We start from the raw sequence: 72089 nt of genomic DNA, 5'->3' as shown, positions 1-72089 counted from the left end.
TCATATGTTTCTCCTATCATGTGTATAAAACTATGCCTATATATCGATAAATACTATTTGAAAGCTTATTAATCGAAATATGTCTAAATAATTTTATTATACATATAATGAAAAACCAAATAATTCTATTATAAGCTCAAGCCCGGCCCGTTAGCTTTATCTTTGGCCCGATAACACATTTTTTTTAAGTAAACCTTGTAGTTTTAAATCAAAATTCTCCGGCACTGTGATCCATTTCAGATAAAATCTTAATAATAATTTCTATTGTAGTTAAATATGATGAGAAAACACAATTAAGTCATTAATAAAATTTCATGTATCAATATATAAAAATTTCCTATACCAAAAATATTTTTACTCAAAAATTAAATACATATTCATTTAAATATATTTATGTTTATAATTCTTTTGATGAAATGTGTATGTTTATAATATTTGACCTTGTTATGTCGTAACGTCGTGTATTTTATGTGAACCTTGAATCAGAGTCAACCATGGGTCGTGACCCAACTACAAGTGGACACACAAAAATTTAAAAAAATTATGTTAAAAAATATTTAAACAAAATTGGTTGTTTACACAACTAACTTGTAACTTGGGGTGGACAAGGTTGGATTGAAGTTTTTCTAACCTACTAAGACGAGTCAGAATAGGTCGACCCAATTGACACATTCTAGGGAAGACTGTGAAATCTCAACTTTGTCTTACTCGTGTCTCGCTCATGCCGCGTCCATTGTCGAGCCTAAGCACTGGATGGGTGTCTTTCAGGCAACGAGTTCATTGGGTATCTCTATTGGTTTTCGTAAGGTTCATAAGATGGCGATCGTTTCTTGGTTGAGACCGTCGTCTGTTTTCTTTAAGCTTAATGTAAATGGGAGCTCGAGAGGCAACCCTGGTGACGCATGTTAGTTTTCTATCTTAAGAAATCTATGAGCCTATGAATTCAAATATGCCCTTTCTGATTTGCTAATTGCAAATTGATAGCAAACACTGAAACATGGGATTGGGATTGGGATGAAAATGGTCCTTTATTATCAACAAGCTCTATAATCACCTATTGAATAAATGTGATGGAAATCACACACTCAAATAAAGAGGGATGAGATTTAAAATTAATTTTATGTAATGTATTTAAAGTAGAAACTTTACTTGGATATGTATTTCGATAGGGCGCAACGAAGAAGGTTGATCTATGTGGTCAATCTTAATAAGGTTGGATTTAAAGCTTGTACGATGATGGGGAATACAATGGTAGACTTGTTGATGTTCATCCAGTGAACACCAGTTCAGAATAGCCCTGTTTGTTTGTTTTACTTTTCCAAAGAATTTTTCGTCCCTCCAAGTCTCCCAAATATAATAATCGCTTTAAACTAAATTTTTACTCTTTCCAGTAGTATTATATAATTTTTTTTGTTATAATTCAAAATATACACTTTTTGAAAAGCTTAACGTAGTTTTGTTAAATGATTTCTGATGTATTTTGATATAATATTTACAGGAAGATATCATATCGGCTGTGCGGAAAACTTAAAGGACTTGCAGCTTTTGGATATTGAGGCTAATACACAATTTTTTCCATCCAAGGCACTCTGTGTTGTTCTTGTTGTCTCATAAACATCGACTATACAAAATTGTACGTGTGTTCGATGGAGCTTGAAGCGAAAATTTTGAAAAGTCTCGATGGGACCTGAAGCGAAAATTAAAAAATGGGTTCTCTTGTTACTATAAATAATGCTAAAATTCAGTTATCAAATAATAAATACAATAAATAATACATAAGAAACAATATATTACATAAAAAATAAGTCAATAAATATTTAAAATAATTACATAAATAATAATCGTCTAACTATTTTAGAAGAAAAAATATATATTAAATTTGTATAATCTAGTTTTCGGTTCTTTTCTTTGTCAACGTATGAAAATATTTTTTATATTTTTATTTTGTTGCGGTTTTTTATCTACAAACTAAAACTACATATATTTAGTATTTTATTGTTAATTTTGTTTTACATTCAACATAATTTTTTTCACGACTTATTAAAATTTCATAATAAATATATAATCTTAATTTTTTTTTAAAAAGGTGTAGACACATGTATACATTAGTTGCTAGTATATAAAGAATATGCGTGGTGGCATCTTCAATGTTACAAATTGGGGAATTTAGCGAAAAATACATCTGAGCATGTTTTAATTAGGATTCAGTCCCCTTTAGTCTTTTTTTGTGTTTTAATACCTAACAAAAGTTCAAATTAGTTTTTACTACATGTTTTTTGTGTTTTTACCTTTTTAAATTAATAAAAAATTATAAGAATCCCCAAATTTGTTGGTGATGTTATTTTTCTCCTCGTTCCTCCTTCCCCCTTCCCGTTTCTCGCTTCCCACTCTTTTCTTCTGTGTGACAATTTGTTCGTTTTTCTTTCATTCTTTTACTGGCCATTTTCCTTCATTGTCCTTCGTTTGCACAATTTACCCTTGTTTCTGCAGTCTATTTTACTGAATCTTGCGACAAATTCGTCGTTTAAAACCGTACCTGTGCGTAACCCAGCGTAGAAAATTCCCAGCAAAGTAGAGTCCCTACCAGCCCAAACCACACATCCCAGCATCCATTGCCATCCTGTTGCCGAAAAATTCGCAAAAAACCAGAATTTGTGGGTCGAAGCAATTTGTGGGTGGAAGCATTTTGTGCGTTGAAGCAGCTTAGGTGAGGAGGAGAAAGTAGGCGCTTCATTTTCGGATTTGCGTGGAGCTACCACCCTATAAAACTAATAAAGGACAATTAAAGGGTACACATTTCAATTTTAGTTTGTTTTTGATAATTTTTGTAGTTATAATGTTTTGTTTGTTTAAGAGTAATTTCTTTTCTTCGATCTAATTTTGGATATAGAAATGGATTTGTGACGTATGTTCACAATAAGATTGTCATTTGCGGAAAGAACCATCGCCACGTAAAAGACAGCGACAAGAAGCTTGAATTTTTAGTGCAGAGAATTGGTCACTCAAACACCATTTGCACGAATAAGGTCGAACAAAATAATATGCTTGATTAAATCCCATATATGGTTTTATATTTGTTAATAAATTTTGGTGCATTATTGTGAAATTGAATTTTAGACCATTATTCTGAAACTGAATTCTGTTGTTTTGACCGAATACGGACATTAATGTGCATGATCTTGGGAACAATTTTTTTTAATTGAATGTGTTAGTTTAGATAATATGATTGGAATGATAGTTATGTCAGATTAGTTCGGCTTGTCAAGAAGAGTTTGTTATAGTTTATTTTGACAGAAATTTTTTGATTTGGTTTGACAGAATGAGATTGTTATTTGATATTAGTTTTCGTATGTAAGATCATTATCAATTTTTCGATAAGTGATATAATTATGTACTGTCGTGAGATATTTATTTGAGATTGGTTGTTCATGTTTGTAGCAACTTATTTGTCTAATTTCTTGAGTATTTGTGTCAATTTATTGTGACATTTATTGATTTATTATTCGTATGTAATATTTTAATTTTTTTATGTGGAGTAGAATGACGAAGACTAAAAAAAGAGTGAAGAAAATACGCCTGATAATGATGCAGATATTGGTCCATATGTTAAAGAGGGTTACTCAAGGTGTTCGCCAACAAAGTTTTTAGCCGTGATGGAGCAATTGGTTCCTAGATTGGGTGAGTTACAATTGAAGAGGATAGAAGCTTCACCTCTGGCACCTTGGTTGAAGATCAAGAAACTTTCTATAAGCACATCAAGAGTCTGCTCAATGCTTAAACGCTTTGAAGTAGAGACATGCAGCTTTTGTTTTGGAAGCAATATCATGGTGCCATTTACTTCGAAGGAATTCTCTATCGTTATAGGGTTGTCGAGCGTTGGTCAACCCGTTAACCTGGATTTAAAGTTGGGCTCAAACTTTCTTGAGCGTCATTTCAAGGGGGTGAACTGTGTGCAGAGAAATGTCATAATAGATAAGTTGTTTGATTTGGCAGGAAATGAGCTTGAGATTGATGATTTTTTTAGATTTTTTATTTTGCTTCTTTTTAATTGTGTTATATTTCCTATTAGTAATTTTGGAACACCAAAGTTTATTTTCCCATACTTGGACAATTTGGAAACGTTTTTTGAATATGGTTGGGGAGATGCAGCCTTTAGGTTTTTGCGTGATGAAATTGAAGATCATCTTGGATTCTCTAAAGTGAGAAGAAAGGATAAAAAAATATATGGTAGGTTGCATAGTTGGATTGATGGTATTATCTTTTTCTTTTTGAAGCTTATATATGTTATTGTTGGTTGTAGTAAATGCTAATCATTTTATTTGTACAGGCTTGGGTGTATGAAAGAGTTCCTATGCTTGGTGAACCTCGTGTTTTACATTGCTTTCCTCGTTTATTCAAGTGGGGAGAGAGCAAGATTCCCGTGAATCCTAAAGGGGCTGAGGCTGCTCTAATGGCTGTGAGATCGAACAAGGTTTGCGCAATTTAATCTACATCATCCTATATTTTTGACTACATGTATTAATAAAACTAAGAATTTGTGTTTAATGTTGTTAGATTGTGGCGATCAAACCATTTGAGGAGGAAAAAAAACTCGTTGATGATGTACAGATGATTGTTGAGGTAAACATTTGTAATTGATGATAGTCAATTTTTAAATAGTATGCTATTTAACGAATTACCATATTCAATGAGCACTTATATTTTCAGGTTCAGTCTCGATACAATGATTCAGAATTGTTGGAACAGATAAAAAGGCTTGAAAATGAGATTAAAGTGTTGAAGGAAAAAAATGAAGTGGTTGAAGATGATACAACCCGATTTGTCTTCAAGGATGCGACACATATGTATGATGAAGGTCATACCGAGCAAGATGTGGATGGACATGTTGATGCTGCATTTGAAAGTTTGAATGAAGTGGTTGAGAACAAAGTGAAATCGGACACAGAAGACAACATTAAAATGGAGAGTTATGTGAGAGTGGTTGTAGATGAAGTGGAAATGAACACAAATTCTTCAGACGACGTGCACGTAGGTACCGACATTGGAGAAGGGAAAAAAATGATTATTTATAATCCAAAATCATCGATTGTGAAGACGGTTCAAAAAAGAACAGATCGGTTGAAAAAGAGAAAACATCCTGACTATTTGACACCTCCTAGTACGACCCCAAAGCGACAGAGAAAACAAGAATCATCACTCATCTTGGATCTGGTAATTTAAATTTAATTTGTTTGGCAATAGCTAAAAATAATTTAAATTTTGTATGATTTGTTAGTAATTAAATTTTGTTAATGAATTTTGTATTTGCATATTTTCTGTTTTTATATAGGATGCTATTGATGTTAAAGGTATAGCTGAAAGTGCCGTTGAGGAATCTTTGCAAGAGTTCTGAGGTAGACATGACTATGATGGTCATGATCAGATATCAAAGGAAGAGAGAGACATAATTGAAAAGTACATTTGCGGGGATATTTTGGGGTAAGAAGATCTTGTTTTTTTAAATTTTGGCGAAATAATAATTTTTCATTTTTTGTTTGTTTGAGTTGTTATTTTTGTTATTTTGTCTTTGTAGTGGTGTAGTTTGGCAAGATGATGACGTGATATTGCATGGGCACGAGTTACTGCTTTGTTTGTTTGGCAGCGAACTACGATCTGACCATATTCATGCCTATTTCAATACTTTGAGCAATAGAAAACATAAATATGGGCATGACATATACTGCATGTCTCCCAATGTCCAGGTAAAATTTTTTGATGTTAAGTAAAAAATATTTTTATCAAGATGATAGCTAACAATATTTTTAAAAATTTGCATAGATTAACGTGATTCGGATGCTCGATAAAATGAAGCAAAAGAGGGTCAAAGATAAAGATTTTTCAGAATTTACATCACAGTTGGATGGGAGTACATTGAGCAAGCTGTCCGAACTAAACAAAGAGGTTCTAGAACGCTGTAAGCACATAATTTTCCCAATTAGTTACAGAGCACATTGGATCTTGCTGGGTTATACTAGAGGCGATCAATATTTCACACTAAGAGATTCTCTTAGTAGTCCTGTTTACAAAGGTGCAGCCAAGAAAATTGTAAGTCGGATACAAAAAAAAAAATTTGTTTTAAGCAAAAGTGCACAACACACACACATCTTTTATGATTTTTTTGAAAACTAATATTCATTGAATTTCTTTTTTAGGCCAAATTTATGTCTGGATATCTTTGGAATGTGAAAAATTGTGATATTGGCAAAGGTGAAGTGATTGGGTTAAAATGTAGGCAACAAGGAAATGATTTAAATTGTGGTGTTTATGTTTGTCTATGGGGTGAATGTTTTGCAAGAGATAACCCGACATTTTGGGATGAAGAATGGAATACGTCAATGGAAGGGTATAGAGCTCGGATTGCTTCGGCAATTTTGTCTGATGAACGAGGCCTGTTCAAAGGTCTAAAATGACGTGATGGTAAGACTTATCGTGCGTTGATAGCATGACAATTTTTGGTAAAACAACACTGAATCTGTTCAATTTACAAGTATTAGGTAGTATTTGAGTTTTGTAATGAAGAAGACTAATGTGTTGCTGTCAAACTCAATTGGTTCATTGAGATTGGAAAACTGTATGCTGTTGCAAAACAACAGATTATGTGTTTGGAATTGCAATTTGTAGATGTGTAATGTAGTGATTATGTCTTAATCATTTAACTGCTTTGTTCACGGATAGTTTCATATTTGTTGTGAGTTGTTGTGCTTTGTTATCATTACAACTATTCCATTGCAAATTTTTTCCAGGAATGTTTTGCCAAAAATCCCAACTTTTAAGTTTCAGTACATATTTTTCCTTAAATGATACCCAAATTTGTTGTTACTTAATATTATAAATTGAAATATCATTTTTATGCATTCTGAAAATATTCAGTTATTATTGTTGTTGCCATGGAACATTTGGAAAAAAAACAAATTCGCAACTACGCATAGAACATTTTCAAGTACTTACTTTTACTTGCGAAATATTTATTTTCAGATTTAAAATACTTGATTTGGTAAATGAGATACGTATAAAATTTAATAAAACACGGGCTATTCGAGTAGGCAATGTAACTTCACCAAGTGCTAGCAACTGAACTTTTTGAAGTACTTATTTTTACTTGTTAAATACCTAATTTGACCATGAAAATACTTGATTAGGCAAAGAAAATACTCATAATGGATATTAAAATACTGGATTTTCGAATATGCATTTCAATTTTAAATATCCTCACACTTGGATGCATTGCGATGACATGTACATTTCATTTAAATTTTTTTTTTTTTAAAAAAAATTCGCAACTGAACTTTTCAAAGTACTTATTTTTACTTGTAAAATACCTAATTTTACAATAAAAGTACTTGATTTGGCTCAGAAAATACTCATAATGGAAATTAAAATACTGGATTTTCGAATATGTCTTTCACTTTTAAATATCCTCACACTTGGATGCAATTCAATGACATGTACATTTCATTAACAAAAATTTAAAAAAAAACAAATTCGCAACTGAACTTTTCGAAGTACTTATTTTTACTTGTTAAATAACTAATTTTACCATGAAAATACTTGATCTGGCTCAAAATATACTCATAATGGATATTAAAATACTGGATTTTCGAATATGTCTTTCACTTTTAAATATCCTCACACTTGGATGCATTTCGATGACATGTACATTCCATTTAAATTTAAAAAAAAAATCGCAACTGAACTTTTTGAAGTACTTATTTTTATTTGTTAAATACCTAATTGTTCAATCAAAATACTTGATTTGGCAAAGAAAATACTCATATTGGATATTACAATACTTGCTTTTAGAATATGTCTTTCACTTAAATATCATCACACTTTTTGAAGTACCTATTTTTACTTGTTAAATACTTAATTTTACAATAAAAATACTTGATTTGGCTCAGAAAAGACTCATAATGGATATTAAAATACTGGATTTTCGATATGCCTTTCACTTTTTAATATCTTCACACTTTTTGAAGTGCTTATTTTTACTTGTTAAATACTTAATTTGACCATAAAAATACTTGGTTTGGCTCAAAAAATACTCATAATAGATATTAAAATTCTGGATTTTCGAATATTCCTTTCACTTTTTAATATCCTCACAATTGGATGCATTTCGATTTTAAGTAATTGATTTGGCTAAGAAAATACTCATAATGAATATTAAAATACTGGATATTGAATTAGGCAATGTAACTTCATCAAGTGCTTGCATTTACATTCAAGATGCATTTGGATGACATGTTCGTCTCACATGTTATCATTTCTTTGTAAATAAAATTTCAAATTCCCAGCTAAGCATGAAACTTTTAAAATACTTAGTTTTACTTGCATCTTGCACGGAAGGACCAACAATTGGTGAACTTACGTTGCCTACTAGAATATCCAGTTGGTGAAAGACAAGTAAAACTAAGTACGTTAAAAAGTTCAGTTGCGAATTTTATTTTTTAAAAAAAAAATTTAAATGAAATGTACATGTCATCGAAATGCATCCAAGTGTGAGGATATTTAAAAGTGAAATGCATATTCGAAAATCCAGTATTTTAATATCCATTATGAGTATTTTCTGAGCCAAATCAAGTACTTTCTTTGTAAAATTAAGTACTTCAAAAAGTGTGAGGATATTTAAAAGTGAAAGACATATTCGAATATCCAGTATTTTAATATCCATCATGAGTATTTTCTGAGCCAAATCAAGTATTTCCATCGTAGAATTAGGTATTTACTAAGTAAAAATAAGTACTTCAAAAAGTGTGAGGATATTTAAAAGTGAAAGACATATTCGAATATCCAGTATTTTAATATCTCTTATGAGTATTTTCTTTGCCAAATCAAGTATTTTTATTGTAAACGTAGGTATTGAACAAGTAAAAATAAGTACTTCAAAACGTGTGATGATATTTAAAAGTTAAAAGGCATATTCGAAAAACCAGTATTTTAATATCCATTATGAGTATTTTCTGAGCCAAATCAAGTATTTTCATGGTTAAATTAGGTATTTAACAAATAAAAATAAGTACTTCGAGAAGTTCAGTTGCGAATTTGTTTTTTTTAAAAAAAAACTAAATGAAATGTACATGTCATCGAAATGCATCCAAGTTTGAGGATATTAAAAAGTGAAAGGCATATTCGAAAATCCAGTATTTTAATATCCATTATGAGTATTTCCTGAACTAAATCAAGTAGTTTCATTGTAAAATTAAGTATTTAACAAGTAAAAATAAGTACTTCAAAAAGTGTGAGGGTATTTAAGTGAAAGGCATATTCGAAAATCAAGTATTTTAATATCCATTATGAGTATTTTCTGATCCAAATCAAGTATTTTCATTGTAAAATTAGGTATTTAACAAGTAAAAATAAGTACTTCGAGAAGTTCAGTTGCGAATTTGTTTTTTTTAAAAAAAAATTAAATGAAATGTACATGTCATCGAAATGCATCCAAGTTTGAGGATATTAAAAAGTGAAAGGCATATTCGAAAATCAAGTATTTTAATATCCATTATGAGTATTTTCTGAGCTAAATCAAGTAGTTTCATTGTAAAATTAAGTATTTAACAAGTAAAAATAAGTACTTAAAAAAGTGTGAGGGTATTTAAGTGAAAGGCATATTCGAAAATCAAGTATTTTAATATCAATTATGAGTATTTTCTGAGCCAAATCTAGTATTTTTATTGTAAAATTTGGTATTTAACAAGTACAAATAAGTACTTCAAAAACTTGAGTTGCGAATTTTTTTTTTTTAAAAAAATTAAGTGAAATGTACATGTCATCGAAATTCATCTTGTATGGGCGCACGCCCGCCCGCACGCTGCCGAGCAGCGCACATGCGCGCCGCTCCGCACGCATGTGCGCGCTAACCACTGGCAAGCGCGCGCACTTGCGCGCGCATGTGCGCGCCTGCCACTGGCATGCGTGTGCGCGCCTGCTACTGTTCACGCGCAACTTTTTTTTTTCCGATTTTCGTCCCTTACACGTTTCGACTATTCGTTTTATGTTCTTTCAACGTATGATGAACTCTTTCGAGTTTTATTCAGAACAATCGAACTTAATATTCGTTCATTAAGCTTCGTTCTTCGTTTCGAATTTTTCCAAATCAAACACATTGATTTATTTGATTAATTTTCATTCATTAAGCACCAAAATTCCAACAAGTATCTCATTTACCAAATCAAGTATTTTAAAATTGAAAATATGTATTTCGCAAGTAAAAGTAAGTACTTCAAGATGTTCTATGCGTAGTTGCGAATTTGTTTTTTTTTTTCCAAATGTTCCATGGAAACACTAATAATAACCGAATATTTTCAGAATGCATAAAAATGATATTTCAATTTATAATATTAAGTAACAACAAATTTGGGTATCATTTAAGGAAAAAAATGTACTGAAGCTTAAAATTTGGTATATTTGGCAAAACATTCCTGGAAAAAATTTGCAAGGGAATATTTGTAATGATAACAAACCACAACTCACAACAAATATGAAACTATCTGTCAACAATACAATTTAATGATTAAGACATAATCACTTCATTACACATCTACAAATTGCAATTCCAAACACATAATCTGTTGTTTTGCAACAGCATACAGTTTTCCAATCTCAATGAACCAATTGAGTTTGACAGCAACACATTAGTCTTCTTCATTACAAACTTCAAATACTAACTAATACTTGTAAATTGAACAAATTCAGTGTTTGTTTACAAAAAAAATGTCATGCCATCAACGCACGATAAGTCTTACCATCACGTCAAAACAGCAAACAAAAAATGGCTACCATAAACGTAATGATCCAAAAGATCGATTAATTCTATGAACAACACCAAATATATTCACAAAATGCCACCACATCTTGTTGTCTTTTTTGAACAACCTTCCATGCTGCTTTCTTACTCTAACACATGCCTGCAACCAATTAAAAAAATTAAGATAGCAATTTGGAATTTTTAAAATAAATTAAATTACAAATAACTTAAGATAATGGAAGTAAACGATATAGTATTAATGTATATGTCAATCAAACCAATTATGGCACTGGTTCTTTGCAAGTTCGTCTATTATGCCCTCGCCCATTACATCTCCCACACGTTGTCACACGTTGTTCAACTTGAGAAGGTATCCGTTTGGTCCTTCTACGTCCTGGCTGGCTACGGGTTGTAGGAGCATAAATGGTAGGTCCATCATTCAGATAACCCTCACTCATGTCATTTGTTGGAATTGGATTTATGATTCCTTTATAAGCTTGGCGGTACATGTTCATCTTAAAATATCCATCACAGAATTGATAAACCGACAGAGACTTTGATTCTATGCACGAGCAAGCATGCTTGCACGGTAGCCTATACATCTGCCAATATCGACATGAACAACGACATGAATTCAAATCCACTGAAAAACTTTTGTCCCCATCTATCACCTCAAACAGAGCTCCACATGACTTGTGCACCTTTAAGCTTCGAGATTGTCCATATGCAATTGACACCTCCTTCTCTTTTCTTGGACTTAGTTCTCCGATCATCGCCATTGTTTTTCTCGTCTTTTGTGCATCGTGGTCATTATTTGAATTCGTATGTTATCTATCATACCCACAATAGGTAGATATCGCGCTTGTTTTACCCAATTGTTCCAGCTTTCAACAATATTATTATTAATGACACCCCATCGCTCACCCACAAACATAGAATTGGCCCAATTTTCTGAGGGCACACTCACAAGAAACTCGTGGGCGAGCGGCATCGAATCGATTATGCTTTTGATATGTTGCGAGAATTCATGTCTTGATGGGGTGTACGCAGCTTTCTTCAAACCAGAAGACCAATGTTTCTTGTTATGGAGAGGATACCTACGCAATACCTGCAAAAAAAAAATTTAAAAACATTACAGATAATAACCAACTAATGAAGAATAACAAAAAAAAAAAAGATGGCTAAATTATTGAAAAATCACCATAAGACAAACCTGCTTGACAAAGTTATCGACCAGATGTCTTAAACAATAAGAATGGTGAATACCAGGGAACACAGTCTGAATAGCTTTGATAAGTCCAGGATGTCGGTCAGAGAAAAAAATGTAGCTACGGAATATCATTATGTATTGGGATGCCAAGACATGTTTTAACTGGTAGCAAAACCATTCCCAATTAGAATCGTTTTCTGCATCAACAATTGCATACGCAAGTGTAAAAACATCATCATTCGCATCCTTTGCCACAACGCCTAATAAAAATCATTTGTACTTGTTCTTAATGTGAGTTCCATCCAAAAATAATAATGGCCGACAACCACTAATAAAACCAACCAGACATGCATGAAAACATATGAATAACCGTCTAAATTTGTTTGTCATCGAATCAATTTCACATTCAACAAAACTCCCGGGATTTGTTTCTTTAACAGCATGACAATACCATCGTAATTTATCATACGACCCCTTATCAGTTCCATAAATATCATGCATTGCCATCTCTTTACCCGCCCAAACTTTATGATACTCAAGTTCTACTCCATAATCTCTTTCAATGTCCTTCAGCATTGCACATGGGCGATATGATGGCTCTCCCCTTAACTTCTCCTTCACAACATTAGCTACCCAGGATGAATCAGCTTTAGGGTGACCTCTACTCCGCAAATTATCATCCCCACAACTATGGCTTAGGTTGCACTTTCTTATGCCGAATGAATTGTCCGATTTATGTTTGGAGGCATAAATTTTCCACTCACAATTCTCTTTGCTGCAAACAACACTTTCATTTCTCATGTACCTAAAAGATCTTCTACTGGCAATAACATAATTTTTAAGACAAATCCTGAATTCAGCTGCATCTTTAAATTTTTGCCCAACACCACGTATGCAATGAATCCAAGCATCAATAGAATTGGTTAAAGTGCCAACGTCAAGCTCGTGACCTCCATCAGAACAAACTTCATCAGCAAAATCAAACCTAACCATTTTAATACAAATCAATAAAATACATGAGGAAACACATCAATATTCTTTTACATAATTTAAAGTGAACTATAAATATAACAAACAATACTCAAGTCGTGCACAACAATAAAAAACAAACAATAACTCATTTACCAACTCTGCAATATCTGAAACCTGCAAACAAACAATAAAAACAATGCAAACAAAAATAAAAAAGGAAGTTACCTCGCAATGACTGGGCTCTGATCATCTTTTGGAAATGCTATCAATTTGATTATATTTAATTTCAAACAACTGTGAAGGTTTATCATATTTCGAACATCGTCATCTTCATTCAGGGTTACTGCAATCTGATCATGGGGTGCCATGTATTGCAATAACGTTAATTCAGAATTAATAGCCGCACATTTTCGTCCTAAACTCTCGAATATCTCTAACAAAGTTGCGTCATTAGGAATTGAAATCAAATAAAGACCATTGACGTAGCGGCTTCCAAGAAACGAAAATATTGCGCTCCCCGAACCGACTTCCATCAATAAATCGATCGTCGAATATCTAAATTATTAATATTTGCTTCTGCCGATTTAGGCGTCAAATAAATTGGAAATCCAAAAACAGAATATCAGTTCTACAATGTCTTACATTAAATAAAAACTCAAATAATGGGGATAAATGAATTACATAAAATAAAATCACAACTTATCCAAAATCGACCTTTGTGCTCAAACAATATTGAAGCAGAAATTTTTCTATTCACGTTATAGTTCAACAAAATCATCCAATTTTAGAACTATTTTTCTACAAAATCATCGTACTAGTTCAACAATTCTTCTCAAAATTGTTTGATAAAAGGTAAGTCAAATAAAAAAAAATAGTGCCCAAAAGAAATCAAGTGGAAACATGATAAAGATCTTACATGCGGAAACTAATATCAAATTACAATCTCATTCTATCAAACCAAATCAAAAACATTCCGTCAAAATAAACTAAAACAATCTCATTTTCACAAGCCAAACTAATCTCACATAACTATCATTCAAAGTATATTCTATAAACTAACAACTTATTGTAAACAAAACTTGTTCCCAATATCATGCACATTAATGTCCGTATTCGGTCAAAACAACAAAATTCAATTTCACAATACTGGCATAAAATTCAATTTCACGGCAATGCACCAAATTTTATTAACAAAAAAAAAACATAAATTGGATTCAATCAAGCATATTACTTTGTTCAACCTTATTCTCCTCCTCACATACGCTGCTTCGACCCAGAAATTGCTTCGACCAAGAAGTTCTGGTTTTTGCAAAGTTTCCAGCAACAGTAGCGCTGGTAGGGACTCGGCTTTGCTGGGAAATTTCTACGCTTCGTTACAAAGATTGACGATTTTGAGCTACGGGTTTGTGCGAAGAGTTAGTTACATACACTTGCGGAAATATGGTAAATTGGGCCGATGGAGAACGGGAGAGGGTTTATAGATAAAGGTGTGTAAGAAATTGAAGGAAAAAAAAGGTTTCTCGGACAGATGACAACAGGAGGGGAAGCGAGAAAGAGAGTCGATTAAGAAATTGAAGGAAAAAAAAAAGGTTTCTCGGACAGAAGACAACAGGAGGGGAAGCGGGAAAGAGAGCCGATGAGGGAAGATGAACAGCAATAGGGAGGGACTCTTATAATTTTTTATTCATTAAAAAGGGGTAAAAATGTAAAATTGCATAACACATGTACTAAAAATAAAGCTAGACTGTTTTCAGGTATTAAAACACAAAAATAAACTCATAGGTACTAAATCATAACAAAATATTGAACAGATGCATTTTTCAGCAAATTACCGTTACAAATTCCACTCTTACTTTTAATTAATGTGCAAAAATGTTTCTAAGACTACGGCCCAAGATTATATATTTTATCCACAAACATAAAAACTATTTCTAAAACACAAAAATTTATGTGAGACGGTGTCATGAGTCAATTTTATGAAATATATATTCTATATTGGTGATCCAAAAAAAAATATTATTTTTTATATCAAATATATTAATTTTTATTGTAATATAAACATGATTGATATGATGAAACTCTCTTTCCATAATTGTCTCTAATGGTTCCTAGAACCATATTCTATTGCAAACACAGCTAAAGTATATGTAAAAAATGACAATTAGCGTTAATCCAAATCCCTAAGCACTTGCACACCTCCATCACATCACCGCCTCTCCTTGACTAATTGCTCACTTCGATTCCAATCTCGAAAATCAAACAACGCCGCCTGCGGATATGCTGCCGCCGGAGCTTCAGCCGCGGGCCTTTCGCCCTTATATATCCTCCTCCGCGAGCGCTCCCTCTTTCCCCACTTCTTCATCGCCCTACAACTCCGATCTAAACCCTAATTCTAGCCCTGGTTCCACCTCCTATCATGTCGGAAGTACCAGCAGCCGCCACGCCAGTTCCTCCTCCAGCAACTCCAGATTCTCCTCTTCTTCCTTTGTACACAACGCTAGGATCGCCGTTTCCCTGGTTCCTTCAGCCACCTTCCTCCTCGACCTCGGTGGCACGCCAGTGATTGCTATCCTCTTGCTGGGGTTAATGATTGCCTACATTCTTGATTCTCTAAACTTCAAATCAGGTTCCTTCTTTGCCGTCTGGTTCTCACTCATCGCCGCACAGTTAGCTTTCTTTTTCAGCTCAGCTCTCTATCACTCCTTCAGTCACGTGCCTCTCGTTCTACTCGCTTCCATAACTTGTGCATTGGCTAATTTCTTAATCGGGGTTTGGGTTTCACTTCAGTTCAAGTGGATTCAAATTGAATATCCCACCATTGTGCTCGCTCTTGAACGCCTGTTATTTGCCTGTGCTCCACTCATTGCCTCCGTGCTGTTCACGTGGGCTACTGTTTTCGCCGTGGGTTTGATTAATGCCGCGTACTATCTTATGGTTTTTAATTGCATTTTCTATTGGCTGTACTCAATTCCTAGGGTATCTTCCTTCAAATTTAAACAAGTCAGTTACCATGGTGGTGAGGTGCCCCGTGACATTTTTATTCTCGGGCAGCTAGAGAGTTGCGTGCACACTTTGAATCTTTTGTTCTTTCCGTCACTGTTTCACCTTGCATCGCACTATTCTGTAATTTTTTCTTCCAGTGCTGCTGTTTGCGATGTTTTTCTTCTTTTCTTCATTCCATTTCTGTTTCAGCTGTATGCCTCCATTAGAGGGGCACTCTGGTGGGTTACTAAGAAAGAGAGTGAACTGCGCAGTATTAGGTTTGTCAATGGTGCATTGGCTTTGGTCGTTGTGGTTGTATGTTTGGAGGTTAGGGTTGTTTTCCCCTCATTTGGGCGGTATATTCATGTCCCACCACCCCTGAATTATATTTTGGTGACCATTACAATGCTTGGGGGAGCAGGTGCTGCTGCTGCATACGCTGTTGGTATGATTTCGGATGCTTTCAGCTCACTGCTCTTTACTGCTTTGGCCATAATCGTCAGTGCTTCTGGGGCAATAGTTGTGGGATTTCCTATTCTGGTACGCTGTATCCATATCCAGTTGCTTCTAACGACCCACCTTTTTGCTTTAGGAATATTAAATTTTCCCTCGACGCCGTGCTTTTGTGTAATTTGTTTTGATTTTGTTCTATGTAATCATATGCAGGAATTATATCCCACTTTGCAATCCTCTAGAATTATTCTTGTTCCTTGAATATATACTAATTTATTTCCTACCTTTTGAAATACTATGTTGTGCAATTTTGATGTTTGATGTTTGGAATTTGGAACTAGCATCTTCATCCAACAGACTATGTCAATGTGTTTGAATGTGAGGTTTCTGTGCGTTCATATCTTGTGGTAATGTTGACCATGTGTTGGGACCATGTCAAGTTTCCTTTACATATGGCATAAGGATTGTTAGAATGATTACCTGTAAAACGAATTGCTGTTCTATTTACTATTACCCAATCCTGTGATAACTGGTTAGCTTACTTTTGTAGTGTTGTGAGTTTTATTTATAAGATTTTGATGCAAATTTGTCACCAATTGAAAACTGTATACCCTCATTCCTATGTATGCTCACAAATATGATAATTTCAAGTCATTTGATTGGATAAATCTGCCGAACTCATGAATCGCATGAAAAAATAAAATCAGTTGGGAAATTATATAACATACAAGTAGTTCAGTTAAACATGTAAATTGAAATATATTAGACATTCATTATCGTTAAAAATACTAATTTTCTGCATTTAAATTTTCCATAGATATTTACAAAAACATTTTACAAAAATTAAGATAGTTTACTCGTTTTTGTTTGTTAGATAATTCATCATCGTTAAAAATACTAATTTTCTGCATTTAAATTGTCCATAGATATTTACAAAAACATTCCACAAAAATTAAGATAGTTTACTCGTTATTGTTTATTAGATATCTCATATCGGTTGAATTAAACAATTGGGAGTTGTATATATGGACATGAACAATCTCTTTCTTGAGCTATCTTTTGGGGTTGAGTTAGATTCAAGTCTCAATCTTAACATCTTATCAAAGTTCAGACTCATCGCTATGTGTTTGAATGCCTTATTGGTCACCCGATTATATCTTGTAAACTTCACGCTCAAGTCGTTCATTCTTAGACGTGAGAGGTGTGTGTTATATGTCTCAAAACAGTTGGATTAGGTCGAGTCTCTATTTTAACACAGTTAAAATATTTAATTGGTTTATCAGGCTTATTAAATAAGCATGCACCAAAATTTCTAATGTTAGCGTTTGAAGATACCGCTTGTGCTATTTTAAAATTACAAGTTGAAGCAAAGGTCTCAATAATCTGTGTTTTCAAAAGTGTATGAGGTGGGGATTGTTCATATGATTTTACCTGCCCATGTTTGCATTATAATTTACACTAGCCTGTACTATAGTCGGTGATCATATGTCGTGTTACCCAAGCAAAAACACATATTTTATATATTTTATTTTGTTTTACTTTTACTTTTATTACAGCTCACAACATCAGCCAAAATTCCTTTTCTCTTGGGTCACGAAGATTGTGTGGTCCTGTCTGTTATCCAACACAATTCTGCCATTTGCGCTTTCCAGATCTTGATCCTCACAACTAATACTGGCTGGTGTAATTTTTAGTATGATCCAGATCTGTTTCAGTAGTAAGATACAAAAATCCAATTTGAAATTTTTTCCAACATTATACAGAATGACTAATCAAGTTACAATATTTCCTGTAGCAGATAGTCTTATTCTGATACTGAATTGTTGTCAATCCACCCAGTGTATAGTCCATCTATTAACCATCCATTTGTTACTTTGTCTACTTAAAAGTTTTAATTTGTGTAGGTAAAACTTTTATTTTCACAGTGAAAGTTTACTATAAACTGGAGAGAAATAATATAGTGTGAATTTTAATACCCTCTCTCTTGCAGTTCCTCCCACTTCCATCGGTGGCTGGATTTTATCTGGCTCACTTTTTCACGAAGAAAAGATTATCATCCTACTCTGCTTTTGTTGTGCTTGGGAGCTTAATGGTGATGTGGTTTGTGATTCATAACTATTGGGACCTCAATATTTGGATTGCAGGCATGTCATTGAAATCCTTCTGTAAGCTTATTGTTGGCAGTGTAATCCTGGCAATGGTTGTTCCTGGTTTAGCCGTGCTTCCATCAAAACTTCGTTTCCTAACTGAAGCTGGATTGATAAGCCACGCATTATTACTGTGTCATATTGAAAATAATTTTTTTAACTACTCAAATGTGCACTACTATGGTATGGACGACGATGTTATGTATCCAAGTTATATGGTTGCCATGACCACTTGTGCGGGTTTGGCAATTGTTAGGAGACTTTTTATGGATGGCAGAATCAGATCTAAGGCAGTTTGGATTCTTATTTGCTTATATTCCTCAAAGCTATCTATGCTTTTTATGGCTTCAAGGAGTATTATTTGGGTCTCAGCTGTTCTTTTATTAGCAGTCTCTCCTCCACTGCTGCTTTACAAGTACAGACCAGCCAAACTTCAAATTTAAAAGTTACCATTTATCGTCTGCAACTTCATTTTTCTCATTATATTTCAGGGAGAAATCGAAAAATACTTCAAAGATGAAACCTTGGCAGGGTTACACTCATGCTGGTGTTGTTTCTTTGTCTGTCTGGCTCTGTCGTGAAACAATCTTTGAAGCCCTTCAGTGGTGGAATGGGAGGCCTCCAACCGATGGTTTGCTTATAGGCTCTTGCATTCTTTTGACTGGATTAGCTTGTGTGCCTATCGTTGCTCTGCACTTTTCCCATGTCATGGTATCGTTCATTATTTTCATTGTTGGTGCACTTGTAATTCCTCGTGTGCTGTTTTGCTCGACATTGATAACCATTTACACTTATTATTTACTTAATTGTTGAGGTGTTTCCATCAATTTGGTTTCTCTCTTCATTAATGTTCACAAGAGGCTATTACTCTGAGATTTAACAACAGCAATAAGTATCATTATTAGGACAACACACTGAAAATGATTTGAACTTCTGTTGATTTTAATTTTATGTGGTTTCGTTAACAGATAGGTGGAAACATAACTGCAATCAATTCACTTGACTTGGCTGATGTTGCATGGGCAGATTTAATTTTATTTATTTTGGTCCTTTGAATTCTGTGCTCAGCTAGATTTTATTTCGCTATCAATGCTTAGCATCACATTTCCTCTCAGTGGTTGCCCTAAATTATGGTTTTATTATGTATTGAATATGAGATTATGTCGTTCGTGTCACGTCTACTCATGAGGCATTCACTGCTTATTTCTATGGGTGCACATTCAATGACTTTTATCATAACTAACTGTTAACAACTGTTATTTTCCCCTTTTCTTGAAGTCGGCTAAGAGATGCTTGGTGTTGGTTGTAGCGACTGGTTTCTTGTTTATCCTGATGCAGCCCCCAATTCTAGTGTCCTGGACTTATCACTCAGACTTAATTAAAGCTGCCCGTCAGTCTGGTGATGATATCTCCATATATGGTTTCATGGCCTCGAAGCCTACCTGGCCGTCATGGTTGCTAATTGTTGCAATTGTGCTGACTCTCGCAGCCATTACCTCCATTATTCCAATTAAGTACATTGTTGAGTTTAGGACAGTTTACTCCATTGCGGTGGGAATTGCTCTCGGAATATATATATCTGCTGAGTATTTCCTACAGGCGGCTATACTGCATACCCTCATAATCATTACTATGATATGCACTTCTGTATTTGTGGTCTTCACTCATTTACCTTCTGCCTCAAGCACAAAGCTTCTGCCTTGGCTATTTGCACTTATTGTGGCCCTTTTTCCAGTGACATATCTGTTGGAGGGCCAGGTTATAATCAGCAAGAGCGTCCTTGGAGAGAGTGAAATGGTAGACATGACAGAGGAAGACAACAACGTTGCTATGTTACTGGCTGTTGAGGGTGCAAAGACATCTCTTCTTGGTCTATATGCAGCCATCTTCATGCTAATAGCACTTGAAATAAAGTTTGAGCTGGCTTCTCTTATGCGGGAAAAGGTCACCGAAAAGGGTGGAATTCGGCATAATCAGTCTGGCCAAAGTAGTTCTGCTAGTGTTCCTCCAAAATTGAGATTCATGCAGCAACGAAGAGCTTCTGCTGTGCCAATCTTTACCATAAAGAGGATGGCTGCAGAAGGGGCCTGGATGCCTGCAGTCGGTAATGTTGCTACTATAATGTGCTTTGCTGTGTGCCTGATCTTGAATGTACATCTCACAGGTGGCTCAAATTGTGCTATATTCTTCTTGGCACCAATCTTGCTTCTGCTTAACCAGGACTCGGATTTTTTTGCCGGATTTGGGGACAAGCAGAGGTACTTCCCTGTTACGGTGGCCATCTCGGCACACTTGGTCTTGACTTCAGTGTACAGCATATGGGAAGATGTGTGGCATGGAAATGCAGGATGGAGCTTTGCAGTCAAGAATCTTGCTCTGCTTATTTTAACACTCCCTAGTCACATCCTTTTCAATCGTTTTGTTTGGAGCTACACAAATCAGGCTGATGCAAAGCCACTGCTCACGATACCACTCAACCTACCGTCCGTCATAATAACGGATATTATGAAGATTAAGATTTTAGGGCTTCTGGGAGTGGTATATTCCTTGTCCCAGTATCTAATATCCAAACGACAGTACGTGTCGGGGTTGAAGTATATATAGGGTGCCTATACGTACTTTTCCTTTGTGTACAATATGGTACTAAAATTTTAAGAGAGATTTGCTAGAAGCTTGAGGAATACTTCTGTTATGTTTAATTTATTCGACACGATTTAGTGAAGGCCGGCCCGTCTTTCTTGTATGACCACAAATTACAACGATAGTTCCTCTTTCTTCTATTGCGGCGAATTTTATTGTCGTGTTGATGGGTTTAGACTTTAGGTACTGCTTGGTTGGTGAGTGTGTACTTGGAATGACGTATAATAATTTGATAAGTCAGGAAAAAAAATATTATACATGGTGTCATAAACTGAATGATATTTGTTATGGTCTAAGTTAGTTTTGTAAGTGGATGGTAAAGATGAAATGACCTCAAACATGTCTGCATAATTAATTGCCTTACCTATGAAAGAAATAGAGTTGAACAATACTTTCTCGTCAAATAAGATGTTCACGGCCACCAATTAAATAATCATTTTACATAAATTATTAATATTATAGAGGTTCGTGGCACTCACTGAGCAATTCAATTTACCCAAGACAACGAGGGCAGAAAAAAATCACGCAACAATCACACCAGAAAGTATGCAGATGACAGAAAAATAAGAACTCATTGATACAGTAGTTGATAGACTAAGAAACGAATATATTAGAGAAAAGTTGGAGTGATAGTTCACGTATTAAAAAAATCTTTACAACTCCTAAATTTTTTGTAGAATCACATAGATATGATCACTTGAGAAATTTTATAGTATTTCAACAAGTTGGAGAAAGCAATCATCAGCTCTCCGACTTATTGAAAAACCAGCCCATAATTTTATCGTAATATTCACATGCTTCAAAAAGAGCTCCAAGTTACAAATAATTATTGAAATAATACTTGTAATTATTAGTTTTCTACTAACTTAATGTTGATCACTATAACTTATATTGGGAATCCGATGTTTTTGTGTTGTCATTTCAAATTATCAGTCTAATTCTTTCACTTTCGGTGGAGTGCCTTTTATCCTGTTTCATTTATAACACTATATTACTATTAGTGAACTTATAAATTTGAATAAAGGAAAAATAATCGCTTTCACGGCAAACAATCACAAAATGAAAGTGACAACGATGATCATAACTACGCTCACTGACATATATATGTTGAGCCACGTCTTTTAGAGTTTGGCAACCGCTTTATGTAAGAAAGAAAATCTCATATTTATCAAGATCACCTGTTTCCAGCCCGTTTCTTTCTCTATTTCATTTGTCAACAACTCTTTTCTCGATTCTCATCCACAGGGCTGCAAATAAATGGAACATAAATAGACTAAATGGTAGTTAGAAAACAGAATAATAACATGGTGTTGGCTTATCCATCCAACATTGGTATGTGGATGACCTTGTATAGGAGCAGCAGTGAACGAGGAAAGTTAAAATAAATATAATTTAGGCCAAAATTTCAATAACCATTATGTCGCCTATTAATTTCCAAACAATTTCAAAGAATGAGCAAACTTTGCTAGACTTATATTGTATATTTTGATTTAATAATACACTATTTAGCATATTGACGAACTACAAGTGATTTAATCAAGTGATTAAAGTAAAGAAAACTGATACATTTTGTAGCTTGTAATAACTTATATAGTGCCCAAGTCCAACCACTACAACTACTCGTAGCAGACTTAACAATTCCGAATCAAAAAACAACAAAGATACCATGAGAGGTCGGTAAGTTATTTTTTGCACATTTGTCGGCTAAATAGAAAGTCTCTTGATAGGACAATCTTTTCCCATCTTCCAGAAATATACGAATATAGTTGTTCATTTCCACATTTACTTTGAATATTTCCACAGCCACTTCAAGAATTATAACACTTAATTGACTCAATACAATGAATGAATTCCCCAAAGTTGCTCTTCTGCTATTACGTGTAATGCAAGTGAACAAGAAGAAACAGAGAAATGAAAATACCCTTCTGAGGTCACAAAAAATGCACGCATGGCCGTCGATCATTCACTGATAAGATTAAGTATTCAAAATCCTTCATATACATAAGCGAAACTGAATCAGTTCAGCACACCTTAAAAGAATTTTATCTGTTCATTTAAGAATCATTTCGTGCTAAGATAGTATCATTGTGTATTACAATTGTATAACAGTTTGTAGACGGTCTATTAATCAGTTGAGATACTAGGAGTTTCAGTTTGACAGTGTTTAACACCAAACTGAATCAGGATCTTGCAAACTACTTGTATTATCCAAAGTCTTCTAGTGCGAACATTCCTAGAGGAAGAAGAGGTGACATGAGAGATTCAGTTCTCCGAAAATCTAGAAACATATATGTTCTGTTTTACACTTCAATTTACCTCTTCCCATTCATTCTGTTATTTGTTCTAATCTTTCAGTGTAGCCTCTTTCACACTTATATGTTAGCAAATTGACATAGACACTCAAGGATATTCAGTTTAGTTATCAAATTCTGAACAAATTGATCACAACAGTGTACGATTCAAGACTGATCGCAACAATGTACTTACCATTAGAAAAGCATTGACATGGACTAAAAACAAGCCAAAAGACACTTTTAATTGAACGGATATATTTTCTAAGATTATAAATAGAGAAGAAGTTGAATTCAAGAATAGATCAATCATTCACTGATAAGATTAAATCTTCTAAATCCTTCATATACCTGAGCGAAACTGAATCCGTTCAGTAAACCTTTAAACAACTTTATCTGATCGTTTAAGGATCATTTTGTGCTAAGTTAGTATTATTGTGTTTTACACTTGTATAGCAGTTTGCAAACTGTTTATTAATCAGTTGAGATACTAGGAATTTTAGTTTGGCAGTCTTTAAAACCAACTAAATCGGGATCTTGCAAACTACTTGAATCATCCAAAGTTTTATAGTACCAACCTTCCTAGAGGAAGAAGGGGAGACGTAGGAGCTTCAGTTCTCCGAACATCCAAAAAAATATTTATTCTTTTTTACACTTCAATTTACCCTTTCTCATTCATTCTGTAATTTGTTCTAATCTTTCAATCTAGCTTCTTTTTGCACTTATATGTTAGCAAACAGACATTGACACTCGAGGATCTAAACAAATCGAAGAAACTTACATATTGTGTCCAGTGATTATTCAACATCTCCCTTATAAACACTGAACTGATTTTACAGTTTGTACTAATGAATATGTTTTTTCTCTATTTCGGGTATCTCAACAGAACTAAGAAAAACTGAAAACAGAAATAGGCATTAACCCAGCCACAATTCGGGTTGATATAGAAGGAAAATATCTCATGGTAGAGATGAAACTAAGTTCATATCAGAACGAGGTCAAGACATGATATGAATTCGGAGCCCTTGCTTCAATTTATACTATACCACTAAGCTTCCAAGATATTTCAGGATTACCTAAGTAAATTCATGAAGTATTGCACGAGATACGGAAAAACAATGATTATTTGTCAATATGAGATATTCTGGAACTGTATTTTTTAAGTGCGGCACCAGAATCAACAGGAAAAAGTCTCACATGAAGCCTTTCATTTTATCGCTAAAGAGGCTAGATACAAATATTCAAAAAGTTATCAAACACCCACCTACCGTAGAAACACCCCTTATTGCTTCATTAATCAAGGATGACATCTCTACCAGAAGTGCATGAGGTCTATGGGTCAGTCAAACCGAAATGAACAATGTCAAGTTTCTATTTAAGTTTTTTCAGAATTCTGTAAATGGATCTTTTCTGTTAAACACTATGACAAGAAAAACAACAAATTTTGCAGAATAATTATTTGAAAAGAAAAAAAATCTTTTATAGACCGAACATCCAGAAAAATATTTGTTCTTTTTTACACTTCAATTTACCCTTTCTGATTCATTCTGTAATTTGTTCTAATATTTCAGTCTAGCTTCTTTTTGCACTTATATGTTAGCAAATAGACATTGACACCCGAGGATCTAAACAAATCGAAGAAACTTACATATTGTGTCCAGTGATTATTCAACATCTCCTTTATAAACACTGAACTGATTTTACAGTTTGTACTAATGAATATGTTTTTTCTCTATTTCGGGTATCTCAACAGAACCAAGAAAAACTGAAAACAGAAATAGGCATTAACCCAGCCACAATTCGGGTTGATGTAGAAGGAAAATATCTCATGGTAGAGATGAAACTAAGTTCATATCAGAACGAGGTCAAGACATGATATGAATTCGAAGCCCTTGCTTCAATTTATACTATACCACTAAGCTTCCAAGATATTTCAGGATTACCTAAGTAAATTCATGAAGTATTGCACGAGATATGGACAAACAATGATTATTTGTCATTATGATATATTCTGGAACTGTATTTTTTAAGTGCGGCACCAGAATCAGCAGGAAAAAGTCTCACATGAAGCCTTACATTTTATCGCTAAAGAGGCTAGATACAAATATTCAAAAAGTTTTCAAACACCCACCTACCGAAGAAACACCCCTTATCGCTTCATTAATCGAGGATGACATCTCTACCAGAAGAGCATGAGGTCTATGGGTCAGTCAAACCGAAATGAACAATGTCAAGTTTCCATTTAAGTTTTTTCAGAATTCTGTAAATAGATCTTTTCTGTTAAACACTATGACAGGAAAAACAACAAGTTTTGCAGAAGAATTATTTGAAAAGAAAAGAAATCTTTTATGGAATAACAAGCAGCCAGGGAGCAAAGAGACTCGCCGAAAATTTTGTAACATGGCTCATGTGGGAAGATGATCAGAAAGAATCTGCCCGAACCAGAAAGAGCTAGAATTTGGGAAAGGTTTTCGGTCAAGATCTGACCGAAAACATCTTGCAGAAACAAGACCAAGTAGTGAAGGACCACATAAAAAACAATTTCCTTGGGGATCATACAAAAGTAGAAGATTCTCTAACAAAGATAAAGTAGGCATGTGATCCAGCCACTCCATTATTGGAGGATGGACTACCAATGAAAAACGAATCCACTAACTAATGGAAAGATGGACCACTCAACCACCTATAAAGATAAGACACCAACTAGTGGTTGAAGGGACCACCATTCACAAGATGTCGTCGGCACAATTGGCAGAATAATACAAAAAATTTGAAGTCCACATTTTGAATCCACCTGGACATCTAAAAATACCAAGATGAAAGCATCTTTCAACCTCATCATTCAACTTCTGCGTTTTCTTTCAAATAAATTGTAATATTTCTTTCTCTAAATGTGTCGTATTCTAGCTGTTATAAGTAGTTAAACAAGTTTCTTCTCCTCTACAAGAGGTTACTATGTAATAATAATTTGTATGTTTGAATAAAAAGACAGCCTTACTGTCATTCTCGTGTATTGTTTTCAAATTGAACTTTTTTACTATACGTCTTGAGGTTGAAAACGAAACATGGTTGTGCTATGTGATGTTGAAGGAATCTACGTTAGAAACTATTTGTTGCGACTGTGTAGTTGGAATGTGAGGAGAAGTCTATAAAACTCGGTGGATAGTGATACAATCCGATGACATTCCAGTCAAAGAGGTAAACTGTTCAATTTATTATATGGAAGAATGTTCAGCCATTAAAAAAAACAATCGATCATCTACAACATGGTATATAGGGGTCAAAGAGGTAAAATGTTCAATTTATTATATGGAAGAATGTTCAGCCATTAAAAAAAACAATCGATCATCTACAACATGGTATATAGGGGTGAGCGAAATTTCGGTTAAACCGAATTAACCGACCGAACCGAGCCAATTCAAAAATTTGGTTCGGTTATTTCGGAAATTCGGTTTTCAAATTAAAAAAATTTGGTTATATCGGTTAATTCGGTTCGGTTACGGTTTTCAAAATTTTGAAATCGGTTAACCGAATTAACCGATATAATAAATATTATTATGTAATAAATTTTTATTATTTATCAAATTTTATATATTTTTTAATTTTAAAATTTAAAATCGATATAATATTTATTAATTGTGTTCAAACAAAACTTATACATTTGTGATGTGTGTGATTTTATGTTTTTATGCACTTGTATAGATTGTAGTGTTTAAGAAAAATTACATATATAATTAAAGTTAAATCACAATTTTTTTTAAAACTAATCGGTTAATTCAGTCACCGACTGAATTAACCGATTTTAATTCGGTTCGGTGTTCATCAGTTATGAAAATTAATTCGGTCGGTTCGGTTATGTCTAAATATTTCGGTTCGGTTCGGTTATGGTTAATTCGGTTCGGTCGGTAACCGAACCGACCGAATGCTCACCCCTAATGATATATAGGCTGAAATCTTGTGTAGTTGCATGTCTTTGGACTATATATGTCTTTAAGAACATGTTCGATATGTATAACAATGTTATGTACCATAATTATAAAGATTGAGAGTAATTATGGAAAATTTAAATGATTAGGAAACTCAAACAAACATTTGAAGAAATAGAGAATGATGAGAAAGTTATGTTTGAAGACGGGAAGTTATTAACCGTTCGCCCTAGAGTGACTGGAATGTCATGGTAGTGTATATTAAAGGAAAAGTTATGGTGCGGGGCATTTCTTTTTAATTTGAAAAATGAACTTATGTAATGTATTTCAATATATTTGATGAGTTTTTTTTTTTTTTTTAAGTTTGAAACTGACCATAAATTTGATGATCAACCCAAAGATACACACCACTCTACAAATATTTTCGACATTTTAGGAAAATGATTACCTTAAAAAAATAACACGCATCAGTCACACTCCGAAAACTGTAATATGTTCTCAGGTAACAGTCGTTTACACATAACAACACTTGCAATAATTCCAACCCAGGCTGGAAGCCTCACTTTATTCAGTACACAACGCTTCAGAAACCAAACGGATTCAGAGACCGACTAGTTTAAGAGAATTTGCTTTCTCTTGCAGGATGTCAAGCAAGCTATCGAAGCTCTTCTTAAAGGCATCCACTCCTTCCAGCTCAAGCTGCGAACCAACATAGCCCCAGTCGATTCCCAACTTCTCGAGGGCACCATATATACCTTCAGCTTCGGACACTTTAGAGTCAATTGTCCTTGCCACAGAACCATGATGAATAAATGCTTGGAGTGCTTGATCAGGCATGGTGGACACCTATAATTAATAAGTACCATAATATCAAATGAAGTCAAAAATGATACCCTCTTCTAGTAGACAGAATAAAAGGATAAGATGGCTGACAGTGTCTGGTCCAATGAGAGGAGCCACATATAGAGTGTCCGGATAAGCTGGATTCTTAACACTAGTTGAGGCCCACAGAAGCCTCTGCTTTTTGGCTCCTTTCTTTACCAGAGAGTCCCATCTTGTACCAGAGAATTTCTTCTGGTATAGCTGGTAGGCGAGAGTTGCTTGAGCATTCGCAGCCTGTCAAATAAAATAATATACTTCATGACACAGGTTCCAAGAGACTCCTGTACTCCAATTAATATTGATTACCTTCCCTCTGAGATCAAGTGCCTCAGGTGTTCCAATTTTCTCCAGCATCTTGTCAACTAGGGTATCAACTCGACTAACAAAGAAAGAAGCAACACTTGTCACTCGGGAAAGATCGCTGAGCCCAGACGCCTCGAGACCGTCCAGGTAAGCATCAATCACTGCTTCATATCTAGCAAGCGAGAATATCAGCTGCACATGTTGACATGATCAATATCAGCATCTAAGATTAATATAAAGGTCTGAACATCCATTACTATCTATAATCTAACACTAACTTTCATCACACCATATGTGCCAGAGGGTGAATTTGATAAATTATATTTCCTACTCCCCTTCACAACTTCAAATCTAATAATCTTTAGTATCTCATATATATGTATTCTCTAAGGTTGCATTAGCATTGATGGATTTGAACTGAAGAAGATATCTGATTTGAGGAAAGATTTAAGGAATGTATTTGAAATTATACATGAAATTATACATATTTTGGGTGTATTTGAAGTCCATCGCAATTACTACTGAAATTTTTTAACCTAATATAAAATGCATTTGAAATCACTTGAACTTTGTTCGTCCAAACAAGTCAAAGAATTTCAAATTCATCATTACAAGCAGAATATGATATATCATTGGTATATAACATCAAATTATTATTAACAGGGATAATATATTTTTCTAAAGTATCACTCAGCAACAAATTTAATTTTATTAAGATATACTTTCCTTTCACAAACAAGTTTTAATGTATATATTCTCTTTCTTAATTTTTTAAATAGTTTAATTAAGAGTTTTAAAAATAATTCTTGTATAAATTAGAAATGTGTTTCATGTTTTCATAAAAAGGCAAAAAATTTAGCTTCATCAAAGGAATGAGATCAAGTATGTGTCTGCATCTGCAGTAGCAGCACGACATATGAATACTACATCATCTTGCGGCACGTTAGTGTCCCAAAAACTTCATTTTAAAGCAAAAGTCCCAAAAAGTCCTTATCAGTAATTCAGTCCAATAAAGGAATGCAGAGAATGATCTTACTGTCACGTTAACACTTATTCCTCGTGCAATGACTTCCTTAATGGAAGGGATACACGAAGCTGTGGCGGGAATTTTTATATAGACATTAGGACGATCAACCCATCGATGAAGCCATTTAGCAGCCTCTATTGTGTTCTCAGAATCATCAGCAAGCCTGGGTGAAACTTCGACAGAAACATATCCATCACCCCCATCTGTTTGATCATAAATTGACTCAAACAGTTTGCATGCATCTTGGATATCTTTCACCACAAGTTCCCAGTACGCACTTTCTATGTCTTTTCCAGATCGAACAAGCTCGCTGCAAACCAAACTCATTAGATATGTGTGCTTAGTCTACCATTTAACTTAGAGATAGGTGAATCATCATGAAATGGACAAAAAGCTCCAATAATAAGAGTCAATTGTGTTAGGTCACTTATCGAAGTTTGATTAGGTATCTCCGTGTGAATCCCGCTAAATGCCATTTCGTTTATGCTCTTAAGCTAGAGTTCAGATTTGAAAAATAGTTTTAGAACCTGAAGTTTTATTTGACAAAATGCAACTACCATGATTCAGAGTAGGCACCATGTCAAGACAACAAAACTGAAAAACAAGTATTGCACTTAATTTCCCCTCCCCTTAAATGTATTGACCACTCGTAAACGAGTACATATAGAAGAAAAACATACATTCCAGGTACTCAGCTAATATTCCAGTAATTGAAAAATATAAAAATTAAATCGCCACAATTACCTGAATTGATCATTATATGCACTAGAAGTTGATATTGCTTTCTGGAAGATCTGCGATATACATAGTAAAGTTGTTCTGTCAACGAAAAGCAAGAAAATCTAGAAGAAGAAAGATAGCATTGAAAAGGGAAGGGGTAATTTACCGCTGGATTGCTGGTTACGCCCCTGACACCAATTTGGATAAATGGGATAAGATCCGTAACAGGACGGCATAGATTATCATACCATGGGCTCTGCCCTTCCTTCTCATAAAGATCATGAAGACTGGTTTTCTCGGCACTGCTTCCATTCCCATCAATTCTTGAGCATTTGACGCTGACTCATTAGTAGTAAATTAGCAAGAAGCAAATTGATATGGAAATGTAGAGACAGACCTATTTTATGGAGTTCAAATTCCAGAGAGCATACATCGATATCATTGTAAAGGTTAACACGTCCCTTCATAGTCTATAGCTAGACACAGAAATACCAAAAAGAACAAAGAAAGAAAGGAGGACAAAGAAGATAGAACAAAACAGCAAATTTATGGAATCTTCAGGAAAGAATCAACATATTAAAGATCAAACATTTAGAAACATACAGAAACCAAACCTACTCAAAACCATAATAATAAAAAATGAATCGCGACAATAATAAATCTTACATCAAAGAGGGGGATCGAATGGGGTGGTCGAAGCGCATGCTTAAGTTTGAAGATGAAAATACAATAGCAGAAGCAGGGGTTCGGTAGCGGAGATGAACAGAGCAAATGATGGGGTGCTGTGAAGATCTGGTGCTGCGAATAAAATCATGGGCTGGGGAAACTGCGGTCTTAGGAATGGAAGCCATTGCCGATGGATTGTCGTGAACAGAGATCAAATATACAATTTTTTTTCCAAAGCAGAGGGAGAATGGGAAGTTTATTTATGCCATCAAACTTAACCTAAACAAGGCATGAGGGGTTGTTGAATGTTGACCTTATGGCTGTTGACGGCGATGAAGGGCAAACATTTGAACCAGCTTGCAATTTATCTATGTTAAGATTATGAACTTGGGCATAATTTCACTCCAAAAATTAGCTCAAAACGAATGTCAAGTCTAAGGTATAGTTTGGTACACTGGATAAGAGAGATTGATAAATAATCATCATTATCCCACGTTTGGTGTCTTTTATTATCATGAGATCATGATAAATAATTTTATATAAGGATAAAATATTCCTTTTATAAGATGCGATAATTTTAATTTAATGATAAAAAACACCACAAATGACTTAATTGTCCTCAATATATAAAAATCTTAAACTCTATATATGATTAAGTTCTAAATTAGTATCACTAGATGATAATTATATAAATGATTTTTATAAATCTCTGCTAGTAGGTAGAAATTAAAATCAAATAAATATTTTTATATATTATATAATATGATAATTATATAATATATCACATGTTTATTTTATCATGTGTACCATGAACTCGAGATAATTATATAAATGATTTTTATAAATATGAATAAAATTATTAGTACCACTCGATTAACCTTAAAAATTGATATTTGACTTGACTCACAAAATCAATGGCTCAATTATCATATTATATAATATATAAAATTAGGTGAAAATAAATAAATCATACAAGTACTGTCGACGCATGAACAGATAAGAAATATGAACTCAATTAAAACTTTGAAATTATAAAATTTATTATGATAATGTTAATTTTGTCATTACAATCTAATATATAAATTTAATCACTCTTATTAAAACCATACCAAACATTAAATATAATATCATACATCTTATTTATTCTTAACTTATCCTTATATTATATATCACATGTTTATCCTATCATCTGTACCAAACAATGCCTAAATATATAACTCTCAATAACTTAATTCATTTGACGTGAGACATCTAACACACTCTATCACTTCCAAAAATAAACAACTGAAGCGTGAAGTTTACAAAATGTTAGCGGGTGACCCATAAGGGTGGTCCAAAACATAACGATGAACATGTCTCTGATACTATGTTAAGATATTCATGGACTTCAGTCTAACTCCACCCAAAAGCTATCTAAAAGAGGAATGATTATTCATGTCCACATATACAATTGCAGATTATTGTCTTAATTCCGATATTTAGCTGCCTATAATCAATACACATTCGCTTAGTATCATCTTTCTTTCGAACAAATAAAACTAAAGCTCCTCAAGGTGATACATGCGGTCAAATATATCCCTTGTCGAGAAGATCTTGCAATTCTTCTTTCAATTTCAAAGGTTTCATGGGATAAAGAGCTTTAGAAATAGGTGCAGTCATCGATACAAGATCAATACTAAATTCAACTTTTCGATGAGGAGAAAAATCAGGAATCTCATCGAAAAATACATTTGGGAACTCTTTAGCAACAAAAATATTAGTTAAAGATTGCTCTTTTTCAGAGACATCAACAACATAAATAAGAAAACCTCATCCCTGCTAAATAAAAGCTGAGACATTTTCAGAGAAGATACCAGAGGAATTTTACCTTGGGAACTCTTGCTATAAAAATTCTACTTGGGTCTATCAACAGGTCGAAATCAAACCACTCCATGAAAACAATCAACTATAGTTTGATTGGTTGTCAAGATGTCTATGAGCACTCATTCAGCTGGCCGGGCTTCTGAGATTCTCCTGCTGAATCACCTATCAACTGGAACCAGCTGAACTACTCAATTGATGTATCGGTTTGTCTTATTCAGTTTGTGCGATCAGTTGGGTCTTCAGTTTGCGATGAAAACAGCTCGAACTGATCCTAGCTTCTGCACACTAAGGTAGTACATTAATAACACAAATAACAAGTTTTGTTAACATCAAAATTAAGATTGCGAACTTGAAAAATTCCAACAGGATTCATTGGAAGCGACCCTCACGACTGAATTGAAGGAGGATGAGCTGGATGATGAAAAAATCTGAAATAGCGGCGTATTTTAACGCCAACCATCCATGGAAAAAGCCAGTGAGAATGAGACTCGAGGAATTGGGAGAGTGAAGAGACTTGACTCCTCCGAAGTCAAACATTGAGGAGCCACCGACGCTTGAGCTCAAGTCATTGCCTCCGCACCTAAAGTACGTATACCTAGGTGAGAATAACAATTTACCTGTCATTATTTCTGCTGCTTCGACAGATGCTATGGAGGGAAAACTGCTGCAAGTTCTTAAAGAACACAAAAAGGCATTTGCCTGGAAGGTGGCAGACATCAAGGGAATAAGCCCATCAATCTGCATGCACAAGAGCACAAGATCTTGATGGAAGAGATTACTGTGATAACTAATGAAAATAATGAACTTATTTCCACTAGGACTGTTACCTCTGCTCTAAGGGGTGCAGTCCATTACTTCTTGAAGGAATTGACACATTTCCCCAAGTTCAAGGAAACATGTTACAAGGCACAAATTCGAGTGGATGCGGAAAGTTACCAGAAATTCTCATGTTCCCAAGCAAGCCTGGGTGAAATACAGTAGCATCAGGTGACTCCACAAGATAAGAATTACGTCTGTCACATAGATTGATAGATGGGGCAGAACCTACATGGTGATGTATGTTATCTTTGTTGATGCATACAGTAGATACACATGGATCTACTTTCTTAAGCTTAAATCTGAGGTTGCTAGAACATTTATCACATTCAAAACTCAAGTTGAAAACCAGCTTAATAAGAAAACAAAATCCTTTCACACTGATTGGGGGTTGAGTTCCGGTCTTTAACTAATTATCTTCAAAACCATTGGATTGTTCATAGGTTGTCTTGTCTGCACACCTCTCAACAAAACGGTTTTGTTGAATATAAACATCGACATATCGTAGACACGGGCTCTCTCTTTTGGCTCAAGCCTCCATGTCATTAAGTTTTTGGGAAAATGCTTTTTCCACAGCATTTTTCCTCATCAATAAATTGCCTATCATGATTCTTTCTGGCAAAACTCCTCTCACATGCTTTTGCAATCGAAATCCAGACTATTCCCTTCTTCGTGTGTTTGGCATTCAATGTTTCCCATGTCTTTGATCTATGCCTTGTACATATTTCCTTTTGAGAAACACCATCAATCCGATAACACAGAGTCGAATACCTCACCACCACTTCTCTTTCCAACACCTGTTTCCTTGTCATTAACTAATCATACTCACTGTCCAAACATATATTAAGTACAGTCTGAATCCTCTCATATTCTTCCCAGTCATCCATCTCCGTCACCCTCCCTCCCAGAATCTTTCATCACATTCTGGTTCATTTCACTGCTCTCCTCATTCCGTCATTCACATTCCTCTGGACAACGTTCTTTAGCTACTGAAAAAATTGATCCTCTACTCTTGTGAACAATCATCCCATGGTTACTCGCTCCAAGGCTGGGGTTTCAAGACAAGAATATTTCATTCCCAGATGCTTGAACCCTCCACGGTAAAGAAAGCAAGTTTGCACCCTGACCGGTGTAAAGCAATGAAATCCAAGTATGATGCTTTAATGAAAATTCACAATTGGTCTTTGGTTCCACAACCTCGAGGTACACCTCTTATAGGTTGTTAGTGGGTGTTCAAAATTAAGAGTAATCCTGACGGGCCGATAGCACGCCACAAAGCCAGATTAGTGGCAAAAAGGTATTCTCAAACTCCGGGCATTGACTACACTGAAACCTTTAGTCCTATTGTCAAGCCTACAACTATCAGGTTCTTACAATTGCAATATCTAAGGGCTAGCGCATACAACAGTTGCATATTAATAATGCTTTTTGAATGGTACTCTCACTGAAGTTGTTTATAAGAAACAGGCTCCTGGATTTGAAATACAATATGGTTCCACACTTCTTGTGTTTAAGCTACATAAAGCACTCTACTGGTTAAAACAAGCACCAAGCACCTCGTGCTTGGTCTGACAAACTGAGAAATGCTCTCCAACACATGGGTTTTTTCTCGTCCAAAGTTGATGTGTCCTTGTTTATTTGAATTATTCTGAGCATTTTATTTACATCTTGGCTTATGTTGAGACATATTGATTATAGGGAGTAATCATCTAGAGATCCGACATCTTATTCAACAACTGGATAATCAATCTATATCTATACATATTATAAAAGTGTGAATCAAGGTCAAAGTTTTTCTATTGTGTATTGTCAACTTTGTCCTTAGTTTGTACATATAGGAAAAATTTAGTGAAGATGTTTTTGTCAAATCAGTTATTATGACAAGAACAAAACTGTCAAACTACATTTATGTTAGATAATGATCAAGTTGCCAAAAAAGCTGAAACTTTAAAATTCTTTGATTTTTATTTTCTTGTAGATGAATTGAACAAACTTTTTTCACAAAAAATATTAATTTGAAAAAATTGAAATACCAAAATATATTGGTTTTATTTGCTTATAGATGAAGTGAAAAAGAATTTTTTCACAAAAAACTTAATTTGTAGATTTTTTCACAAAAAATTTAATTTGTAGAAGATTAAAATAACAAAATTCTTTTGTTTTATTTTCTTGTAAATAAAGTGAAAATATTTTTTCCACAAAAACTTAATTTGTATAACGATATGATGTTAAATATCTTTTATTTTACGTTCATTAAGATTAATTATTTTAAAATGAAGAATTAAACTAATGAAGCCAAATAATTAAAATAATTTTGTTTTTGTTTTAACAAGGTTGATGTTATGAAGAAGGTTCGATATTTAATTACATTTACAAAATGATACAAGAATTATCAGATATAAATATAGATAATCCTAATAAATATTTCATTTATATTTATTTTATCTCTATTTCTTTATAAAAAAGAAAGTCAACTAATATTGTTTAAAGCCTTGGTTTATTATGAAAATTTAACGATATAAGATTGAATAATATATTTGTATTAATTTTAACTATATTTTCCTCTTTTTAAAGGTTAGAAACTATAACAATTATTTTATGAGAGATTCTTGCAATTAACGAATGATTATTTTTATAAGAGATATATATTGAAAAATCAGTTATATTTTTTGTAACATTAAAAGATATATCTTTGTATGTAAATTTTTAAAATTATGATAAATAAATTTTTATAAAATTTATTCATTAGCAATACTCACTACTTCTCCATAGACAAAGTCAAAGTTATTTGGTTTTTATTTACTTGTAGATGAAGTGAACAAATGTTTTTCACAAAAATATTTGTTTGAATGTGATGTCTTTTATTTTGTAGATTTATAATCTTTTGAATGACTTTATATATGCAAGAAGTTTATCTTTAATTTGGTGAGGAAGTTTTTGTAAAATCAATTATTATGATGATGTCAAGATTATCAATCTACGTATGCTAGGCAAGGATCAGCTAAGAAGATTGAAGCTCCAAAATTCTTTGGTTTTTATTTTCTTATAGATGAATTGAACATATTTTTTTCCGCAAAATATTAATTTGAGAATATTGAAATACAAAAAATCATGGGTTTTATTTGTTTATAGATGAAGCGAAAATAATTTTTTCCCAAAAAAATTAGCTTGTACAATATTGAAATACCAAAATTCTTTTGTTTTATTTGGTTGTAAATATAGTGAATTTTTTCCAAAAAAAAACATAATTTGTGTAAGTACATGATATTAAATATCCTCTATTTTGCATTAATTAAGAATAATTAATTTAAAACGACGAATTAAAATAATGAAGCCAAATAATTAAATCATGTGGGTTGGTGTTATGAAGAAGGTTCGACGGTTAATTATATTTTACAAAAATGATGCAAAGCATTATTGGATATAGAAGAAAGATGACCATATAAATATTTCGTGGGTATTTATTCTATCTATTTTTTTTTATAAAAAAATCCAACTAATATTTTTCAAAGCCTTAGTTTATTATTAAAATTTAACAATATATGACTGAATACATACAGTTTTACTAATTTTAACTATTTTTCGTCTTTGTAAAGATCAGAAACTATAACAATTACTTATTTGATGATCTTGCAATTGACGAAGATGTATTTTTATAAATGATGTATATGAGTAAATCAATTATAGATTTATGTAATCTGAAATGACATATCTTTGAATGTAAATTTTAAAATTATTATGAATAAATCTTTACAAAAATTATTCATTATTGCTCAATATTTCTCCTAATGAGTTATGATTGATAATAAGAAAGGTCAAATTTATTTGTTTTTATTTGCTTGTAGATGAAGTGAACATATATTTTTCACAAAATATTAAATTGAATATGATTTTTTTTATTTTGTAAATCTATAATCTTTTGAATGAGTTATATATGCAAGAAGATTCTCATAAAAAATTAATATATACAAATTTAATACTTCCAATAATATAGTATGAAATATAAAAAAAAATATGTTATCGTAATTTTGAATTTTTGTATTTAAATAACATATTGCATAAATAAGTTATATCATTAAGAGTTGAACACTTTTTGATAAATATAATAAAATATTAATTAAATCATATTTTGTCAGTTGTCTAGACCAAAATTAATTGATTTTATTTGCTTGTAGATTAAGTTAAAATATTTACAAAAAATAAATATAATTTGTAGAATACTGAAATAACAAAATTCTTTGGTTTTATTTGTTTGATGAAACAAACTTTTTTTTTCTACAAAACACTTAATTTTTGTGGAGATTTGTAGAGGCATCAAATAGAAAAGAATATACATTTCTACTCATAAGATTTGCTAATGAAGATGGCGAGAATATTGTTTTTTCATAGAGAAAAAAAAACTGATGACAAAAAAAAAATCGTGAAAGCAATATAAATTGAAAATATAAAAGAAGAAAACATTTAACGCAATAATTTAATTTAAGGTTTAGAATATATTATTTATATTATATTTTTATTTTTCATAAATCAATAACACGTGCTAAAATAAGTGGTCAACGTTATGTATTATACTTTTTTCTTCTCTCGATTTTAATTTTAATAAATATTGTGATATCAATTTTATATTATACTTTCTCCAATGTCTAATTTATACAAAATTATAATATTTATTACTAATATGTTTTTCAACAATTATTAATTTATTTAGATTGCGCTTGGATAAATTGATTTCAAATTTATGGATTTGAATTATAATTTTATTGTTAACAATGAAACAATATATCAAATCTTGAATCTACACATTACTTATTTACATATTATTATTTATATAAAGTAGAATAAATTTCAAATAACATTATTATTGGGTGAACTTGAAAAATATTATAATTAACATGAAATACTATTATATAAACACGAAATGAGTGAATTTGAAGTTTATGATGTTACTTCTCTAAATAACAAAAATACATTTGAATGTATTGAAATCCATGGATTTGAAATCCTTCCATTCAAGAATAACCTTAGATTTATAACACATAAAATTTTTAAACAAATATCTTTTGCACTCATTTTATAATACATGTAGTACAAATTATATTACATTGAATTTCCTACGGATAATGCTAAAGATACAACCAATATATCGTACTGCGATATTTACAACAATTATATCGTGAGATTTTGTTATTATCTAATGAGATTTTATATTTAATTTATCATGAGATTTTGATAAATGAAATTTCTGTATTGATTTTTTTGAATGGTAAGAATTATTGTACAAATTTGGTTGCACATGTAGCATTACTCATTTTCTATCGACTAATATAGCATGAAATAATTAATATATAATTTTTTGTAAATTAATCTCTTCTGAACTCATTTCTTTAACAACAATTTTTGATAATAGAAATGTATTTTCACGTGCGTTGCACGTGTCTTTACCTAGTACCTATAAAAGTGTGGATACTTCAAATGTTTTCCAATTGTGAATGGACGTCATTACCCTTCACATTTTTTACTTATTTCAATTATCAATCAAGTAACCTATGAAGTAAATTCACATTTAGTCTATTAATTAATAATTAATACTAATTAAATATATTTTATGGTTATTACCCTTCACATTTTTTAAAGTCCATAAGTTGATTGGTTTTTAGTTTATTATGCCTTATACTTGATGTTTGGATATATATTTTTTAAAAATTTGTTTCATTTAATTTGATTCTATATATTGTGCTAATTATAATTTATTAGATAACATAAAATTATCAACTTGAATTTTAATTTGACAAAAAATTCGAAAGTAAATTACATAAGTTCTTAATTAATTTATTCGTCCAATATAACAAAGAGATTAAACTCAAATTTATAACAAAATGATTCAAATTATTTTTTTAGAAAATCAAATTTTTTATTTTTATCATATAATTTGTATTTACGTGCATCGCACGTGCTTCATACTAGTTGTCTCAAAAATCTTGATGAATTGTCTTATTTTCTTAGCGTTGAAGTCTCCATACCCGTGGAACACTCGCTCTTCTTGTCACAGGCCAAATATGCTCATGGCCTACTGGCCAAAACCAAGATGCGTCAGTCCAAACCATTGCCTACTCCTATGGCTATTGGGACTAAACTTTCTTCAAATGATGGAGATCTTTGTGAAGATGTCACTCTTTATCGAAGCACTGTGGTCGCTCTCCAATATCTCACTATAACACGACCCGATATTTCATATAGTGTCAATAAAGTGTGTCAATTTATACAGACTCCCTTTTATACTCACTGAAAATCCCAAAGCAATCAAGCGAATCTTGCGTTAAATCAATGGCACATTAGACTATGGTATCCGTTTAGATGTTGCATCACCTCTCAATCTTCAAGGGTATTGTGATGCCGATCCATGAACAAAATTATATAATTTGTACACAAGATCAAAAGACTCTCATTAAAAAATTTGATATTTTAAAATGAAAACGTAGCTAGAAAACAAAGAGAGAATAAATCGTGGATTTGCCACCTCAAAATCCATGATCTTTATTTGACACACCTTTATGAGATATTATTATAAAAAGGTAACTAATACCTCTAGCTTTGTTATATTTAGCAAATCCAAGGGCTAAACTGCGATAATGCCAATTTTGAGCATTCATCCTTTCTCTGGGGCCCAAAAAAAATTTATTATTATATGCAATGGTTTGGAAAGGGGGGAAAATATGACATTCTACTAACCTTATGGGACTCTGGATGAATATTTCAATTGATTCCATCGTCACAAGCCAAGAGTGTATTCATTCATAAAATAAAGAAAGGATATTAAAATTTGTTTGTTGACAGTAAATTTTATTAATAAAATAAAAAACACAAAATAAAGTATATATGTGAGCAGCTAAAGCCATATATATATATATATATATATAATTAAACATGATTAGGCCCCAATTAATCGTCGCTCCCTTTACTTTATGAATAGGTATATCACATTATGAGACTTGTCGATTTGATTTATATTTGTAGTGAAAAATAATATTTTTAACATAAAAAATAATACTTTTAATATAATCGAATATTTCTGTTTCTTTATTTTCCATCCACGGTCGCCTAAGAATCTTATATCTTATCTATCATCACAAATCACATATGTATAATTGTTATCAATATCTTATTTTAAAAAGTGGATATTGAATATTTATTTTGAAACACGAGAGAGATATCCACTTAAAAATAATATTTATTTATTTATTTTTTCTTAAAAAAACACAAATGGATTGGATGGCATTTTCTAATAGCAACTGCAAAGCCACAAAGCAAACCCATTAAATGGGAAGTTCTAGTACTAGTAGTCTAGTGTCTTTTTCTAAAATTTAAATTAATAAAATATATTAGGAAAATAAAAAAAATATATTAACCACATCTTACTCATAATTAATACGATATTAGCATTTTCATCATCTTGTTTAAGGATCCTCACCCCACACACATTGTTATCTCAGAGAAGAAAGAAACACCTCACCCTCTCCCTTCCTCTTCCTACGCCGTTAACACCAAACGCCGTTACTTTAACCGCACGTGACTACAAAGGTACCCTGCCACGTGATCTTTTTATATGACACTGGAGCAGCTTAGTTTAGCTCCGGGACCCGTTGACGGTAGAGCAGACGGCCGTCAGCCTTCCGGCGATGATGGAGTCAAAATTCCGCGCTTGCCCCGTTGGACCCGACAAGAGATACTCGTACTCATACAAGGGAAAAGGGTGGCGGAGAATCGTGTCAAAAGGGGGCGGCTGTCTGGTTTTGGATTGGGTTCTTGCCAGGCCGAGCCTAAATGGGCATCCGTTGCATCATACTGTAAGAGACATGGAGTTAACCGCGGACCCGTTCAGTGCCGTAAGAGATGGAGCAATTTAGCCGGAGATTTTAAGAAGATTAAAGATTGGGAGTCCAAAGCAGGGGACGGAGCAGAGTCTTTTTGGCTGATGAGGAATGATCTGAGAAGGGAGAGAAAGTTGCCTGGTTTTTTTGACAAAGAGGTCTATGATATCCTGGATGGCGTCGGAGGCCTAGGTGTGGCTGGTGAATTATCTTTGGCTTTGGCACCTGCCACTGCGGCAGAGGCCGGTGATGAGGCGGAGGCGTTATTTGATAGTGGGCGGAGCGCGGTGGGGGATGAAGGGCTGTTCTCCGATTTTGAGCAGTCGGCTAGAGAGGAGGAGCCGCCAAGGAATCCCGATCAGAGTAAAGAGACTGGTATTAAAACTTTCCCGGCTCCAACTCCGATATAAGCCAGTCAAGATTGGTTCTTTTAGAAATGAATCCACCACTATTGGCCTATTTGGCTGCAAAAGCCTTTAACTATAATCTCGTACAACCAGTATCTGTTGCACACATAACTAATACTCTATTTGTTGGTAAAAGTCTAGATAGTGTTGATAATATGGTTTTCAATTTTTGCAGTGGCAGAGAAGCAGTCACTTCCCCGCGTATCACCTGCTCGAGGTACGATAGCTCACTGTTGAGTGTCTATTTTGTTTTGTTCGATTAATATTTGAATTTTCATTTAAGTTGTAGCTACCGTGTAATTTGATATTCTTGATTGTTGTGCACCCATTGTATTTTCGTTTTAAATTATCTTTAAGCTGTTTCATATTTGCATGTCACATGTGAAGAAAAAACTAGCATCTGCTCGCTTGAATGTTGCAAAGATAAGTAGTAGCATTCATGCGGTGAGATTTATTGCAGCCAATTGTTGATAACAAGGATGCATCTTATGGTATCGATTCTCTAACCAAGTCTCGAATTTAGGCAACTGATCTTAATTAAGGCTCCCTGAAATTAAGCATATAAGAAACATTTTGATGACTGTCAAGCAGTGCAATTTGCAAAAATAAAGTCATTTGAGCTGCTCTCGTGATGAGTACCTTTGACTCATATTTATATCATAAACAGGAATATTGTTTCTGTTTTTACCTCCTGGTAAAATGGTGAATCCGACCCTTTTCATTTGGTGGGGCGGAGAATCCGATGTGTCATGTGTTTGATCAGAAATATTTACTAGCACGATTTTAAATAACGGATATACTAGCATGGGTTAATTTGTGTGGTTTGGACTCGGAATGATGGAAGTGATCATTTTGTGGGCTCGTATCTTTCGGGAAATATTGATTGAAGAGTTGTATTTACCTAGTTTGTGAAGGCAGAAGTGTCAAGTATAATAGCGTACCTCATTCTGCATCCCTCTGTGTGCAATCGAGTACAAGAAAACATTGATATATGCGCTGTCCCTATTCAAAAAGCACATAATGCTAAGAAGCTTGATCGGTTTTTTGGTGTAATTTATATATCTTTCGTCTTTGGGTTTGGAATAAGATCAAGAATGATGAAGTAAATGAGTAGATGTCAACATGAAGAGTTAGAGAAAGATATAAAACAAAAAATGGTTCTACTTTCAGCAAGTCCTCTGATTGGGATTTTGTGCAGGCATAACCAGTGAGAAACAACCTGCCTCTGATGCTGAGTTTAGAAGCACTCAAGAAGGACGTAAAAGAAAGAGAGTTGGATCGGATGGAGATGGGGAAGCTACATCTGTTGAGCTTCAGTTGATCAAAGCTTTAGAGAAAAATGGGAAACTGCTGGGCTTGCAACTTGAAGCTCATAACTCCCATCTTGAGTTGGAGAGGGAGCAACGCCAGGAGAATATGAATGGCTTAATAACAGTCCTCAACAAGCTTGCAGATGCCTTGGGAAGAATTGCTGATAAGTTGTAACCATGATAATACTAGTTGAAGTGTACAGAAAGTAGCTATACGTGCTGGAATCCTTACTTCATATGCATACAGTTGATAATGAATTTGTGGGTTATTCGTCCAAATCACATTGGAGATAACCCACAGGGCTTCTTATTTATTTACGATCCTTGTTATGTTTAGGATCAATTGTAAGTTAGGCCTACCCAAACTCTATGACAAAAGCTTTGCAATTCAGATGCTAGTTTATTTTGTCAGTGATTCCAATATCTTTTTGTAGTATTGATTCTCATTTTGGAATATGCTATATAAGTTCATATCCCATTTTTCAGTATCCAGACACATGCATTAAATTAAATTAGATTTAAAAACAAAAGAAATTATTTATGTGTATAGAAGTTTATTTGTCATTATACAATAAGTAAACCTCGTCATTTATCCATACTTTTATTTATATTTATATCATATTTATATTTATATATATATATATATGTATATAATATAATAATATAATATATATATTGCTAGATATATAGATACAGATAGATTAGTTACACAAAATATAATTAATTTCAAATAATTTTGTTATTCTTTATCATAATTAACGTAAAATAATATATAAATAAATTTATAATTTATGAAATTAATTTTCTAAAATTACACAAATATATTTAAATAAATAAATTTAAAATTCAACTGTCCAAATATATTATAATTTGGTAATTTACTTTATTTATTCGCTAACAAAACACTCGTCGATTCCATTATCCCAGTCTCCACACTCACTCTTCCACACTCCTTTTCTCATAGTCATAGGCCTCCCCTCGAAATTGACATTTTTACTTCGATTCAGTGTTACTGTTTTTTTACGATAACATATTTCCATATTTGACTGTTCTGCATTTGAACAGCTAACAAGTTACTTTTTAATATCACAGGTTATTTGGTTGGAATTTACAAAGTGATCTTGGATGAACTATCCACTAATACTATTTTGAGTCAAAATTAGGCTTTGGTTGCATTACCTTGTTGGAGCCTTTTCATAGTCACTGGTTTTTAAAAAAATGCCATATATTTCTGCTTACAGATACAAACATTGGAGGAAAGTTCTGAATCTTTGATTGAGGGAGAGGTGTCTAAAGTTTTACAAAGGGAGTCGGAAATACAGTGAGAACTTTTTTTTTTGTGTTTCAGCTTTTGTTTTGTTGATGTTTTTATTTTGAAAACCCGTGAAATTTTACACTCTTTGTTTTGTTTCCTGATGAAGTTAAGATCTAGTTTAAGTTATATTTTTTTAGAGAAAATGGGAAACTCTAGGGCTTTTTGATGCAATTAGATTAAGATCGGGCCATCTTGTTGAACTTAAGCCAATATTGCACTAATATCTCTTACCTTTGGTATCTATCGCTTAGTATAAGGCACTTGTATGTTCTTAGACTTACTGTCCACGGAAGGAAGTCCTTCGAAGTGGATGCGCTACCTGTACTGTATCTTTGTACTAGAGATAAAAAGATATTTCAGAAATATGTGATTTAGCTATAGAAAGATATAGTACCATGATACATTCGTCCATTCTGTCAGATAATGAAGAGAAGTTGTTGCACTTGGATCTTTGTTCACTTCTAGTCTCCTTGGTTTCTGAAAGTTAATGTTGTATGTCTCTGACTTTTTAATGATGCTGTACAACTTACAGTGAAGGTCTGGGCGAGGAATATGATGGAGACATTGCTTTTGCTGGTGCGTTGGAAACTTTTGGTGGAGGGCATAATGATCCCATTAGTGTTGCCTTTGGAGGTATATTCTTCCTTTTTTTCAATAATATATGCATGCTATGTCTTGTTTTATTTTGATTATCGATGAAAGGTAGTTTCTACTTCCAACATTTTCTGATGTTGCACTTTTGATGTAGATACAACTGTACATTCAAACATTGCATGACCTTTAGCTGTTTAGGTTTCAAGATATTTGAAAATCTTACATAGATTTCTATTTAGCTTAATCCAGTGTGCTGAAATAATATTACAGTTCTGTAGATTAGTCTTCCATTTTACCAGAACATTTTTCAGCATCTCAAAATCGGTTATTGCATATTCACTATATGAAGTAATAAATAATTGGTTTAAAACCTCAATATATGATGTATTGAATGTAATCTCATTGTTTTGATAATAATTCCTCAGTAATGCTAAATTCTAAACCACACGTCATTTACTCAATTGAATTGGTACTCATGAGGTCATGACCTATCATTAAGGAAGTTGAAATGGGACAGAGAAGAATTAGATCCTGTTAAATTAAAGCAAACCAATATCTTTTTCTAGGGTAATCTACCACTTGGAGCAACTGGCACTGAATCTAAACTCTAAGTATGACACCATAACCTGCATAATTTTGCTGCCCACTCTTCCAAGAACAAGAATTATCAATGTTTCTTGGGTTTTACCTTTTATATAAACCAACTTTTGGCACTAGTCCCGTGACCTACCCAAATCCCCCGCTCCTTCCATTACCAAAGAGGGGCAGCTAGGCCTATGCCACCTTGATTGCTTGTGATCCAAGTGCTTCTTTTCGGTCTGTCTTATTTAAATCTTCCTCAGTAGTCAGTACTAGATTAATTTATTCTGTTTCATAATATCTCCTGGTACATCGTTTATATTGGCAAATAAGTTTCAATCAGTATCTTGATGGGAATATGACGCTATCAAGCCAAAATCTAATATTTGTAGGTCCTGTCATGGCAAAGTTCACCATAGCACTGAGGGAAATTGGGACATATAAAGAAGTTCTTCGATCTCAGGTAAACTCGTTGTTTTAATCTATGTTTTATGGGATTTTACGCCTATTTATCTATATGGTTATTGGCTAGCCCTCGAGGAAAAACCGAAGAGCTTTTTATCTATTTTTTGGAGAGAATGGTGACATAATTAAAAGGGATCCCAAACAAGTATTGTACAAAATATGTTTGTTGGTACTCATCCCATTTCTCTAGATTAATGCCCATCTCAAATTAGTAAGGTGACTTAGTGTAAAGAAATGAGTAACTAAGATATCATGCATTCCCATTTGTCTGGTTGCGTTTTGATCCTTTCAAGTTGAGCACATACTGAATGAAAGATTGCTGCAGTTTGTGAACTTAGATTTACAAGATGTCAAGGTACAATTTTTAATTCATGCTGTTTGATGTGAAAAATAGCTCATAGATTATATTTGTGGCTATATAAGTTCCTCAATATTTCATGCAAGTTAATTAATTCTGTTTTGCAGTTTATATTTATGTAATGTCGTTAATAAGGAAATCTCAGTTGTTATACGTAGAAGATTGAAATTATTGTTAGTTAAGCAATAATGTTCTTCTGTTATCTGTCCATCCCTAATGATTGAACTATAGTATTTTGTCTCGTGTTGTTATGAGGCATCTCTTAAATTATTTGTACTCACTCTTTATTGCTATTTGTGCTAAAAAAATTACATGCTGTTGAAACTGCTTATTTGATCTTATCTATTATCTTATCTTTAATTAGTTGTTATATCTTTGTATTTTAATTCCTAGGATTAGATTATCTTATCGCTTTATTTCTTTATTTAATTCTTGTAACCTAATCATTCGAGGAATAAGAAATAAGGTGCTTTTTCACCGATTCTCCATCTCTCTGTTTCAATTTCATGGTATCAGAGCTCCAGGGATATACATGACCAAACACGGCATGGCAACACCTAAAATATCCCTGCCTCCAGAGTCCAACCTCGGCAACTGATTTCTCGTCGGTACCAATCACTTGTCATCGATTGAACGGCAAGAATTATTTACAGTGGTCACAATCTGTCAGGCTCTTTATCTGTGGCTGTGGGAAAGATAGCTTCTTGTCCGACGACGCGCTATGTCCAACGTCTGAGGATCCGAAATTTCGGACTTGGAATTCAGAGAATTGCATGGTTATGTCCTGGTTAACAAATTCCATGACAACCGAGATAGGAGAAAATCTCCTCCTCTATCGCAGTGCCAAGGATATTTGGGATGCTGCAAGAGATACATACTCCAGCAAGGATAACACCTCCGAATTATTTGCAATTGAATGCCGGTTGCAAGATCTCCGCCAAGGAGAGTCTTCGCTCACCGATTTCTTTAACACTCTTATCCGGCTGTGGCAGCAGTTAGATCTCTTCGAAGTATATGAGTAGGAGTGTCCACCAGATGGTGACCGATTTCGTGGTATTGTCGAGCACCGACGGATATTCAGATTCTTGTCTGGCCTCAACCCATCACTCGACGACGTACGGTGGAGAATTCTGGGCACTAAACCTTTACCGAGCCTTCGAGGTGTTTTTTCTGTTGTTCGTCATGAAGAGAGCCGTCGAAAGATTATGTTGACAACGGCAGAAATTCCGTCCTCTGTTGACACATCCGCCTTGGCTGCCCAACATCGCTTCCCTTCACCAAGTGATGACTCTACTGGTGGTATGCGTATGATTCCAAACTTACCCGGCACTGGCCAATGCAAGCAAAGCTGTCCATGGTGTCCCAAATGTCGCAAATCTATACATACACTGGATACATGCTGGAAATTCATGGGAAACCTGCCGATGGAAACCAGCGAGATAGCGACGTGCAAACACAGCTGTTGTTGATCCTCCAACTTCAGAGCAGCAACCCTTCACGAAAGAGCAACTTGATGCTCTCCAGAAGTTGTTTGGATGGCCTCTTGTCACACCCACTCCGTCTCTCAGCAGCACAGGTAATGTGGCTCAATGGCTCATTCAGGTATTGCCTCATTTACATCTTCACAGCATGATCTGTCATCATATAATATCGACTCGGCCGCATCCAACCATATGACGGTGCCTCAACTACTTTCATAATTTTCAGCAGTGCAACGTCCTTAACACAGTACGAATAGCCAATGGTTCTCTTTCCACCGTGAGTGGTTGTGGCTCCATTCAATTAACTAGGGATATTTGTCTTCATTCAGTCTTGTTTGTGTCCGACCTTACTTGTAATTCTACTGTCTGTTAGTAAACTGAATCATGATCTTGGCTGCGTGGCTAAGATTTTGGGTAATTCGTGTGTTTTCCAAGATGTGGCATCGGGGAAGACGATTGGCAGTGTTGAACTTTCTACGGGGAAGACGATTGGCAGTAATAAACTTTCTGCCCCACAATCAGTACCTCACTCTGTTTCTGCTTTAAGCTCTAATAAGATCAAGGATACTTTATTATGGCACTACCGTTTAGTTCATCCAAATCCATTGTATCTTCAGAAATTGTTTCCGGACTTATTTCATAATAAAATTTCCATTCCATTTAATTGTGATGTATGTTTTAAAATATACTCGTACAACTTTTAGGCCCAATTGTTATAAACCATCTTCGCCATTCTCCCTTATCCATAGTGATATTTGGGGACCATCAAATACCCCCAACCTTGCGGGACTTGGTGGTTTATCTTATTTATCGATGACCACACACACGTCTATCTTGGGTCTTCCTCATGAAAAATAAATCAGAAAGTACTCAGATCTTTAAACATTTCCATTTAATGATCAAAACCCAGTTTTCTTCTCATATTCGTGTGCTACGCACTGATAGTGTGGGGATCCGGACGCTAATCAAGTTCATAATCGTCATTGGGACCATTTAATCAATTATAATAAACAAGGTCTAATTTTTTTTTTTTAAATGCGGAACGTAATGGAAATCATACTAGTATACATATCAGTATAACATAAGGTACAAGTCCTGTACAGCATACATTCAATACAGACGAAAGTTCAACAACTAGCTATCAAGTGTTTCAAACCCTATCTACAGCAACATCAAAGTCCGTGGTCTCCACTCTAATCATGATCTCTCGTCATCTCCTCGATCCTGATCCTGTCCCACCTGTTGTCATGCACACATACAAACACGACAACAGCCGGATAATTCCGGTGAGAATATAATCCCAGTATAAATCAACGAACATGCAATCATATAATCAATATAAAGCATGAAGTAGATATCAGATATATATCAAAGTCTGAAACATAAATAATATCAAACTATCAATCATACTCGTGACTCCACGACTCAGACTAGACTCAATCCTAGTCTAGGGATCCCGGTTTCCAGACGTTGGTATTCCTATATCGACCAACAGTAATAGAAGAAACTCCATTCTATCCACGTCGATATAACCAAACATCTAGTGTCTTGACCTATCCGTCACAGACTGTGGCACTATCGCCAATACACTATCTTGTGACATCGTGCAATGTGCCCGTGGTGATCCCACCACTATCAGGCACTTCTGTCACAAGATCACTCGACTAATACCTGCTTTCTATACATCCATAGAACAAGCATATCAAGTCAAAGCAAGTAACATAATAATAAGAAGTATGTGATTTAGAGAAACTCAAGTATATCCTACTTGAGTCGATCTCCCAATACCACATTGACTTATACCTTTCGTTTGTAGTCTCGGTCTGAAGCAATATCAGTTCTGAACTCAAGACTGTCTCTGTAAATCTGAAACGACATATCGAGAATCATAATATCAATGTTCTATTCTCAATTCAACATTGAATCTGATTAATCTAGATTTAAGTCAAATCAACGGCATAACGACACAATCTCAGTATCCTCGTCAATACCAAATCAACAGACATCAATTACAAATCATAGCTCATATCCGATACAATCCGTAATTCATTCATAATCCAAATCTGTCCGATTTCAAATCAATATAATCAGAAAATCATAACAATTCCATAATCAGTCTGTTTCTCAATCTGACTTCGATTCTACGATGTCTAACATGTCAAGAACATCATATATGAATCATATTCAATTCCAACAATATCATAATTTCGGAACATATCAAAACTTAACAAAACTTACGTCCAGTTGTAGCCTGCGTCGATAGGAACACAGTACTGAAGTCAGATTCAAAATCAGACGGACAGATCTTTCACAAAAGGCGTAAGGATTTTCAACAACTTTTCTCCGTACCTTCTCTCGTTTCTTGCGGTTGATTCTGAAGGCAAATGACAATTTTTTTTTATATATATATCTATATATATATATATATATATACCATGCATGTCTCGGCCATGTGGCATCTCTCTTGTGCTGCACGTCTCGTGCGCGGTTGATTCTGAAGACAAATGACAATTTTATATATATATATATGTATATATATATATATAGATATACCATGCATGTCTCGGCCATGTGGCATCTCTCTTGTGCTGCACGTCTCGCGCATATGCGCGACCTCAACTGGCGCATATGCGCGAGACCTACTGGTCTCCGCGATAAGCCTCTCGGCAGCTCGCGCATATGCGCGACTTCATCCCGCGCATGTGCGCGATGTCCTCTGGAATTCATATTTGGTTACTGGCCATCTCGCGCATATGCGCGCCCTCAAGTTGCGCATATGCGCGCAATATTCTGTCCGCGCATCTTTCTTCTCGCACAGGTCGTGCATGTGCGCCGAGGAGTGCGCCCAAAGTTCTGGTCTCGCACCTCCCTTGCTAATCATAGATACCACAAGCTATATAAATCAAATCTCGGAGGTTTCCTTCATAATCATATCAACTCAGACTCAATAATCGTAAATTAACACGATGTAAATTCTCGGGCATTACAGATAGGGCCCGTGGTTATTTCAACTCTGTATTGGGGAGTTATCTGCAATCACATAGGATTATTCACCAAAGCTCATGTGTGAATACCCCACAACAAAACGGAGTCTCTGAGCGCAAAAATCGCCATCTTCTTGAGGTTGCTCGTGCATTACTCTTTACCTCAAATGTTCCTCGTTATCATTGGGGTGGTGCAATACTAACGGCCACTTACCTGATAAATAGAATGCCCTCGAGGATACTGCAATTTAAAACTCCCATCTAGACCCTCCTAGAAACTTATCCTTATCCTCATTTAATTCATGATATTCCTCTTAAGGTGTTTGGTTGTTCGTCCTTTGTCCACATACACTCACATCACCGTAATAAACTTGAACCCCGTGCTGTCAAGTGTACCTTTCTCGGCTATTCTCCACGCCAGAAAGGGTACAAATGTTATTCACCCGTCACGAAAAAATACTACACTTCGATGGATGTCACGTTCTTTGAATCTCAGCCATTTTACCCAGGCTTTCCATTCAGGGAGAGTCAACCATCAATGAACCGAGCAGTTGGGAATCCACAATCTCATCCATCCCCACAATCTCGTCCATCCCTTATATCGAGCCTCTTACATCTATTACTACGCCACTAGACTCACCTCCGGTTCATAGAAAACTTAACCTCCATGAGCCAATTCATACATGTTCTCGTAGAAACCATCATCATCAATAGACTATACAAATGCCCTCACAAATTCAGGCTGCTAATGACATCTCCCCAAGGATAAATCCAGTTACACACTCACAAGAATTAACCATTACTGATACTCATGTGATTAACAACAGTGAGCTTATTGATAACCTTGATGAAAGACCTATTGCACTACGAAAAGGAACTCGATCATGCACACAACACCCCATAGGCAACTTCGTCTCATTTAAATGGTTTTCACCTATGCATTGTGCCTTTCTTTCCAATCTAGATCAGGTCCAGATTCCATCCACTATAGAAGATGCCTTAAATGATCCAAAATGGAAAATTGCTGTCTTCGATGAAATAAAGACATTGGAAAAGAATAACACATGGAACATCACTGATCTTCCATCAGCTAAGAAACCGGTCGGGTGCAAGTGGATTTTCACAGTCAAACATAAGTCTGATGGGAGTATAGTACAACTAAAAGCAAGACTTGTAGCCAAGGGATACTCTCAGTCATACGACATTGACTACCAAGAAACCTTTGCTCCTGTTGCTTGACTCAACACTGTCTGAGTTCTCCTATCACTCGCTGCTAACTTTGACTGGCCATTGTACCAACTTGATGTCAAAAATGCATTTCTTAATGGTGATCTTGTGGAAGAAGTCTTCATGAAAATCCATCCTGGCTTTGAATCTCAAATACAAGTAAACAAGGTGTGCAGGTTGCGGAAGTCCCTGTATGGACTTGAACAATCTCCTAGAGCTTGGTTTTATCGATTCATGAAAGTGTTAAAGAACGATGGCTACTCTCAATGTCAGACCGACCGCACCTTATTTGTGAAACACTCTGGGGAAGGAAAAAGTGCAATTCTTATTGTTTACATGGATGATATTGTACTCACAGGGAATCATAAAGAAGAAATCAATCATGTGAAACTCCTCCTCAGCAGGGAATTTGAGATAAAAGACCTCGGACATCTAAAATACTTTCTGGGAATGGAAGTAGCGAGATCTTCTGGTGGCATATTTATTTTTCAACGTAAATATGTTACTGATCTTCTGAAAGAAACATGAATGTTAGGGTGTAAACCTACTGACCCTCCGATGGATCCGAATATCAAAATTGGTGAAAAAAGGACTATCTCTTAGTAGACAAGGGAAGATATCATATCAAAGACTAGTGGGAAAATTAATATATCTGGCACATAAACGACCAGATATTGGATTTGTGGTAAGTGTTCTCAGTCAATTCATGAACAACCCGACCGAAGAACATATGGCTGCTACATATCGAGTGTTGAGGTACCTCAAAGGGTATACTGGTAAAGGAATCCTATTTAGGAAGACTACATACCGAAGAACTAAGGTATACAGTGATGCTGATTGGACTGGATCCCCTACAGACCGATGTTCGACATCAGGATATTGTACATTTGTATGGGGAAACCTAGTGACGTGGAGAAGTAAGAAGCAACCTGTCGTTGCCCGCAGTAGTGCTGAAGCTGAATTTTGGGCATTGGCCCATGGGATATGTGAGGGGATGTGGCTCAGAAAATTGTTAATTGAGTTAAAAGTGGAAGAAAATTCCCCAGTTGAAGTGTTGTGTGACAATCAAGCAGCCATCAGCATATCAAAGAATCTTGTACACCTTGATAGGACGAAACATGTTGAGGTAGACCGTCACTTCATTAGTGAGAAGATTGAAGATGGGGTTATTACTGTCACCTACATTCCTTCTCAACTTCAGCTGGCTGACATACTGAAAAAGGCTATGTTCCGCCCAACATTTGCTGAATTGTGTTCCAAGCTGGGAATGATAAATCTATACGACCCACCTTGAGGGGAAGTGTTGAAACTTCTTATCTTATCTTATCTATTATCTTATCTTTAATTAGTTGTTATATCATCGTATTTTAATTCCTAGGATTAGATTATCTTATCACTTTATATCTTTATTTAATCTTTGTAACCTAATCATTTGAGGAATAAGAAATACGGTGCTTTTTCACCGATTCTCCATCTCTCTGTTTCAATTTCACCTGCCACTTTTTTATAATTTGAAAGCAATAGATCCTCATGGGAAAACATGTTAGTTCCTCAATGTGATGGCTTTGGTTTACTTCTATACATGACTATGATGTTGTTTTCTTTTCCTTGTCCATTATTATATTTTGGCCATTCATAAGTTTTTAGTCGCTTCTGGGGAACTCTTTCTCCATGGTATATAAAGTTTAAAATATGATATGGTTTTTCGCCAAGAACTGGTTTAATGATATTTCATCTGCATTCTACATGCCCACTTCGCGATTTTTTAACCTATTTTTTTTTAACTAAGATATTTCTTTTAATTTATTAACTGATGAAGTTTATTATGCAGGAGGCATGAAAGCGCTTCGACAAGGCCAGTCTTCTTTATGACCAGATTATATTCTGGTATAAACCTCCAGTATGATACTTGTATTTAGCTTTATGAAGCATTTCTTCAGTCAACTTGATGGGTTTGTCAGGGGGTGACTGGGTGTGGTGGGTGGTTTAAATTCTATAATTGTTGTCAGTGATACATGTCAAATATGCCTGACAAGGATAGCTTAGCGAGCTAAAATGGGTGTAGATGAGTTAACCAAAAGACAAATCTGTTTGTCTAAAATAATATAATTCTGGGGTTGTGAAGTGGTTTTCAGACTCAAAACCAGAGGGAGTTTCTTGGAGCCGTATGGCTTCTTTAGCAGGCAAAATGTGATTAGTGTGAATTTCTGATATGCTTTCCCTAGATATGTAACTGATAACTATCAGCTAGTTTGTTGCTACGGGCTCGCGAAAAGTTTTTGTCATTGAGGAAAGGCACAAGGAGTGACGTAGCAACTCTTCTGGCGGAGGTAATATATAAAATTTGAAGCAAAAAGTCAAATTATGTAGTCCATATAAGTAAATATCTGCCACATAACTATTTTGTCTGAAACGCGTCCAGGAGCTTCACCATGCTCGGTCCAATTTTGAGCAGGCTCGATTTAATCTGGTGTGTGATAATATCATCTTTATATTCATTAGATCTCGTGAGCACAAATTAAATTTCATCGATGCATCATCACAAATCCTTTTTCTGAATGTTAACCATCCAGGTAACTGCTCTTTCAACCGTTGATGCAAAACAAAGATTTCAGTTTTTGGAAACAGTTAGTGAAACAATGGCTGCTCACCTTCGTTATTTCAAAGAGGTACCTAAGTGGAGAAACCGTATAATGGTTGTGTAATAGTTTTTTATTTAAAATCCCTTCATCTTTGATTCCATGTAGGGTTATGAGCTGTTGCATCAAATGGAACCCTATATTAACCGGGTTTGTCCTTTTCCTATGCTTTTTCTTTTCGTTGGTTAACAAAAAAATAACAGATTAGTTTTCTCACTATCTTCATGTTTTATTCATCTTCTGAATTTGGAGCAAGATATCTGAGACGCCTGCTATTCCTTTTCTTAAAAAGTACTAGAAATTTTTTTTTTTTTTAAAACCTCACATAGCATTCGGCCGAATCATAAATATTTGGAACCATTTTAAAAGTAAAACAACCAACTACTTTACCAAATCTAAAAATAACATTTGAAAAGTATAACTCATACTATAATCTTTCAAAAACCACTCATAAATAAATTGTCGTAAAAACAAATATCTTTAACATCACTTAAAATCATAAATCATAACTAGTGCGGAAAACTAGCGTCGGTCCTTGGGTTATGTGCACCTTCAGTCCAGCAAAGTCAACCATCAAGACCTCCATAAACATTATTATCATAATCACCTGCATCAATCACACCTAGTGAGTCTAAAGACTCAACACGTCATATCTTTGATAACAAATAATACGTATACAGATCACATATAACAGTGAAAAATACTTGTACTTAAAATAACCTTTTAATGAAGATGCATAAACTTAAAACATAACATTTTCGTAAACATTTTCATGATGCATAAAACCTTAAATAAAAACATTTTCATAATCTTATGCATAAACATTTTCATAGACCTTTTCATATAAACATAAACATATTCATATTCGTATCCATATTCATGTCAACATATTCATATCATCATATTCATATTCATATTCATGTTCGTGTTTGTTGAATTCAGATCGTGATTGTGACTCGTATTCTTAATCGTATTGGGCGATGGATCCATCTACATGTAACCACAGTACTGGGCGGTGGGGGACACCAGCAACACTCTCATCGGTCAACTGGGCCCTGGCCTTACGTATTAACATATCATGTCATTGGAAATACGATCGTCGGGGTTCCCTCTGGGGCCTTTTCCCATAAACGGGCTCCCTCTGGGCCTTCTCCCCTCACGACATCTCCAATCATATCATCGTATTCGTATTCGGGCTCCCACTGGGACCATAACCCTCACGACATCTCCATGTAGTAGTCACAATCCCTTCACGTCCTTCAACATTTCGTATTTCTATCACTTAATAAAAATATATAATTTTATTTTGAAACCAAGCATGCAACATATCTTTTAAATGTCCAATTTAAAACTTAATAATTTATGAATATTTAAAAATCATGATTTAACATATAAAATCCATAAACATCCAAAATCATTGAACATAATCATATTAGCATATAAACTAGAATTTAGGACACTGCCATGACGTTTACTAATTTCTAGGTGTAAAAAGACCGCTTTACCCCTAGACGTAAAATTTCACGTTTTTGACTTTTTATTAATTTCATTGACTCTAACATGTCCCGAATAATTATTTAAACCTACATGAATTTTCTCATATTTTTATTTAGCTTAAATCGAAGACTTTTAAATTAATCTTTAAATAAGACGTATTACTGCGTTTTAATCCCGAATTAAACCAAACCTTGATATAAAATTCCCAAATTCAAAACTTAGACTTTTATTAATTATTTGAGCTTAAACATAATTTTCCATAATTTTATAAAGCTTAAAACTAGGCGTTTCGATTAATTCTTTAATTGGCGTTTCATGCGGCGATAAAATCCCGGATAAATCCAAAACTCGTTATTTTGAACCCAAACTTTAAACATAGCATTTTTATTATTTATTATACCATTCCAAGTCATGAGCCACCCCCGTGGACCCATGGATTCATTTTTAGGTGTTAAATCTCGTTTTTGACACACCAACGAACCCACCGAGCCATCTCTCAATTTACTCGAGCCACGCTCAAACCACCTTGAGCCAAACCCGAGCCAACCCATCTAGGGACCCTACTGACCAAGTCCAGCCCGAAAAACCAGCCCTGGCCCACTCAAAACCTCCTGAAAGTCGACCCAATATTCTGCATGTGTATCCTAGGGACCTTAGGACTCCTATCCAGACTAGGACCCCTTCCAGCCCTTAACCACGTGACCCCTCATGACCCTAACCTTCCCTGGACCACGCCTAGACCAAGCCCAGACCAACCCAAGTCCTGAAACCCAAGCAGCGAAGCCCATGAACCTTGACAGCGACTTCACGCCTAACTTGCTGCCAAGAGCTTCTCCCTCACGTTTTCTGTGCTTGGCTAGAGCCCCATCGAGCCACCCTGCACCAACTCATGAGCAGACCCTCTAGGCACCCTCCTGGACCCTTAGAACCCTTAGGACTCGAGCCCCAGTTGAAAACCGCAGCCAAACTTCCCAGCAACCTGAACTGGCCGAGAAACCCACTTTGACAAGGACTCTTGTTTCTGTTGCTAGGACCTAGCCAACCCAACCAGGTCCTGAACCATCCCGTCTAGCACCCTTCTAGGACCCTAAGAATCTAACCTAGCCCAGCCCAAGCCCTCAGGCCGAGCCTTTCCCCCTTGCATAACCTACTGAAACCTGCGCTCCATCTTGCTGTAACTCTCGGGTAGAGTCCTAGCTTGCTAGGACTCCTCCCCAGCCTCTTGCCTCGAGTCCTAGCATGGCTAGGACTCTTCCCTTGACTCATCCACGCCCCTAGCTAGTCCCTGGTCCCAGCCGAAGCCAAGCCCAGCCACCCTAGCCCTTAAACCCTGCCCCTCAAAAGCCATGACAGTAAGGTGGTTCCAGCTTGTGTTCTATTTCGTTTGCAGCGTTTTGTGTGTGTCTAGGACCCTTTAAAACGTATAAAAACATCCCCTAACAATTCCTAATCATGGCAGCCCCTTTGACAACATAACAAACATGTTTTTGGATGAAAAATCAAGAGTTTAGAACACATATATGCATAGTTACGAAAATATCAAGTTGTGTGCCTTGTTTTATTTCAAAACATGTTCCAATAAATATTATGATGTGATTGATGTTTGAAGGAAAGAAATATGGCGTGCCTTTGCGTTTTAAACGCACGATTTTACGTTGACGATTGCGAAGAACGGCGACGAACGACCTTGGCTTGAAACTCTCTTGAAACCTTCGAACTCCCCTTTCAAATTGTGGTGTGTGTGTGTCGTGTATCTTGATGAGTGTTTTTGGTGTGAAATTTCGGAAAAAGCGGCGTGTACGTGTGATGGTGTGGAGAGGGTTTCATATATTTATACACTAATTAACTCACCAATTAAGGCTTAGGCCTAATAAGCAAAGTTTAGGCTCATTAGTGCTTGATTAGGAATTAATTAAAATATTATAATAGTTTTGTTTAAATATTAGCCGGGTTGTCAAAACGTTTGTATTTTTGTTGAAAATCCAACACCGATAAAAATTACGTCCCGGCGTATAAAATCACCTCAAAATCCCATATTTTCAAAAATGTTAAAAAAAAACATCACGCATATTTTAAATAATTAAAAACAATTAACCAATAAAATATTTTCCAATTTTATTCAGCCCTCGGTCTCCGTTCCTCGATCACAACTCGAATAACCTTTTAAAAATACAGTTTTATTGCAACCATGTAGAAAATATAATTTAAACATGTAAATATGCACAAAATAATTAGTTTATGCAATTAAAACAATTAATTAAAATACAAAAGAATTTAATAATTTGTATGCATGTGGTTCGCGTAGACCTTTAAATTTTCGGGGCGTTACAATATCTTTACCTTCCACGGGTTAACAGAATTTTGAGGGGATACAATTTCCTAAATCAGTTGCTGCAGCCCGCACAGGAAAAAAATAATTCCAGATGGGAACTCTTGAATTTATGATGCTTATATTGTGCAGGTATCGACTTTTGCGAAGCAATCAAGGGAGAGATCTAATTATGAGCAGGCAGCTCTTAACGAGAGGATGCAAGAGTATAAAAGATAGATTGATAGAGAGAGCAGGTGGTCTTCAAATGGGTCCAATGGATCTCCAAATGGAGATGGAATACAAGCCATTGGAAAGAGTTCACATAAGATGATAAAGGCCGTCGTGCAAACTGCTGCAAAAGGAAAGATCGAAAAGTATTGACATTTACAATTGTTTCCGAATTATCATACTGTACTTGTTATCTCTAGTATTTTGTTTTATTTTGAGTTGAATACTAGTCTGAAGCTTACAGTTTCAGGTTCAAACAATTAGACAAGGTTATCTCTCAAAATGTTCCTCAAGCCTGAGAGGTGATTGGAAAAGAAGGTTCTTTGTTCTCGATAGCAGAGGAATGCTGTACTACTATCGCAAACAAAATAGCAAACCCTCTGTGAGTAGATATTCAAACTTCATATCAGAATTCAATGGGATTTTGATAAAAAAAATTCTAGTTCTCTTTTTTATCCCCATTTAAATTATCATTCCATAGCAGGGGTCTGGTACTCAACTTGCGAATCAAAGGAATAGTTCTGAATTGGGTTCTGGATTACTCAGTCGTTGGTTATCTTCTCATTATCATGGTGGGGTACATGATGAGAAATCCGTGTCACATCACACTGTGAATCTGTTGACATCAACAATCAAAGTCGATGCTGAACAATCAGATTTAAGGTTTTGCTTTCGAATTATATCTCCAACAAAGAACTACACTTTGCAGGTCTGTTATCATTCCTTAAAGAATGACCTCTTGACTTTTCGATGTGTTTATTACTTTATTTTCTGTTAAAGCAGTTTTGGGAAACATCCTCTTGATGGTTAATTGTCTGCATGGTAACTTGTCAGTGCAGGCAGAGAGTTCCCTGGATCAAATGGATTGGATTGAGAAAATTACGGGGGTGATTGCATCATTACTAAGTTCTCAGGCTCCTGAGAGGGTATGTAATGTTTTTTCACTGAGCTGTTGGTAATTTTTTTTAATATAATTAATGGAATTTGGTTATTGATGTTCCAGTGTTTGGCTGATAGTCCAATGGGCAGTGGTCATCATCGATCCACCAGCGAGAGTAGCTCATTCGAAAGTGCCGACTTTGATCATGGAGCAGTTGAAGATTACACATCAGATAGGTTTGCTTCTGTTCAAACAGACCGCCCTTTGAGAAGTTCACACCAGCACAGAGCCAGTTTAAAATTTGAGAAGCCAATTGATGCATTGCGGAAAGTGTGTGGTAATGATAAATGTGCTGATTGTGGTTCTCCTGATCCAGATTGGGCATCCTTGAATCTAGGTGTTCTCGTCTGCATTGAATGCTCTGGTGTCCACCGAAATCTTGGAGTACATATATCTAAGGTATAGGAAATGGTTGATCTCTATATATACTATATTATGATCTTCACCAGGGTCTTGTGCATTAATCATCTTCAACGCTTTTTTCAATGGTGAAAGGCCATGCCAGCGGTGCATACACGTGGCTGAAGAGATTCTATGAATGACTCTTTATTCACTTGAAATGGTTGAAAGACCGATGAGTTGTTGTATCTGAAAAGTATCTCGGGGTTGTATGTATATGTCCTAGCCTCCTGGTTTTCCATCACCTATCTTATTGCAATTTAGAAGTATGCACCCGCTTCGCGGGATTGTAAAATGGGAATAAAGAGAGGTTGTATTAGTTCACTGTTTTATTTTATGTTTGATGATGGCGATGTTGTGAATTGTTTCTTACTTACACAATGTTTTATCTTGATTTGGATACCTGGGATATTGTGATCAATATAGTGGCATTCCACGTAGGTTAGATCGCTGACTCTTGATGTCAAAGTTTGGGAACCATCAGTTATAAATCTATTTCAATCTCTGGGCAACACCTTTGCAAACTCAGTGTGGGAGGAATTACTGCAGTCAACGGGTGTATTCCAGGTTGATCTTGGCTCGACAAGGTAAAGCTTGTCCATTGCTGAATATAGTATATATGTGCTCATTGTAATTGTTTCTGAATATAATTCTTGCATAAGTTAAGAATTGATTCATTTCTTAATACTTCAACAAGCCCAATTCTGCAGATTCAATTTGTACGAAAGAAAAATTTATTCACGCCAAGGTAAGCTTCTTACAATACCTTGATTCTCATCCTGCAGTTTTTCTTTACCTTATAGGCAGAAAGCTCCATACAAATTTGTATGAAATAATTTGTAGACCTCAATTGTGTTTTTTTATCATATATATATTAATGGAACCCAAGGAATCAACACCCTTATGTTACCTTGCTTTTAGACAATGTATGCAGATTCCTGTCTCCTGGTGATCTACACAGTTCTACTCTGCATTAGATGGTTAAGAATTTATCACAGGTTTAGTGACTCTATTAGCAAAATGGGCTTGAAGCATCAAATTTCTCACACATATATCTCAAGAAACATGAGTTTGAGTAAATAATAAATGGAAAATGTATAAGAAAATTATCAAGATTGGCTTCCTCCCTAGCATCTGTTTTTGTGTGACTTATCAGATCTGATTCTTGACTTGAGCATACAGATATTTTATTTCCTTTTTGCAGTATGCGGAGAAGGTTTTTGTCCAGAAGCCCAAGCAAAATCATCCAGTGGCACAGCAAATGTGGGATGCTGTTCGTGCCAACGACAAGAAAGCCGTGTATTGGCTCATTGTCAACTCTGAACCCGATCTAAATGCTTTCATCGAGCAAGTAACTTGCAACTTTTCTCTTACCCTAGCCAAAGTTATGATGATGCAAGAACAATCTGCCCTCGACCCCTACTCGTGCTGCTTGGATCCTGAGCTGTTGCAAAAGTTTTCAGGCTCAATAAATATAGCAAGTATGGAGGATGCGGACGGTTGGTATTTGCTCCACCTTGCTTGCGAAACTGCAGATATTGGAATGATAGAGCTTCTATTGCAGTATGGTGCAAACATAAATGCTGTTGATTCAAGGGGTCAGACTCCCCTCCATCGTTGTATCATTAGAGGCAAAAGTTCGTTGGTGAAGCTTCTTCTAACAAGGTATGTACATATTTGCTAAACTCAGTCTCACGTAATTGATCCATCAATTTCTACAACTGTCACAGACAAAAAATGAAAATGTTTGTTCTGAATCAATTGGATCAGGAGTGTGAGCTTGTAAAATTGTTGGTAGTATTATGTAGTTATCAACTGTATGGTTGCATAATAACTCTGCATTAACCTGAGAGGAGCCGATCATCAAGCTGTGGATGACCAAGGTAAAACCCCACTTCAGCTTGCGGTGGAATCAAAGACCGAGGACAGTGAGGTGCTGGCTTTACTCTGATTTGCATGGAGGATGAATTGAAAAGAGAGTGAATATCGTTTAATTTATGTGGGTAGGTTAGTGATTGGGATGTTAGGAATGCGTTGTAGTTGTAATTATCTATCCTGGCTAAAGGAATTATTAACGTAAAGTGGGAGACTGCGAACTGGGGATATGAGGCTGCTGGTTGGTTTTGAATTTAGAATGGAGAAGTGGCAATTTTTTGTTATATATGTAGTCGCGCGAGAGAAGAGAATGAGTGGAAGGAAGCATTTAGTGTGTGAACATGTAATGTAATTAAACGATAGTTAATTGTTATTTGTAATTGTGAGCCATTGTGTGCGTGTGTTTTTGTATTGTGCATGGTTTTATTTTTGTTTAGTCCGCACGGCTGTCAGCTGTGAAGCTTTTGGTGTGGTGAATTTGTAATTTGAGTGGAACCACATTTTTTTTGTTGGAATTACTGAACGATCACGTGCAATAAGAATATCCTCTGGAATTTTAAAGATAAAGATGGAAACGCTGTTTGTCATTTAGATTATTTCTCATCTTATCATATGATATATTTATTCCATTAACGGGCCGTGCTCAAGTTGCCCCCGAAGAAAAAATTTCAACATCCAACAGCTTTGCGGGAAAAGGCAGTACAAGTTGCCCAAAAGCCAAAACAATTAAGTAGAGACGCATGCGATGCGAATGTATCCTATCATCATGATAATAATCACGCTCCTATTGAAAGTGATGTGATTACAAATTCGTTTGCTTTCCTTAAAGCCGATGTATTCTTATTTCCACATATTTTGATAAACCCACTATAACCATACCCGAAGAGTCGACAAATCAACGGTTCCAAATCATTCTTCGACTAATTAACGGCCGTCAATGTTCGACACTCATGGGCCCCACCCACTCCCGGTCTCTTCAATGAATTACTAAGATCTCTGCACTGAAAATATTCAAAATAGTCGAAGAGATTATTTCCTCCTCGGTAAAAAAATATTTGAATGTTCCATGGTATTCATTTTGATAGTGAAAAAACAACCGAGAGCCTAAAAAACACTGAATTTGGTTCCTGTGTCGCAAATTATATTCTTTCTTTCTTTTGTATTTTGTTTTTTAAATTTTAAGTCCGGTTACACCGTGCGAGAAACTCGAGCAAAAGAGCGTATCTGGTTCCTTTTCCACTATGAAAATATCACCTGGACAAGAAAGCTAGGCGAAACGATACTCTTGTTAGAGAGTTGGCTATTATGGTTCCATTTCCATAAATCGCTCAATACCTCGCAAAATCCCATCACCTGATTCTCACACCGTTCTTTATTTTCAAGTTTTGGAAGTTGGTTTTTCTGCAGTTTCCGGATTGATAAAGTTTCAATCTTTACCCATTTTGGGGCTTGAAGATCACTACAGGAAATGTTAAAAATGCTATCCTTCTTCAACAATGTGGAGGCTTAATATTTCCTTGGGGAAATGTGGTGTGGTTTAAATCCATCTCAAGACGCTTGAGCTCAACTGTACTCTAGTTTTTCGTCAATAGTAATTATACCCTAGCTTCAGCTCCAAAGATATCTGAAAGTTTTGGTACGAGACGGAGGTGTTTGTTCCTTGAGGTTGTGCCCTCTGTATATCTTGATGTTATACTATTATATGGACAAGAAGAGACATATACCTGGTATTTGCGGCTTTGAAGTCTTATCTATGGTCGTCCTGTTTATTTTCTACCTGAATATCATCTCTGCACAATGCTCAAGTAGGATGAGTCGACCTCCACTACAATTTCATGTGCAAAACTTCAAGAATGAGTTTCAGAGGATTTCTTTGAGCATTTTGTTTGGCATCATAACAGGACTGGTATGTGCTTTTCTCTTCGCCTTGCTAGTCAGGTGCTTCATCAAATATATTAACAGGACCCCAATTATTAAAGACCCCGTTGTGTTTTCTCTCCGAATTCCTTCCAAGACACTAAAATCAGCTCTCTCTAACGAACCCGAATTACTGGGGTCAAGCCCCAATGGAATGTATTACAAGGCTGTCCTTGATAATGGCCTCACTGTTGCTGTCAAGAGACTCGAGTTCTTTGACGATTGTTCTCCTGAGGTTCAGAGCAAGGCAACGAAGAAAAAGATACAGCAAGAACTAAAAGCTCTTTCTTGCCTAAGACATAGGAATTTGATGAGTTTGAGAGCTTATGTCCGTGAATCAAGTGGGTATTCATTGGTTTATGATTATGTGCCAACCGGAAGTCTTGCAGATGTCACAAAAAGAGTAGGGGAGAATCGGTTGCAACTTAAGTGGGAAACCCGTCTTCGTATTGCTGTTGGAATTGTTAAAGGGCTGCATTATCTTCATTTTACTTGCGATCCTAAAAGATTGCACTACAATTTGAAACCGTCTAATGTAATCCTTGATGCGGAGTTTAAGCCGAGGTTGGCAGATTGTGGGTTGGCCACTGTAATTCCTAATTTTTATAGAGCAGCATCAGGCTACAATGCACCAGAATGCATTCAAAGTTGCAGGTATGAAGTTTTCATGAGCCTGCGATATTGGCTCTTTTATTTTTTTTAATGCAACTTGAGCATCCATTGTAACTAGATATAGAATAAAGTTGTGGGCTCATTTATGTCTATGTTACTTATATAGTATCAGTCTCAGCCTGGAAGGGTAGCTGCTACCACATGGGTAGATTACCTATTAAGGTCAAGTTTATCGGATTTTGGTAGCCTTACCCATTAACGGTAGTATCATCTTGCATTCCTACTTGAAGTTTCCTATGTTGCTCGCAGATGCTTGACAACAGGAACCTTGAAGGCTTTATGACCAAAAAAAAATGTTTCTGTTTCCATTTTTGCCGTATCCCTTGCAACGTTATGGCGTAAAACTTCTGAAGACAACTGAAATTGCTGTAGGCTTAGGAATGCTAAACGCAAATAGACTAAATTTTTTGTCGATTGGTAGTGTAAAGCTAGTATTCCCTTATTGTCTGAGATACGACTTGTTAGAACAATTTATTAATTGAAGTACTCCACTTACATTCCCATTTTATTTCTGGTAAAATTTAGTTCCCAAAAGAAGAAAATAAATCTCTCTATGCAGCTGCACCTCATATTTTGACATATTTAAATGCTAGCCGTTAAATATTTTATTTACTGTTCCAGGTATACAGATAAGAGCGATGTCTTTAGCTTTGGGGTTATTTTGGGTGTTCTATTAACGGGTAGGGACCCATTGGATCCATTCTTTGGGGAAGCCGGCAACGGAGGAAGTGTGGGGCAGTGGCTTCGGCATTTGCAGCAAGTAGGTGAGGCTAGAGAAGCACTAGACAAGAGCATTTTGGGGGAAGAGATGGAAGAAGGTGAGATGTTAATGGCGGTCAGAATTGCTGTTGTATGCCTATCAGAAATGCCTGCTGATCGACCCTCAAGTGATGAGCTAGTTTCCATGCTCACTCAATTAAATAGTTTCTGACTTCTCTTCTCAAAATCCTTTCAAAGAGCTCTTGGTTGTTCCCACAGCTTTTCCGCAATGACCCTAGGTTTGCCGTGCTAGCAACCATTGAGCTCCAGCATGACCACTAGGTCTTCCACAAAATTAGCTTATGTGTATTACCAATCTGAATAGTGGTGTTGGTACACAAGTTCATGGAGTTTGGAGCACTACCATGAGTTATTCAGTTTGTGATACTGAACACTATTTACTGCATGGAACTAGGCGGGGATCCTAAAAATATGCTTTTGTTGTTAACGATAGTGGGGTTTAGTCTACTTCCTTTTTGAGCATCTTACAGTGCGCATTTAGGATACAGACATGCAGCTTTTTCTTGAATGATTTTCCTATTTATAATCCAGTTTGAAAAATTAAAATACATCCGTTGATATGTAGATTTCAGATAGAACTCGAATTTGTGGCATGATGTTGTTTCAGTAATTTTAAGTGGTTGACTTATGATCTATGGATCGAAGTTTGAAACAATATGAAAAGAAGTGGGGAGAAAAAGAATTAGGTGGAGTTATTCAGTAAATCAGTTTTGGCTCTGATTTTTCTTGACAACCCAAAGAAATGGCGAGCGGAACTTGCCTTGTGACGATTTGATACAAACTAAGTTCTTTAATTTAGCAAATGCTTCAATGTTCTTTCTACTCCTTGATTGATACCTTTTAGCACCAGATACTGATGTGCTATGGAGTTCTTGGCAGATTTCTGCATCCTTTTAGCAATCGCGACATAGGGGTAACTTTTCTCCAGAATAAATATCCCGAAACATCGGCTATCACACCCAAAAGCCTAAGGAAATAGAAAAAATGTAATCAACATCGAACGGAAGCTAACAACAAGAGCATTCGAGTTAACTACCATAGATTGTGTAAATGCAGGCGACCCATCTCTTGTAAATGTAAAGCAGCCTGGGGGAGTCACCTTTGTGGGTGTCTGATAATGGAAGCTGACAACGTGCCTTGGTGCTGTCATTAAATGCCGCAGAGTACTAAAATTTATGTGTTTTAAACGAATGTGCTATAACTCAGAACATTCAATCAAGTAAATAGAAGTTTTAGTTTTATTGTCAACATCAATCTTGCAGAAAACCACTATTATATTCATTTTGAAGAGGTTCTCATCCAAATACCCATTCCCTACAAAGGACCATTCATGGTCAATATAAATTTGTTAGACTGAAATTCAAGCATAAAATCATGTTTGACCAACAACGAACCCGACACAAGTTTCTTTCTAATATCTTAAAGATGAAGTACACCAACAAGGGTCATTTCCACCCCAGTGTCATCTTCAAGACAACCTATTCAAGTCCCACTATCTCCGATGTAGCAAAATTTCTCATGTAGAGCTTTCTCCCAGAAACTGAAGTGTATGTGGAGAACATCTCCTTATCGGAACATATGTGGCGGGTAGCACCGTATCAACCCACCAATCATTTGAGTTGTCCACTAATTTTGTTTCAAAAACAACTGCAGATGAGTTAAGTTCAGAAAAATCAATTGGTATCGACCTTTCTTAAACCATGTTCGCTTGCTCTTTATATTTCTTTGGCTTCCTGTAATCTTTAGCCATGTGGTTTGGTTTTCCGCGGTTGTAACAATTTCCTTTGAATTTCTTTTGATACTTTGGTGGTGGTTGTTATTTCCCATCAAACTTCCTCCTTTTTCCTTGGTTACGAGATTCCACAATATTAACTTTCGCAACCATCTTACTTTCCTTGGCTTCAGTATTGTGATTGTTTTCCTCGATCCTCAATCTCACTATCAAGTCTTAGAGTCTCATCTATTTTCTTTTGTGTTTCAAATAGTTTTTGAACTCCTTCCACAGAAGAGGGAGTTTCTCAATTAGAGCGGCAACCTGAAAAGACTCGTTGAGACTCATCCCTTCCGCATGAATCTCGTGCAAGATTACTAGAAGTTCTTGCACTTGACTCACAACAGATTTTGAGTCTATCATTTTGAAGTACAGAAGCCTTCCCACTATAAACTTCTTGAGGCCAGCATCTTCCGCCATGTACTTCTTTTCGAGCGTCTCTCGTAGTTCCTTCACACTTCTGACTTGACATTACACATTTAGTTAGAGATCTAATTAAACTTTAGGTCGATATTGGATCGCTGGAATATCAGAAATCTGGCGACCATGCGGTGGCGTATGGACAACGGCACGATGGGAGGATGGTGGCCGAAATACTTTCTCCAAAATATAGGGGTGATCGATTTTTATTATCAACTTTTGATTATATATATATATATATATATATATATATATATAATATTCAATGTTTGAAATTAAATAATTTTTATTTAATTACTCAATTAATTAATTATTTAATCTGTTCTAGACTCTTCTACAATGTTTCATGAAAATTTTGCACTTAACAGTCACCATTACTAATATTATTATATAATTAGCAGATTCTAAATTTACTAAATGTATAAGTGTGAATTATTTATAACCTTAATCGACGATCAGACAACGCCGATGTGTCGAGAGTATAAATCTCGTTCATATAAGGGAAAATGAAAATTTCGAAGGACAAAATATTTCATTGATCCATTTTTGGTAGCTATTAGTTTTGTGAATTCATTCACTAAACAGACATTTCCACTCTTCTCATTTAATTATCAGTTAAGCTAAATTTCACAACTTTCATTACATGAAATCAACTTATGAACTTTTTTATAAGCAATATGTTTGATGTTTCATGAAACTACAGTCTTCAAATTCAACTTCTTGAATTTGACTTTCTCAATGAAAACATAAAATCCAATACTTGTGTGACCTTCAATGGCTCAGGGATACAACTACGCGTGGGTTCACAACTTCATGTGATTCATAACAACATTTGTTCATATTCGAGCTTAGGCGTCCAATTGTTTTCATCAAGCCCTTTGATAAAGAGCGTCAAAACTCAAATCTGATTACACTCATTAGATCAAGATAAGAGCATTTAGTAGCATCACCCGATGATCATCTATGTATCATTGATAATGTTAGCAAGAACCTTAAGTTATGATTAGCGTAAATTACGGTCCATTCAAATCATATATCTCGATCCAATATGCAAACATTGGTATATCGAGAGCTGCAAGTTGACTCGCTGAGTACTTACTCTAATAATCTCCCGCTTACCCTATAGCCAACTACCCATAGATTTCAAACGCATTGCTTCACGATGCTTATCAAACAATGGTCCTGACATGAGCTTCGTCCGTGGATCAACAACGTTATCTCTAGATGTGACTCTCTCTACTGATATATCTCATCTTCCCACAATCTCCTGGGTTATGTGGAATTTCCTCGGTATATGTTTGGATCGCTGATAAGACCTTGGTTCCTTTGCTTGCGCAACGACACCAATGTTGTCGCAGTAGACCGATAGTGGATCAATACCTTGAGGAATGATACCCACTTTTGAACGAAATTCCTCATCCAAACAGCCTCATTTGCTGCAGGTGATGCAAATGCAATATTACAGAAGCTTTTAATATTTTACATGCCTTCGATCTTCAAAACTCTCGAAGATCTGGGCGCACCATCTTCAAATCTTGATCTCCCACTAAATCAAATTTTAAATTAAATTTTCATGACATATTGAGATACAAATTTAAGAGGTGTGAACGTGTCATAAACCAGACCCACTAATAAATAATTATCAAATAATAAAAAATACAACATATAAAATATCCGAACATATACCTAGAAAATTTTTCATGGCTCGCTATCATCATTTTACCATATAATATCAAATATTATATTAAATCCATAATATCAAATATTATTAACAAATCATGTATCTTGTAACTTTATAATTAATCTTCATAATTAGAAATAAATTAATAAGTTAAATAAACACATTTATTTAACATATATTAATTCATTAAAAATTAAAGTTCTTGTAAAACACCTTTTACTATAAATAATTAAAATCTTTTTCTAATAATTTATTTTGTAAAAAATTCCATAATTTCAAAATTTATTTTCAAAAGTTAATTTAATTAAATTTTCATAAAATATAAATTGGACCCAAAATTTTGAAAACTCAGAAAATTGTCCCGAGGCCCTAAAAAAGATACCCCCCTGGAGCAGGCTGCTCGAGACAATCTCGGGTACCCTGCTCGTGCCCCTTTCAGCGTTGCCTGAATAGTTTGGGCAACGCAATTACCCAATGCCCGAACAGTTTGGGAAACACCACGCTAGCAGCACTGCGCACAACCTTGTCTGCCCCAATTTTTTTTTAAATAAAAACTTGGTAGGCAACGTACTGCCTGCCCTGGGCAGCGTTGCCCAAAACGGGCTGTGCTTGCGGGTTTGCGTGATACCCGGAATTATTCTTGGCAGCGAAAAATATATATATTTAATAAAAAAAATTCTGGGTAAAAGCTGCTGCCCAGAGTTGTAGAGGCTGCCTGCGTGGTGCTCAGAGCAGTTCTGGGTAGCTGCAGAATAATTTTTTTTTTCGAAAAACCATTTTTAGGGCTTCAATTTTCTGAAATTTCAAACGCGGTTAGAAATAAATTAACTCAACACGATTAAAACAACTACTCATATGTTAGAGAGTAAACTGACTCTGATACCACTGTTGGTGTATCATTTTCTCCACAAAAAAGCATTGGAAGTTTAAAATTTTTTTTTGACATTCAAAACGTTTTTGGACGTCGTATAATTTAAATAAACATTCATAGGGTGTTTAATTCAATTTACCTTTGCGTATATAATACCAGCTCCAACTATTCTAGGTTTCAAGTAGATATATTCTTTCTTGTAAATTTCTACGAACTTTCTTCAGTGATCTCCTAATCAGGTCCACGTTTATAAACTTTGTTTCTCGTATAGATCGCACTAGAGATTTAAACGAAATTTGCGTCGAGATCGAATCGCTGAAATTATAGAAATCCAGCGGTGCGGCGGCGTTGGTGCGATGACATAATGGAAGGATGGTGGCCGAAATATTTTCTCCAAAATATAGGGGCAGTCGATTTTTCTTGTGAGGAGAGAGATGATAGAAAATTTTGACGGTCAAAATTTTGTGTATAAAAATTATGTTATTTAATATAACACTTAATGAAATACTTATAAGTTTTAATTTATGATCAAATCAGGAATCCTAATTGAATCAGGTAACTAATATTTCCTAGACTTTTCTAGAATGTTTCATGAAAATTTTGCACTTAGTAGTCAACACTACTGATATTAATATTTAATTTAGTAGCTTTTAAATTTACTAATTAAATAATTGTGAACTCATTATAACATCATCGACAATGCTGATGTGTCTAGGGTAGAAATATTGTTCATATAATGAAAAATGAAAACTTCGAAGGACAAAATCTTCCACTCATCCATTTTTGGCAGCTGTCGTTTTGTGACATCCTTCACCAAAGCAGGCAGTTCTACTCCCCTAACTTAATTAGTAGTTAAGCTAAATTCAACAACTTCCATTACATGAAATCAACTTATAAATTCTTTTATAAGCAATCTATTTGATATCCATCAAACTATAGTCACCAAATTCAACTCCTTAAATTTGGCTATCTTAATGGGAACGCATAATCTAATATTTCTGTGACCCTCAATGGTTCATAGATACAGCTAACCGTGTGTTAACAACTTCATGTGATTCAGAACAACAATCGTTCATATTCGAGCTTACCCTAATTAGCCACATTCTTTTTATCAACTCTTTGATCAAGAACGTCAAAACTCAAGTCTGATTTTATCCATCAGATCAAGAAAAGAGTATCTAGTAGCATCGCCATATGATCCCCTAGTTATCACTGGCACTACCTACAAAAACATTAAGTTATGGTTAACATATGTTAACAGTACGATCCCTTCAACTCATATATCCCTATCGAATCTGCAACCGTTGATATATCAAGAATCGCAAATGAATTTGATAACAATATGATATATCTTTGAGTAATAATAGTGACATCGTATGTGCAACTAGGAAGACACATTTTTCTAAAGCACATGTCTTGCTCTGGCCAAAGACTCCTTACACTATTAACTCATCAGATTACATATGATTCTTCACTCGTAAGCGAGCGGTGAATGTTCAACTATAATGCATTGGCTTCTATGTATTTTGAAAGTACACTCAACCTCACCATCTAATGATCCTAAATGGAATCTGTAAACGGATCAAGGTGCATACTAGTACGTAGAGCCTATACTTTTTCTTGGGTCAAATGACTAATGATGTACAATCATAACCGCAGATTATTTCACTCTATAAGTGATAACCACTTGGAAAGCTCGAGGAAATGTTGTTCAGTGCATCATCAAATGTTCATTCATCTGTATGAATGCAGGATATCTCCATGCCTCTACCAATTAAACATGACGTTTATATCATTGATATTAGTCTCAATATCAAAC

The 72089-nt window shown here is 35.0% G+C and overlaps 5 protein-coding genes and 1 pseudogene across 5 annotated transcripts; 4 read left to right on the top strand and 2 right to left on the bottom strand.

The window, feature by feature from the left end:
* Positions 1-11064: 11064 nt before the first annotated feature.
* On the bottom strand, positions 11065-13333 carry LOC142504534 (uncharacterized). The gene is made up of 6 exons (XM_075617379.1): positions 13191-13333; positions 13119-13139; positions 12398-12978; positions 11997-12253; positions 11655-11891; positions 11065-11385 (listed from the first exon to the last, which is right to left on the bottom strand). The coding sequence occupies exons 1-6, from the start codon at positions 13331-13333 to the stop codon at positions 11065-11067; spliced, it is 1560 nt and encodes a 519-aa protein (XP_075473494.1).
* Positions 13334-15113: 1780 nt separating this feature from the next.
* On the top strand, positions 15114-21346 carry LOC142556373 (uncharacterized). The gene is made up of 4 exons (XM_075667835.1): positions 15114-16487; positions 18391-18962; positions 19039-19258; positions 19826-21346. The coding sequence occupies exons 1-4, from the start codon at positions 15243-15245 to the stop codon at positions 21149-21151; spliced, it is 3363 nt and encodes a 1120-aa protein (XP_075523950.1). The 5' UTR covers positions 15114-15242; the 3' UTR covers positions 21152-21346.
* Positions 21347-27875: 6529 nt separating this feature from the next.
* Positions 27876-31282, bottom strand: LOC142556371 (uncharacterized). The gene is made up of 7 exons (XM_075667834.1): positions 31003-31282; positions 30503-30674; positions 30361-30410; positions 29626-29926; positions 28593-28781; positions 28338-28520; positions 27876-28250 (listed from the first exon to the last, which is right to left on the bottom strand). Exons 1-7 carry the CDS (start codon positions 31185-31187, stop codon positions 28005-28007), a joined length of 1326 nt encoding a protein of 441 aa, XP_075523949.1. The 5' UTR covers positions 31188-31282; the 3' UTR covers positions 27876-28004.
* Positions 31283-41139: 9857 nt separating this feature from the next.
* Positions 41140-43712, top strand: LOC142556370 (trihelix transcription factor ASR3-like). Its single transcript, XM_075667833.1, has 3 exons — positions 41140-41924; positions 42132-42173; positions 43155-43712. Exons 1-3 carry the CDS (start codon positions 41285-41287, stop codon positions 43439-43441), a joined length of 969 nt encoding a protein of 322 aa, XP_075523948.1. The 5' UTR covers positions 41140-41284; the 3' UTR covers positions 43442-43712.
* Positions 43520-62707, top strand: LOC142504533 (ADP-ribosylation factor GTPase-activating protein AGD3-like; annotated as a pseudogene).
* Positions 62708-63210: 503 nt separating this feature from the next.
* On the top strand, positions 63211-66039 carry LOC142556369 (inactive leucine-rich repeat receptor-like protein kinase CORYNE). The gene is made up of 2 exons (XM_075667832.1): positions 63211-64729; positions 65369-66039. Exons 1-2 carry the CDS (start codon positions 63846-63848, stop codon positions 65676-65678), a joined length of 1194 nt encoding a protein of 397 aa, XP_075523947.1. The 5' UTR covers positions 63211-63845; the 3' UTR covers positions 65679-66039.
* The last annotated feature ends 6050 nt before the right edge of the window (positions 66040-72089 follow it).

Source organism: Primulina tabacum, chromosome 9, assembly GCF_025594145.1.
Source record: "Primulina tabacum isolate GXHZ01 chromosome 9, ASM2559414v2, whole genome shotgun sequence".
Lineage (NCBI taxonomy): Eukaryota > Viridiplantae > Streptophyta > Magnoliopsida > Lamiales > Gesneriaceae > Primulina > Primulina tabacum.
Note: the sequence above shows the minus strand (reverse complement) of the source record. Positions and strands in the feature narration are given on the sequence as shown.

What these genes read in the sequence shown, in the direction of transcription:
- LOC142556373 (XM_075667835.1), top strand. Translation starts at nt 15,243, where the DNA reads ATGCTGCCGCCGGAGCTTCAGCCGCGGGCCTTTCGCCCTTATATATCC. An exon ending in TTGTGGGATTTCCTATTCTG is followed by an intron (nt 16,488 to 18,390) that starts GTACGCTGTATC and finishes TCTCTCTTGCAG; the next exon opens with TTCCTCCCACTTCCATCGGT. An exon ending in CCTCCACTGCTGCTTTACAA is followed by an intron (nt 18,963 to 19,038) that starts GTACAGACCAGC and finishes ATTATATTTCAG; the next exon opens with GGAGAAATCGAAAAATACTT.
- LOC142556371 (XM_075667834.1), bottom strand. Translation starts at nt 31,187, where the DNA reads ATGGCTTCCATTCCTAAGACCGCAGTTTCCCCAGCCCATGATTTTATT. An exon ending in GCGTAACCAGCAATCCAGCG is followed by an intron (nt 30,411 to 30,502) that starts GTAAATTACCCC and finishes TGTATATCGCAG; the next exon opens with ATCTTCCAGAAAGCAATATC. An exon ending in CTCTCATTGGACCAGACACT is followed by an intron (nt 28,251 to 28,337) that starts GTCAGCCATCTT and finishes TATTAATTATAG; the next exon opens with GTGTCCACCATGCCTGATCA.
- LOC142556370 (XM_075667833.1), top strand. Translation starts at nt 41,285, where the DNA reads ATGACACTGGAGCAGCTTAGTTTAGCTCCGGGACCCGTTGACGGTAGA. An exon ending in CGATCAGAGTAAAGAGACTG is followed by an intron (nt 41,925 to 42,131) that starts GTATTAAAACTT and finishes CAATTTTTGCAG; the next exon opens with TGGCAGAGAAGCAGTCACTT. An exon ending in CCGCGTATCACCTGCTCGAG is followed by an intron (nt 42,174 to 43,154) that starts GTACGATAGCTC and finishes GATTTTGTGCAG; the next exon opens with GCATAACCAGTGAGAAACAA.
- LOC142556369 (XM_075667832.1), top strand. Translation starts at nt 63,846, where the DNA reads ATGTTATACTATTATATGGACAAGAAGAGACATATACCTGGTATTTGC. An exon ending in GAATGCATTCAAAGTTGCAG is followed by an intron (nt 64,730 to 65,368) that starts GTATGAAGTTTT and finishes TTACTGTTCCAG; the next exon opens with GTATACAGATAAGAGCGATG.
- LOC142504534 (XM_075617379.1), bottom strand. Translation starts at nt 13,333, where the DNA reads ATGGCACCCCATGATCAGATTGCAGTAACCCTGAATGAAGATGACGAT. An exon ending in CAGAGCCCAGTCATTGCGAG is followed by an intron (nt 13,140 to 13,190) that starts GTAACTTCCTTT and finishes GTTTGTTTGCAG; the next exon opens with GTTTCAGATATTGCAGAGTT. An exon ending in TTTCAGATATTGCAGAGTTG is followed by an intron (nt 12,979 to 13,118) that starts GTAAATGAGTTA and finishes TAAAATGGTTAG; the next exon opens with GTTTGATTTTGCTGATGAAG.